Source organism: Zea mays, chromosome 9 (genome assembly GCF_902167145.1).
Source record: "Zea mays cultivar B73 chromosome 9, Zm-B73-REFERENCE-NAM-5.0, whole genome shotgun sequence".
Taxonomy (NCBI): domain Eukaryota; kingdom Viridiplantae; phylum Streptophyta; class Magnoliopsida; order Poales; family Poaceae; genus Zea; species Zea mays.
In genome coordinates this window covers 22,501,763-22,572,173 of record NC_050104.1, presented here as the reverse complement: position 1 = coordinate 22,572,173, position 70,411 = coordinate 22,501,763, and the positions used below count along the sequence as shown (strand labels likewise).

Here is a 70,411-nt window from a genome sequence, read left to right as displayed (position 1 = left end):
GCAGCTGTTCTTCTGTTGAGACGCCGAGGACCTCACCGTCCTCGGTGAGGTCCGCGCCTTCCAGTGGGGCGAAGCCTGGGGGCGGCTGCGACTGTCCTTCGGTTCCGCAGGTGCGGAAGGTGTCGTCTTCGCCGGTGTGGGGAACATTGTCTTCAGTGGGCTCTTGGTGGGTGGATTGGGTGAGGACGAGGGCCTTGCCCTTTCTTGCGGCCAGCAGTGCTGCCTTCGCAGCCTCGTCAGCCTTGGGGTTAGCTCTCTTGGGTGCCATCGCGGGTGGTTTTGTCGTAGCACGAACGGTGGGCGCCAAATGTTGGAACTTGCTCTCTGCAGCAAGGAGGCCAACAAGGGTGAACAGTAGTGATAACAGGGTTACGTGCTCGGGGGCAATAGCTCTGTTAATCTAGCCTCTCACGGGCACTGTGCGGGGGTATTTATAGGTATCTGAGTGCCCAGCGTCTTGTGTTAAGGACGCATGTGCCCTCAGACACCTATTTTATCCCCAGAATATTCCCATAAAGCAGGGTTACAAGCTGTAATTACAAGTATTCCTTTACAAGTTAGGCCCGTAATACAGAGGCAGCCACGCGGGGCCCGTTACAATGGGCCAGATCACACGTGGGCCTTGGGACTGAACGAGGACGCGCCGTGGGAGGACGTCGCCGCAGGCCTTCGTCAAAGTGCCGAGTCCTGCGAAGGGTGTCCCTGCCCGCTTTGTCTCTGTCGGACCAGCGGCTGCAGCGAAGGCCTCGAGCGAAGGGTGGCGTCTTCGCCTTCGCCCCAACAATGCCAACACAAACCAAAGCAAATATAGAAGTGCATAATTGAACTAGTTTGCATAATGTAAGTGCAAAGGTTGCTTGGAATTTAGGCAATATAAATACTTACAAGATATGCATGGATTGTTTCTTTATTTTTAACATTTTGGACCACGCTTGCACCACATGTTTTGTTTTTGCAAACTATTTTGTAAATCCTTTTCAAAGTTCTTTTGCAAATAGTCAAAGGTAAATGAATAAGATTTTGCAAAGCATTTTCAAGATTTGAAATTTTCTCCCCCTGTTTCAAATGCTTTTCCTTTGACTAAACAAAAACTCCCCCTAAATGAGATCCTCCTCTTAGTGTTCAAGAGGGTTTTGATATATCATTTTTGAAATACTATTTTCTCCCCTTTTGAACACATAAGATACCAATTTGAAATTTATCAATTGAAAATCTCCAATTTTAAAAATTAGGTGGTGGTGCGGTCCTTTTGCTTTGGGCTCATACTTTCTCCCCCTTTGGCATGAATCGCCAAAAACGGAATCATTAGAGCCCTTAGAATTACTCTCTCCCCCTTTGGTCATAAATAGATGAGTGAAGATTATACCAAAGATGGAGTCCTTTTGCTTGGTGCTCATGCTTTCTCCCCAAAAATGGAGAGTTGTTTGGAGTGGCGGCGAAGGATGAGTTACGGAGTGGAAGCCTTTGTCTTCGCCGAAGACTCCAATTCCCTTTCAATATTCCTATGACTTGGTTTGAAATTCACTTGAAAACACATTAGTCATAGCACATGAAAGAGACATGATCAAAGGTATATAAAAGAGCTATGTGTGCAATTTTAACAAAAGAAGTTCCTAGAATCAAGAATATTGAGCTCATGCCTAAGTTTGTTAAAAGTTTGTTCATCAAGTGGCTTGGTAAAGATATCGGCTAATTGATCTTTAGTATTAATGTAAGAAATCTCGATATCTCCCTTTTGTTGGTGATCCCTAAGAAAATGATACCGAATGACTATGTGTTTAGTGCGGCTATGCTCGACGGGATTATCCGCCATCTTGATTGCACTCTCATTATCACATAGCAAAGGGAATTTGGTTAATTTGTAACCGTAGTCCCGCAGGGTTTGCCTCATCCAAAGCAATTGCGCGCAACAATGGCCTGCGGCAATGTACTCGGCTTCGGCGGTGGAAAGAGCGACCGAATTTTGCTTCTTTGAAGCCCAAGACACCAAGGATCTTCCCAAGAACTAGCAAGTCCCCGATGTGCTCTTCCTATTGATTTTACACCCTGCCCAATCGGCATCCGAATAACCAATCAAATCAAATGTGGATCCCCTAGGATACCAAAGCCCAAACTTAGGAGTGTAAGCCAAATATCTCAAGATTCGTTTTACGGTCGTAAGGTGAGCTTCCTTAGGGTCGGCTTGGAATCTTGCACACATGCAAACGGAAAGCATAATATCCGGTCGAGATGCACATAAATAGAGTAAAGATCCTATCATCGACCGGTATACCTTTTGATCCACGGACTTACCTCCCGTGTCGAGGTCGAGATGCCCATTAGTTCCCATGGGTGTCTTGATGGGCTTGGCATCCTTCATCCCAAACTTATTTAGAATGTCTTGAGTGTACTTCGTTTGGCTAATGAAGGTGCCCTCTTGGAGTTGCTTCACTTGAAATCCCAAGAAGTACTTCAACTCCCCCATCATAGACATCTCGAATTTTTGTGTCATGATCCTACTAAATTCTTCACATGTAGACTCGTTAGTAGACCCAAATATAATATCATCAACATAAATTTGGCATACGAACAAGTCATTTTCAAGAGTTTTAGTGAATAAAGTAGGATCAGCCTTTCGGACTTTGAAGCCATTAGCGATAAGGAAATCTCTAAGGCATTCATACCATGCTCTTGGGGCTTGCTTGAGCCCATAAAGCGCCTTAGAGAGTTTATAGACATGGTTAGGGTACTCACTATCTTCAAAGCCGGGAGGTTGCTCAACATAGACCTCTTCTTTGATTGGTCCATTGAGGAAGGCACTTTTCACGTCCATTTGATAAAGCTTAAAGCCATGGTAAGTAGCATAGGCTAATAATATGCGAATTGACTCAAGCCTGGCTACGGGTGCATAGGTTTCACCGAAATCCAAACCTTCGACTTGAGAGTATCCCTTGGCCACAAGTCGAGCTTTGTTCCTTGTCACCACACCATGCTCATCTTGCTTGTTGCGTAAGACCCATTTGGTTCCTACAACATTTTGATTAGGACGTGGAACTAAATGTCATACCTCATTTCTAGTGAAGTTGTTGAGCTCCTCTTGCATCGCCACCACCCAATCTGAATCTTGGAGTGCTTCCTCTACCCTGTGTGGCTCAATATAGGAAACAAAAGAGTAATGCTCACAAAAATGTGCAACACGAGATCTAGTAGTTACCCCCTTATGAATGTCGCCGAGGATGGTGTCGACGGGGTGATCTCGTTGAATTGCTTGGTGGACTCTTGGGTGTGGCGGCCTTTGCTCTTCATCCTCCTTGTCTTGATCATTTGCATCTCCCCCTTGATTATTGCCGTCATCTTGAGGTGGCTCATTTGCTTGATCTTCTTCTTCATCAACTTGAGCTTCATCCTCATTTTGAGTCGGTGGAGATGCTTGCGTGGAGGAGGACGGTTGATCTTGTGCATTTGGAGGCTCTTCGGATTCCTTAGGACACACATCCCCAATGGACATGTTCCTTAGCGCGATGCATGGAGCCTCTTCATTACCTATCTCATCAAGATCAACTTCCTCTACTTGAGAGCCGTTAGTCTCATCAAACACAACGTCACAAGAAACTTCAACTTGTCCAGTGGACTTGTTAAAGACTCGGTTAGGAGTTCATAAGATGTCTTCTTGAGGATTCGATGAAGATATAACCGGTTGATGGCGTAGCAGGCGGTGTTGACCGCCTCGGCCCAAAATCGATCTGAAGTCTTGTATTCATCAAGCATGGTTCTAGCCATGTCCAATAGAGTTCGATTCTTCCTCTCCACTACACCATTTTGTTGTGGCGTGTAGGGAGAAGAGAACTCATGCTTGATGCCCTCCTCCTCAAGGAAGCCTTCGATTTGAGAGTTCTTGAACTCCGTCCCGTTGTCGCTTCTTATTTTCTTGATCCTTAAGCCGAACTCATTTTGAGCCCGTCTTAAGAATCCCTTTAAGGTCTCTTGGTTTTGAGATTTTTCCTGCAAAAAGAATACCCAAGTGAAGCGAGAATAATCATCCACTATTACAAGACAATACTTACTCCCGCCGATACTTATGTAAGCAATCGGGCCGAATAGATCCATGTGGAGTAGCTCAAGCGGCCTGTCGGTTGTCATGATGTTTTTGTGTGGATGATGGGCTCCAACTTGCTTCCCTGCCTGGCATGCGCTACAAGTCCTGTCTTTCTCAAAATGAACATTTGTTAGTCCTAAAATGTGCTCTCCCTTTAGAAGCTTATGAAGATTCTTCATCCCAACATGGGCTAGTCGGCGGTGCCAGAGCCAACCCAAGTTAGTCTTAGCAATTAAGCAAGTGTTGAGTTCAGCTCTATCAAAATCTACCAAGTATAGCTGACCCTCTAACAGTCCCTTAAATGCTATTGAATCATCACTTCTTCTGAAGACAGTGACACCTACATCAGTGAATAGACAGTTGTAGCCCATTTGACATAATTGAGAAACGAAAAGCAAATTGTAATCTAATGAATCTACAAGAAAAACATTGGAAATAGAATGGTCAGGTGATATAGTAATTTTACCCAATCCTTTGACCAAACCTTGATTTCCATCCCCGAATGTGATAGCTCGTTGGGGATCTTGGTTTTTCTCGTAGGAGGAGAACATCCTTTTCTCCCCTGTCATGCGGTTTATGCACCCACTATCGATGATCCAACTAGAGCCCCCGGATGCATAAACCTACAAAACAATTTTAGTTCTTGACTTTAGGTACCCAAACGGTTTTGGGTCCTTTGGCATTAGAAACAAGAACTTTGGGTACCCAAACACAAGTCTTGGAGCCCTTGTGTTTGCCCCCAACAAACTTGGCAACTACCTTGCCGGATTTGTTAGTCAAAACATAAGAAGCATCAAAAGTTTTAAATGAGAGACTATGTTCATTTGATGCACTAGGAGTTTTCTTCTTAGGCAACTTAGCATGAGTTGGTTGCCTAGAACTAGATGTCTCACCCTTATACATAAAAGCATGATTTGGGCCAGAGTGAGACTTCCTAGAGTGAATTCTCCTAATCTTGCTCTCGGGATAACCGGCAGGGTACAAAATGTAACCTTCGTTATCCTGAGGCATGGGAGCCTTGCCCGTAACAAAATTAGACAATCTTTTAGGAGGGGCATTAAGTTTGACATTGTCTCCCCTTTGGAAGCCAATGTCATCCTTGATGCCAGGGCGTCTCCCATTATAAAGCATGCTACGAGCAAATTTAAATTTTTCATTCTCTAAGTTGTGCTCGGCAATTTTAGCATCTAATTTTGCTATATGATCATTTTGTTGTTTAATTAAAGACATGTGATCATGAATAGCATTAATATCAACATCTCTACATCTAGTACAAATAGATACATGCTCAACAATAGATGTAGAGGACTTGCACGATTTTAATTCTACTACCTTAGCATGCAACATATCATTCTTAGTTCTAAGGTCGGAGATAGTAGCATTGCAAATATCAAAGTCATTAGCCTTAGCAAGCAATTTCTCATTTTCAACTTTAAGGCTAGCAAGGGAAATGTTCAATTCATCAATCCTAGCAAGCAAATCAACATTATCATCTCTAGGATTGGAAGTTGAAACAATACAAACATGAGAATCAACCTTAGCTAACAAATTAGCATTTTCATTTCTAAGGTTGTCTATTGTCTCATGGCAAGTGCTTAGCTCACTAGATAATTTTCACATTTCTCAATTTCTAGAGCATAAGCATTTTTAACCTTAACATGTTTCTTATTTTCCTTAATTAGGAAGTCCTCTTGAGAATCCAAAAGGTCATCCTTTTCATGAATAGCACTAATTAATTCATTTAATTTTTCCTTTTGTTCCATGTTAAGGTTGGCAAAAAGGGTACGCAAATTATCTTCCTCATCACTAGCATTATCATCACTAGAGGACTCATATCTAGTGGAGGATTTAGATTTAACCTTCTTCCTTTTGCCGTCCTTTGCCATGAGGCACTTGTGGCCGACGTTGAGGAAGAGGAGTCCCTTGGTGACGGCGATGTTGGCGGCGTCCTCGTCGTCGGAAGAGTCGGTGGAGCTCTCGTCGGAGTCCCACTCGCGGCACACGTGGGCATCGCCGCCCCTCTTCTTGTGGTACCTCTTCTTTTCTCTCCTCTTGCCCTTCTTGTCGTTATCCCTGTCACTGTCACTTGATAATGGACATTTAGCAATAAAGTGACCGGGCTTACCACACTTGTAGCAAACCTTTTTGGAATGGGATCTGTAATCCTTCCCCTTCCGTTGCTTGAGAATTTGGCGAAAGCTTTTGATGATTAAAGCCATCTCCTCGTTGTCAAGCTTTGAAGCGTCGATTGGTTGCCTACTTGGTGTAGACTCCTCCTTCTTCTCCTCCATCGCCTTGAATGCCACCGGTTGTGCTTCGGATGTGGAGGGATCATCAAGCTCGTTGATCTTCTTTGAGCCCTTGATCATACATTCAAAGCTCACAAAATTCCCGATTACTTCCTCGGGGGTCATTAGTGTATATCTAGGATTACCACGAATTAATTGAACTTGAGTGGGGTTAAAGAAGATGAGTGATCTAAGAATAACCTTAACCACCTCGTGGTCATCCCATTTCTTGCTCCCGAGGTTGCGTACTTGGTTCACCAAGGTTTTGAGCCGGTTGTACATATCTTGTGGCTCCTCCCCTTGGCGAAGACGAAAGCGACCGAGCTCCCCCTCGATCGTTTCCCGCTTGGTGATCTTGGTGAGTTCATCACCCTCGTGCGCGGTCTTGAGTAGATCCCAAATCTCCTTCGCATTTTTCAACCCTTGCACCTTGTTATATTCCTCTCTACTTAGAGAGGCGAGGAGTATGGTTGTGGCTTGGGAGTTGAAGTGCTCGATTTGGGCTACTTCATCCTCATCATAGTTTTCATCCCCTATGGATGGTACCTGTGCACCAAACTCAACAACATCCCATATACTTTTGCGGAGTAAGGTTAGATGAAATCGCATTAAATCACTCCATCTAGCATAATCTTCACCATCAAATGTTGGTGGTTTGCCTAATGGGACGGAAAGTAAAGGTGTATGTTTAGAAATGCGAGGGTAGCGTAGGGGAATCTTACTATACTTCTTACGCTCTTGGCGCTTAGAAGTGACGGACGCCGCGTCGGAGCCGGAGGTGGATGTCGATGAAGAATCGGTCTCGTAGTAGACCACCTTCCTCATCCTCTTTTTCTTGTCCCCACTCCGATTCGGCTTGTGGGAAGAGGGTTTCTCCTTCTTCTCTTTGTGGTGTGAAGAAGATTTCTTCTCCTTCCCTTTGGAGGAGCCCTTCTTCTTCTCCTTCCTCTTGGTGCGGGACTCTTCCGGTGAAGTGCTCCCGTGGCTTGTAGTGGGCTTTTCGTCGGTCTCCATCTCCTTCTTGGCGTGATCTCCCGACATCACTTCGAGCGGTTAGGCTCTAATGAAGCACCGGGCTTTGATACCAATTGATAGTCGCCTAGAGGGGGGTGAATAGGGCGAAACTGAAATTTACAAATATAAACACAACTACAAGTCGGGTTAGCGTTAGAAATAAAACCGAGTCCGCGAGAGAGGGTGCAAAACAAATCTCAAGCAAATAAGGAGTGTGACACAAGGATTTGTTTTACCGAGGTTTGGTTCTTGCAAACCTACTCCCCGTTGAGGTGGTCACAAAGACCAGGTCTCTTTCAACCCTTTCCCTCTCTCAAATGGTCCTTCCGACCGAGTGAGCTTCTCTTCTCAAATCAAAGCCGGGAACAAAACTTCCCCGCAAGGGCCACCACACAATTGGTGCCTCTTGCTTTGATTACAATGGAATTTTGATAACAAGAACAAGTGAGAAAGAAAAGAAGCAATCCAAGCGCAAGAGCTTAAAAGAACACGACAAATCTCTCTCTCTAATCACTAAAGCCTTGTGTGGAATTGGAGAGGATTTGATCTCTTTGGTGTGTCTAGAATTGAATGCCTAGCTCTTGTAAGTGGTTGAGAAGTGGAAAACTTGGATGACTTGAATGTGGGGTGGTTGGGGGTATTTATAGCCCCAACCACCAAACTAGCCGTTTGGTGGAGGCTGACTGTCGTATGGTGCACCGGACAGTCCGGTGCGCCAGCCACGTCACCAAAGCCGTTGGGTTCCGACCGTTGGAGCTCTGACTTCTGGGCCCGCCTGGATGTCCGGTGGCGCACCGGACATGTACTGTAGAGTGTCCGGTGCGCCAGCATGGGCGTGCCTGACGCCTGCGCGCTCTGGCGCGCATTTATTGCTGTTGCAGGCGACCGTTGGCGCGAAGTAGCCGTTGCCCCGCAGTTGCACCGGACAGTCCGGTGTACACCGGACATGTCCGGTGAATTATAGCGGAGCAGCCGTTGAGATTTCCCGAGGCTGCCAAGTTCCAGAGCCGCGTCTTCTTGGAGCACCGGACACTGTTCGGTGTACACCAGACAGTCCGGTGAATTATAGCGCGCCGGTTCTGAGAATTCCCGAGGCTGAGGAGTTCTGTGCGAAGTTCCCTGGTGCACCGGACACTGTCCGGTGCGCCACCGGACACTGTCCGGTGCGCCACCGGACAGTCCGGTGCGCCAGACCAGGGAGCCTGTCGGGATGCCTTTAGCTCTCTATTTTGAACCCAACTTTGGTCCTTTTAATTGGCTTGTTGTGAACCTTTGACACCTGTATAACTTATACACTAGAGCAAACTAGTTAGTCCATTTATTTGTGTTGGGCAATTCAACCACCAAAATTATTTAGGAACTAGGTGTAAGCCTAATTCCCTTTCAGAGTCAAAAAGCACGAAAGACATTCTGGCAGAAAAGATCTTTTTTTTTCGAGGAAAATTTCGACGCAGAAGGGGGTTCCCCCCTTTTAGCCCCCGAGGGAGGGTCGGGCTTTGCCGAGGCAAGGCTGACCCTTCCTTGATGACTAAACTTTGTGTGGGAGCGAGGTATATGAACAACTTGAAAACATCTTAAGGGTAGAAGCGACGTAGCTGTTGGATGTTCCAAGCGTTGCTGTAGACCTCGCCTTGACTGTTGGCCAACTTGTACGTTCCGGGCTTCAGAACTTTGGCGATGACGAACGGCCCATCCCAGGGGGGCGTGAGCTTGTGCCGCCCTCGGGCATCTTGTCGCAGCCGAAGCACCAGGTCGCCCACCTGGAGGTCTCGGGACCGGACCCCTCGGGCGTGGTAGCGTCGCAGGGACTGCTGGTACCGCGCCGAGTGTAGTAAGGCCTTGTCCCGAGCCTCCTCCAGCTGGTCCAACGAGTCCTCTCGACTAGCTTGGTTGCTTTGGTCGGTGTAGGCCCTTGTCCTCGGGGAGCCGTATTCTAGGTCTGTGGGCAAGACGGCCTCGGCCCCGTAGACTAGGAAGAACGGCGTGAAGCCCGTGGCTCGGCTCGGCGTTGTCCTCAGACTCCAGACCACCGAGGGGAGTTCCTTCATCCATCGCTTGCCGAACTTGTTGAGGTCGTTGTAGATCCGAGGCTTGAGCCCTTGTAGAATCATGCCGTTGGCACGCTCTACTTGCCCATTTGACATGGGGTGGGCTACGGCGGCCCAGTCCACGCAGAAGTCCAGGAACTTTCTGCCGGTGAACTGGGTGCCGTTGTCGGTGATGATGGAGTTCGGGACCCCGAAACGATGGATGATGTTGGTGAAGAACGCCACCGCCTGTTCGGACCTGATGCTGTTTAGGGGTCGGACCTCGATCCACTTGGAGAATTTGTCGATGGCGACCAACAGGTGCGTGTAGCCCCCGGGTGCCTTCTGCAAGGGGCCGACGAGGTCCAGACCCCACACAGCGAAAGGCCAGGTGATGGGTATCGTCTGCAGAGCCTGAGCGGGCAGGTGGGTCTGCCGTGCGTAGAACTGACACCCTTCGCAGGTGCGGGCAATTATAGTGGCGTCGGCCACCGCCGTCGGCCAGTAGAAGCCTTGTCGGAAAGCATTCCCGACGAGGGCTCGAGGTGCTGCGTGATGGCCGCAAGCCCCCGAGTGTATCTCTCGAAGGAGTTCCTGACCTTCGGTGATGGAGATGCATCGCTGGAGGATGCCTGAGGGGCTGCGGTGGTAGAGCTCCTTCCCATCTCCCAGCAAGACGAACGACTTGGCGCGCCGCGCCAACCGCCGAGCTTCGGCTCGGTCGAGGGGTAGCTCTCCTCGGTGGAGATATTGCAGATACGGGGTCTGCCAGTTTTGATCAGGCGTGACCCCGCTTTGCTCCCCCTTGACGCGCAGCATCTCGCCCTCGGGGGCCGAGGGTACCTCGGGCCGAACCGAGGGTGCCTCGGGCCGAGCCGAGGGTGCCTCGGGCTATGCCGAGGGTGCCTCAGGCTCGGGCGTGTCGTCGATCTTGACGGAGGGTTGATGCAGATCCCGAGAGAAGACGTCCGGGGGAACCGTTGTTCGCCCCGAGGCTATTTTAGCCAGCTCGTCCGCAGTCTCGTTGTAGCGCCGAGCGATGTGGTTGAGCTCGAGCCCGTAGAACTTGTCTTCCAGGCGCCGAACCTCATCGCAGTAGGCCTCCATCTTCGGGTCGCGGCAGTGGGAGTTCTTCATGACTTGGTCGATGACGAGCCGCGAGTCACCGCGAGCATCGAGGCATCGGACCCCTAGCTCGATGGCAATCCGCAATCCGTTGACCAGAGCCTCATACTCAGCCACATTGTTGGACACCGGGAAATGGAGGCGTAGCACGTAGCATAGGTGCTTCCCGAGGGGCGAGATGAAGAGTAGGCCTGCGCCGGCTCCTGTCTTCATCAGCGACCCGTCGAAGAACATGATCCAGAGCTCCGGTTGGATCGGAGCTATCGGTAACTGAGTGTCGACCCATTCAGCCACGAAGTCCGCCAAGACCTGGGACTTGATGGCCTTCCGAGGAGCGAACGAGATCGTCTCGCCCATGATTTCCACCGCCCACTTTGCAATCCTACCCGAGGCTTCCCGGCACTGGATGATCTCCCCCAGGGGGAGGGATGACACCACAGTTACCGGATGAGACTCGAAGTAGTGTCGCAACTTCCGCCGTGTCAGGATCACCGCATACAGCAGCTTCTGAACTTGTGGGTAGCGGATCTTGGTTTCGGACAGTACCTCGCTGACGAAGTAGACTGGCCTCTGAACGGGCAATGCATGCCCCTCTTCTTGCCTCTCGACCACAATCGCGGCGCTAACCACCTCAGTGGTCGCGGCAACATAGACCAAGAGGGCTTCTCCGGCAGCTGGGGGCACCAAGATAGGCGCCTTCGTGAGGAGCGCCTTCAGGTTCCTGAGGGCTTCCTCGGCCTCAGGGGTCCAAGTGAAGCACTCGGCCTTCCCTAAGAGGCGGTACAGAGGTAGACCTCTTTCGCCGAGGCGTGAGATGAAGCAGCTCAGAGCCGCGAGACATCCCATGACCCTCTGTACGCCTTTCAAGTCCTTGATGGGCCCCATGCTGGTGATGACTGCGATCTTCTCTAGGTTGGCTTCGATACCCCGCTCGGAGACGATGAACCCCAAGAGCATGCCTCAGGGCACCCCGAAGACACACTTCTCGGGATTGAGCTTGACGCCTTTCGCCTTGAGACATCGGAATGTCACTTCAAGGTCGGAAAGGAGGTCGGAAGCTTTCCTCGTCTTGACTACGATGTCATCGACGTAGGCCTCGACCGTGCGGCCAATGTGTTCGCCGAACACATGGTTCATGCACCGCTGGTAGGTCACGCCCGCATTCCTCAAGCCGAACGGCATGGTGACATAGCAGTACATGCCGAAGGGTGTGATGAAAGAAGTCGCGAGCTGGTCGGACTCTTTCATCCTGATTTGATGATACCCTGAGTAGGCATCGAGGAAAGACAGGGTTTCGCACCCAGTAGTGGAATCCACGGTTTGATCGATGCGAGGCAGAGGGTAGGGAACCTTCGGACATGCTTTGTTCAGACCAGTGTAGTCTACACACATCCGCCATTTCCCCCCTTTCTTTCTCACAAGCACAGGGTTGGCAAGCCATTCGGGATGGAATACCTCTTTGATGAACCCTGCCGCCATTAGCTTGTGGATCTCCTCGTCTATGGCTCTGCGCTTCTCCTCGTCGAATCGGCGCAGAGGCTGCTTGACGGGTCGGGCTCCAGCTCGGATGTCCAGCGAGTGCTCGGCGGCATCCCTCGGTATGCCGGGCATGTCCGAGGGACTCCACGCGAAGACGTTGGCGTTCGCGCGGAGAAAGTCGACGAGCACTGCTTCCTATTTGGGATCGAGCCCGGAGCTGATCCGGATCTGTTTGAAGGCGTCGCCGCTGAGGTCGAGGGGGACGGACTTAACCGTCTCCGCTGGCTCAAAGTTGTCGGCATGACGCTTCACGTCTGACACCTCCTTAGAGAGGCTCTCCAGGTCGGCGATGAGGGCCTCGGACTCGGCGAGGGCCTCGGCGTACTCCACGCACTCCACGTCGCATTCGAACGCATGTTTGTACGTGGGGCCGACGGTGATGACCCCGTTGGGGCCCGGCATCTTGAGCTTCAGGTAGGTGTAGTTGGGGACGGCCATGAACTTTGCGTTGCATGGTCTTCCCAGCACCGCGTGGTAGGTTCCTCGGAACCCGACCACCTCGAACGTCAGGGTCTCCATTCGGAAGTTGGAGGGTGTTCTGAAGCAGATGGGAAGGTCGAGTCGTCCGAGGGGCTGGACGCGCTTCCCGGGAATGATCCCATGGAAGGGCGCAGCGCCTGCCCGGACGGAGGACAAATCGACATGCAGGAGCCCGAGGGTCTCGGCGTAGATGATGTTGAGGCTGCTGCCTCCGTCCATGAGGACCTTGGTGAGCCTGACGTCGCCGATGACGGGGTCGACGACGAGCGGGTATTTCCCCGGGCTCGGCACATGGTCAGGGTGGTCGGCTTGGTCGAAGGTGATGGGCTTGTCGGACCAGTCTAGGTAGACTGGCGCCGCCACCTTCACCGAACAGACCTCCCGGCGCTCTTGCTTGCGGTGCCGAGCTGAGGCATTCGCCGCTTGCCCACCGTAGATCATGAAGCAGTCGCGGACCTCGAGGAACTCTCCTGCCTGGTGATGTTCCTTCTGGTCGTCGTCGCGGGCCCTGCCACCCTTCGCGGGTGGCCCGGCCCTGTGGAAGTGGCGCCGAAGCATGACACACTCCTCAAGGGTGTGCTTGACGGGCCCCTGGTGATAGGGGCACGGCTCCTTGAGCATCTTGTCGAAAAGGTTGGCACCTCCGGGGGGTTTCCGAGGTTCTTGTACTCGGCGGCGGCGACAAGGTCCGCGTCGGCGGCGTCGCATTTCGCTTGCGATTTCTTCTTGCCCCTCTTCTTGGCGCCACGCTGAGTTGACGTTTTGGGGGCATCTTCCGATGGGTGGCCCTGGGGCTGCTTGTCCTTTCGGAAGATAGCCTCGACCGCCTCCTGGCCGGAGGCGAACTTGGTGGCGATGTCCATCAGCTCGCTCGCCCTGGTGGGGGTCTTGCGACCCAGCTTGCTCACCAGGTCGCGGCAGGTGGTGCCAGCGAGGAACGCGCCGATGACATCCGAGTCGGTGATGTTGGGTAGCTCGGTGCGCTGCTTAGAGAATCGCCGGATGTAATCCCGGAGAGACTCTCCCGGCTGCTGTCGGCAGCTTCAGAGGTCCCAGGAATTCCCGGGGCGCACGTACGTGCCCTGGAAATTGTCGGCGAAAGCTTGGACTAGGTCGTCCCAGTTGGAGATCTGCCCCGGAGGCAGGTGCTCTAACCAGGCGCGGGCGGTGTCGGAGAGAAACAGGGGGAGGTTACGGATGATGAGGTTGTCATCGTCCGTTCCACCCAGCTGGCAGGCCAGACGGTAGTCCGCGAGCCATAGTTCCGGTCTCGTCTCCCCCGAGTACTTTGTGATAGTAGTTGAGGGTCGGAACCGGGTCGGGAACGGCGCCCATCGTATGGCCCGGCTGAAGGCCTGCAGACCGGGTGGTTCGGGCGAAGGACTCCGATCCTCCCCGCTGTCATAGCGTCCCCCACGCCTGGGGTGGTAGCCTCGGCGCACCCTCTCGTCGAGGTGGGCTTGACGGTCGCGGTGATGGTGCTCGTTGCCGAGGCGACCCGGGGTCGCAGGCGCTGTGTTGCGCGTGCGCCCGGTGTAGACCGAGGCTTCCCGCATGAATCGGGAAGTCGCGGCATGAGGTTCCGAGGGGTACCCCTGCATTCGGGAGGCGGAGCTCTCGGCCCGTCGGACCGTGGCGCCTTCCAGGAGATTCTTGAGCTCTCCCTGGATTCGCCGCCCCTCGGTGGTTGATGGCTCTTGCATCGCGCGAAGGAGCATTGCTGCTGCAGCCAGGTTCTGGCCAACCCCACTGGATGCGGGTGGCGGCCTAACCCTGACATCGTCGGCGATGCGGTGCTGGAAGCCCTGGGGTAGATGACGTATTTCTCCGGCCGGAGGTTGGGTCGCCCATGCCTGCCCGACGTCCTGGCGGATCGGCTCAAGCGCTCCTGCTCCCTCGTCGAGCCTGGCCTGCACCCCGCGGATTTGCTCGAGCTGTGGGTCATGGCCCCCCGCCTGAACGGGGACCACAGCTAGCTCCCGTGGGATGTCAATGCGAGGCACCGGCCTAGGGAGATCACCGTCCTCCGGCATGCCGAGATGGTTGCCTTCGGAGGGACCCCCTAGATCGACGTGGAAACATTCGCGGCTTGGGCCGCAGTCCTCGTCGCCGAGGCTACGACTACCGTCGGAACAGTCGGAAAGGCAGTAGTCGCATGCGGTCATGAAGTCCCGCATGGCACTGGGGTTGCCAAGTCCAGAGAAATCTCAACAGAAGCTGGGCTCGTCGTCTTCCTCGGACCCAGAGGGCTCGTAGGTCGAGACGTCCGTCAGCCGGTCCCAAGGTGACCGCATACGAAACCCCAGAGGGTTTGGACTCGCCTCTACGAGAGCGCCCGCCAAAGCGAAGCCGCTAGGCGGGTTGAGGCTGAATCCAAATGACGTGGGATGGGAATCGGTCGGTACCTCTTGGTCGACGAGCGGTGATGGAGTCACGTCGGGGACTGACTGCACCGTCGTCTCAGGTACGAGGGTGACACCCAGCAGGCCTTCCGTGAGCGTGCTGGCGTCGTCCGTTTGCTCGGGATTGGCGTGTTGTGGGGAGACGACGCTCGTCTTCGTCTCAAGCGCGAGGTCGATGCCCGGTGCGCCCCCCGTTGGGGTGCTGGCGCTGTCGACTCGCTCGACAGCCGACGAGGCGCTGCCTCCTGCTTAGCCTTGGTTGCCCCGCCTTCCCCTCCGTCGGCGGGGAAGAGGGCGGGATGAGCTCGAAGGTTGTTCTTCCACCACGCGGGGAAGACGTCGTCGATTCCGCCGCCGGCGGGCGGGTTGTCGGCCGCCATTGCCACTGCCGCCCGGCGGTGGAATGAGTATCATGTCGTAGCTGCCGTCGAGGGACATGAACTCAAGACTCCCGAAACGGAGCACCGTCCCGGGTTGTAGAGGTTGCTGGAGACTGCCCATCTGGAGCTTGACGGGAAGTTGTTCGTCAACACGCAGCAGGCCCCTACCTGGCGCGCCAACTGTCGGCGTTTCGAGACCCGGGGGTCCCTAAGCCGACGAGTGAATGTCGCCACGTGCCCCAGCCCAGACGGGTCGACGCGAGGCCGTGCGCGAAGGGGGGAAGTGAGGTGGCCGGAGACGGGCGTGAGAGAGGTGGAAATCCTGCGGCCTTCGTGTTCGTCCCGCGCCCAGGTCGGGTGCGCTTGCAGTAGGGGGTTACAAGCGTCCACGCGGGAGAGGGAGCGAGCGGCCTCACACGAGCGCCTGTCTCGTCCTCGTCCCCGCGTGGACAACCCTCTCTAAGAGGGCCCTGGTCCTTCCTTTTATAGGCGTAAGGAGAGGATCCAGGTGTACAATGGGGGGTGTAGCAGAGTGCTACGTGTCTAGCGGAGGAGAGCTAGCGCCCTAAGTACATGCCGTTGTGGCAGCCGGAGAGATTTTGGCACCCAGCTGGTGTGATGTCGTGGCCATCGGAGGAGTGCTGGAGCCTGGCGGAGGGACAGCTGTCGGAGCTGTTGAGTCCTTGCTGACGTCCTCTTGCTTCCGTAAGGGGGCTGAGAGCCGCCGTCGTCACAGAGTATGCGGGGCACCATCATTGCCCATCTGGCGGAGCGAGCCAGATGGGACGCCGGTCTTGTTCCCCGTGGCCCGAGTCAGCTCGGGGTAGGGTGATGATGGCGCCTCCTGTTGACGTGGCCGGTCTGCGCCCTAGGTTGGGCGATGTGGAAGCTCCTCCGAAGCCGAGGTCGAGTCTGTCTTCCGTGGCCGAGGTCGAGTCCGAGCCCCTGGGTCGGGCGAGGCGGAGACCGTCAGCTGAGGCCAGGGCGGAGTCCGAGCCCTGGGGTCGGGCGAAGCGGAGTTCGTCGTCTTCTGGGGCTGAGCCCGAGTCCGAGCCCTGGGTCGGGCGGAGCGGAGTTCGTCGTCTTCCGGGACTTAGCCCGAGTCCGAGCCCTGGGTCGGGCGGAGCGGAGTTCGCCGTCTTCCGGGACTTAGCCCGAATCCGAGCCCTGGGTCGGGCGGAGCGGAGTTCGCCGTCTTCCGGGACTTAGCCCGAGTCCGAGCCCTGGGTCGGGCGGAGCGGAGTTCGCCGTCTTCCGGGACTTAGCCCGAGTCCGAGCCCTGGGTCGAGCGGAGCGGAGTTCGCCGTCTTCCGGGACATAGCCCGAGTCCGAGCCCTGGGTCGGGCGGAGCGGAGTTCGCCGTCTTCCGGGACTTAGCCCGAGTCCGAGCCCTGGGTCGGGCGAAGCGGAGCTTCCTATGGTGCCTTCGGTCGGGCCTGACTGCCTGTCAGCCTCACTCTGTCAAGTGGCACCGCAGTCGGAGCGGCACAGACGGCGCTGTCCTTCTGTCAGGCCGGTCAGTGGAGCGGCGAAGTGACGACGGTCACTTCGGCTCTGCCGGCTGGGGGGCGCGCGTCAGGATAAAGATGTCAGGCCACCTTTGCATTAAATTCTCCTGCGATTTGGTCGGTCGGTGCGGCGATTTGGTCAGGGTTGCTTCTTGGCGAAGACAGGGCCTCGGGCGAGCCAGAAATATATTCGCCGCTGGAGGGGGGCCTCGGGCGAGACGGAAATTCTCCGGGGTCGGCTGCCCTTGTCCGAGGCTAGGCTCGGGCGAGGCGTGATCGAGTCCCTCGAATGGACTGATCCCTGACTTAATCGCACCCATCAGGCCTTTGCATCTTTATGCTGATGAGGGTTACCAGCTGAGAATTAGGAGCCTTGAGGGTACCCCTAATTATGGTCCCCGACACAACCAATTTGTCAAACAATTTCGTCAAATAGATTCACTTTCAGTAGAAAATCACTCAAAATTACTTTATTAGAGAATCAGCTCTCGGAGCTAGAGAACCTTGGAACAGAGCTCTACTGAACGAGCCCTTATTTGATGACTATTTCATGTTACTTTTAATTATTTTCCTTCCCTTTGCTTGGTGATGAGGCGGGTGTGGACTGTCATGTTTGTAGGAGTAGAACACGTATGCTATGTTGGAATTTAGCCTATCTAAGTCTATTTGTGGTTGGCTGTGTAGAGATGGTAGGAAGACTTTAGTCCTATATTGTTTATCTATTTGGGGATAACCAACATATATGTGAGGTGCATATTACTTCTCACATGAGACAATAGGAGACAATTGCATATTTGAGACTTCAGACATAGAGTTTCACAGTTTTGCCATCCAAATCATTTACTCCACAATTGTTTTTTCTTCTATTTGATTATAACATCTTCTATCTGATTATAATGCCATTTGACGTTTTTCTTCCTTTTTTTGTATTCTTTGCACTTGGAGACTAATAATACGAAATTGCCCTATTGTATTTTCTATGCATCAAATAGAGCTGAGACAATGGCCACGATCGTCGCCGCCCTGACCCTAGCCGCCACCACACTGGTCGCGTTGCCTTGTTCCTCGATTGCTAGAGGACAATCCCAACTCCCTTCCCTAGAATCCTAAACCGACTCGCTAGCAGCCTAGCACCCATGAGCAAGTAAAGTAAACGCCTCGATCGATAGTGGCGGTAACACACCCTCAGCCGACAACTTCATGCTATGACTGCACAGCTCCAACGAGTTGGGCGACGAGAGCTACGCGCATGTCGCACCCTAGTCCTCCACCTCGGGCACAACCTCCCCCGTCCGGATGCCCGTGGTATGGTGATAATCTCGTTTAATCCGTATCCAAATAAAGGGAAAGTAAAAAAGAAAGAAAATATGTTAAATGATAATGTATTATATTCAAATAGGAGGTGTTCTAAGTCCATTTTTTCGAAGCAAATGATTTGGATGATAAAATTATGTGAAGCGTGATGTTTAGAGTCACAAATATGCATTTGTCTCGAAACAAAAGAGATATATGAAGCTTGCTATAAATTTACAACACATATTTGCTCGTGTTTCACGTTTTCTCGGGACAAGATGGTTTTTTCATACGGTATTTTCGTGTTCCATGTCCTTCTACGGTACAGCGGCTTTGACAACACCGGCACTCTGGCCTGCCGCGCCTGAGTGCCTCTCTTGTGGCACGCATGGGAATGGGCTTACATGTGTTGCTTGGGCCAGATATTCAGCACTAGTACTGTGTTGCTACGTTAAATGTTACATGATAATAGTACGGCTAGCTCGAGCAAGGAGCCTAAAGGATTATGTATCCTAAATATAGAGAATCAAATAGTCATCTACGCTCTCCAGCAGCGTTCTCTAAACTATCCTCTAAATTTAGAGAACACTGCTGAATTCTCTATATAGAGTTTATCTAAACGGCCCTCTATCCATTTGAATACTTTAAATAACCGGTTTAGCAAAACTAAAATTGTACAATACGGCCCTCTATCCATTTGAATACTTTAAATAACCGGTTTAGCAAAACTAAAATTGTACAATACATTTGAGAGTATGACAAATACGTATGTACAAAAAATAAAAATAAAAAATATCTTTAATATAGATATTTGAGTATAAAGGACGTGATTTAGATGACGTTGTTGGAGAGTAAGGAGATATAGAGAACAAAATCTTTTAGACAAGACTGTAAAGAACGGATATAAAGTACGTTGCTGGAGACAGCCTTACCCATTAAAGACATGTTTAGGTTCTTCCGGATGGAAAGCTACTGAGCACATTAAATCTCTTTCTATTTAATTTTAACTATAAAAGATTAATCCTCTTAAATTCACTTTCGATCCACTTTTAACCAAACAGACCCTTATCCATTGCAGACACATGGGTATTATTAATTTTTTTTTCTGCAAGGTTTCAGTTGTTTTAAATTTTTTTTCCCCTGCAAAGCCAACATACATGGCCACTAACCACTTTATTTTTTTACAAGAAAATAGCACACACAAAGTTGGTTAACTGGTAATAACATAAATTAAACTTACACATTCTGAATTTAGCACACCAACACTACTTTACAGCGCTGTGTTCAGCGCGCAGCTAGCCTCGTAGTAGTAGTAGTTATACTAGCGCATCGACGTTCAGCAGCCTCGCAATTACAGTAGTTTATTCAGGCATGCATCGGTGGGCATTTGGTGCTTGCATTGGCAAACTGGAAAAAGAGGTAGGTAGCTAGCTCTGGACGGAGGTCTCGTCTCACGGCCTGAAGAAGGCTGGGTGGGGACGGCCGGTGCCCTGGAAGGAGGTGTTCTTGAGGTGCTCAGGGGCTTGCTCGAACGAGTGGCGCCTCGCCAGCGACAGGATCTTCTTGTCGGCGGCGATGAAGTAGGCCATCCCAGCCACCGTGGAGACGATGAGCGCCTGGCCGGTGGGGTTGATGTTGGCCTTGGCCCATGGCAGCATCCGCACGCTGGCCAGCTGAAGAAGCGACGACCAGTTATTAGAGACTGCTGGCCGACGACGGGCCGTTTCGCGACGATCGACGCGTACGTACGTACGGCAGCGCCTGATTAAATCTACGGGAGAAAGCTAGAGACGGTGAAAGGAAACTCACGGTGGGGATCGCGGAGGCGATAGTCGCCACCGCTGCCGCCTTGGCTCCGGCGAGGGTCGCCTCTGCAGACCATGCATGCGACATACAGACAAGCATCGATCAGTCAGTTTAGTCAGTGTACTACTGTACTGCCTGCGTAATAAACAGGCTAGCTTGTTTGTTTGGTTCGAGGGCAGAGCTAGTGTGCCTCGCACGTACCTCGGGAGCAACGCTTGGCGAGGGCGAGCTTCTGGTCGAGGGACGCACGGCTCACCGTCGTCGACATCTCTGTGTGCGCGGTTGCAGACTTGCAGGTGCAGCAGCAAAGCAAGAGGGTTTGTGAGACGGAGCAGCTCGATCTGCTGGCAGTGGCAGTGAGCAGCACTGGAGTTGCAAGGAGAGCGAGCGAGCTAGCGAGGATGGATGTGTTGCCAGACGCAGGAGAGGCCAAGGATTTATAGGCGCCGTTGCGCCACCAAGAGCATCGGCCGGGGAACGGGAACCCAACCACACAAACAATCGGCGGACGCGGGGAGGGGAGGGGAGAAGCGGCGGGCGGCGCGGACGTTGTTTTGCAGCCCATGCACTTTTCAGGGGAGAGGGAGACCTATCCATTCCAGGGAGGGAGACAAAAGAGACGGGCGTCGCATGCGACACCATGCGCGTGGGCCTATACTGCTCCTTGTACTGCTTTATTTGGGCATCTGTGTGCTAACTAATACCACTCAAGATTTGGGAGGGGGGCGAAAAAGGAAGAAGAGCAAACAAGTTACCAACCACTGGTCTGGCACTACTGCTGCTGGTTTCTGGTTTGACACGCTAATGGGAGCCAGGGGGTGACAAGGTGTAGCAGTAGCCACGGTGACAGTGAGACTGTAACGAGAAGCAGGTGTTGCGCAACACAAGAAAAGCAACCTTTTTTTTCCCCGTGGGCGATGGGCGATGGCGGTCTCTGGGCTTGCATTGGTGTATGTGTGTTGCGGTGGGTGGCCCGACGCCCGACGGTGCCTCTGCCCTCAGTTTTGGGAGGGTGGCGGTGCCGCTCCCAGTTTTCTGCAGAGAGCAGAGTACATGGAAACTGAAAAACAAATTAAGTACGTATGACATGTCTCTCTCTCTCTCAAAAAAAAGGATTACTGTGCCTGTTAGGTGCCCATGCCTCTTCATGCGTGCTCGCAGTGCTGCATTGAAATAGTAAAATCCGGTTCGGATTACAATCAAGTGAAACATTTGCGACGACGGCTAGGCCGTGCAGTACATTGTTAATAATCCTTTACTATCAAGTGTACTAGTCTAAAGGATTCTTAGGGCTCTGTTTAATTACATGGACTACTCTTTAGACCCTGATTTTTAGTCATTTTTTTGTCAAACGGAGGGACTAAAGTAGAGACTAGTTATATTGGTGCTAAAAAGAACTAAAAGGTAACATTTACTCATGTTGGATAAGATTATGTGACCCTATCTCTATCTCCTTTGCCTATGTAAATAGGTCCCCTGCTTGTACCCTGTACAATACACCACATAATAGATCAGTTTTCCCGTGGTTTTTTCTCATCCATATTGTGGGAGTTTTTTCCACGTTAAATTATGTGTCTTTTTTCCCCACTTAAGATCCTAACAACTCCGATGTGGTTTTGGAGACCATGTGTGCAGCCTTCAGGTTGATTTGGTGACAAAAGGATTAGACAGGATAAGCAAGAAATAAACTAATTTCTTCCTTAGATTCCTTAAATCCTCTCGTAATTAGTGATCACCAAATCAGCCATTCATGAATATCTATCCGTTCCGGGGAGGCCATTCCTGGCTGGCCTGCACAGGACAAAGACATGAGATGATGAGACGTATGTACGTGGCATGGGAAACTTTACTGTTCCTTGGACTAGCTTGGACATCTTGTGTGCTAGCACGACTCAATGTTTTTTTTTTTAAAAAAAAAGAATAGTAAGAACAAGTTATTTCCTCCGTTTATTTTTAGTTATCGCTGAATAGTTCAATTTCGCACTATCTAGCGACAACTAAAACAAAACGGATGGAGTACTAACCAAGACACACTACTGTTAGTTTGACGCGCTAATGGGAGGTTTACCGCCAATTCCATCGCCGACCGGTGCCTGTGCCCTCAGTTTTGGGAGGTTGGTGGCGCTCCCAGTTTTAGGCAGGCGCGGCAGCAGAAAACCGCAGACGTGCCCTCGTCCAAGAAAGGAAGAGAGATACCTGGTTTTGGGCGAAACCAAGCCCATGCATGCATGTGCCATTGCCTGTTTGCTGCTGCTGTTAGGCTATCCGCAACTGTTACCCTGAAATTTTTCCCCTATATCACTTTTTCCCTCTATTTTTCCCACTATTTTTTTATCTCCCGCAACGGTTCCCCCTAAATACTCTCCCTATATCCCACTACCACTATAAAATATCATTTTCTATATCAACTATCAATTTTTTATCTACTAACAATTACTCGTGGACCCACAACACAGTGTTTAGGGAGATGAACAGTGACACGCTATATCTAGGAGGAGAGAGAAGGGGGCCGGCGCGTAGGGGGCGCCGTAGGGGGCACCGCTGCGGCTGTAGAGTGCCCCCTACGCGCCACATGCAAGGGGAGGGGGCTGCAAGGGGCAGCGTTGCGCATAGCCTTAAGACTGTCCGCAACGCTTCACCCTAAACCTCCCCTACCCTATTATTGTGCATCGTTTAGTGGCTACAGTGTTTCCCTAGCTCCCGCAGTGGCGAGCGCCACCCTCTCCCCTCCCTCGCCGCACTCTTCTCTCTCACGCCAGATGCAGGGGACGACTGTAGCCGCCCCCTCGCCTCCTTCGCGCGGACGGTGTCGGCCGCGCCAGACTACGGAAACTTCGCGTTCCACCTCGCTTCGCCTCGACCCCTCCGCGGACGGGCGATTTTGCGCGGCGACGCGGCGGCGGATCTCCCGTGGGCCGGTGGAGTCGGCCCCGGCCCCCCTCGGTTGCGCAGAAGAGGACGTCGAGTTCGTCACCACGCAGAGCCGTTCGCGACCGAAGACGAAGAGGAGTCCTATCCGCTTCCGGCGACGAACGTCGCGACCGATTGGTTGGGTTCCATCTCCGACAATCGACGGCGCCATCAGATCCACACCGAGACGCTTCGATTCGGCGTGTTGGGGCCTAGATCTCCCCTTCTTAAGGTATTACCTTCATCAACCACGGGAAATCAATAGTTATTTGACGATTGATTTAGAACAGCACTCGTATTTTGCTTGGATTCGTCGTCTTGCGCCCGAGATCCACCCTACTAGAGGTATACCCACTACAACAGCTACAGTCATTTTCGGCGGCCAGAAGCCGCCGAAAATAAGCCAGTTCCCGCCGAAAATAAGCTATTTTCGGCGGCAAAAGGCTTATTTTCGGCGGCTCTTGGCCGCCAAAAAAAACTGGCCGAAAATAAGGCTTTACTTTCGGCGGCCAGGCCATGGCCGCCGAAAATAGCTTATTTCCGGCGGCTGGCTTCCTGGCCGCCGAAAATAAGCTATTTTCGGCGGCCAGGGAGCCAGCCGCCGGAAATAAAAAAAAAGCCGAAAATAAAAAACCTTATTTTCGGCGGCCAGGGAGGCCGCCGAAAATTACTAATTTCAGAGCAAAAAAATTGAAAAAAAACGAAAAATAACAGAATTTCATACAAAATTCATACAATCACAGAAATTCCATACAATAACAGAAAATTCATACTTGAGTTCACAACATAAAACTTGAGTCCATACAAATATAAAGTCCACAAATAGTCCATACAAACATAAAGTCCACAAATAGTTCATTACAACACAGTGCGGCACAAAGCTAACTTAATCACACATTGGGGTCGTTGGAGTTGTGTCCACTACCTCCAGAAGCCAATAACTGGTCGACGAAGTCGTGTAACGGGTTTGGATCCTAAAAAAAAGATGACATTAATAACGGCTACAGTTACATGTATAACGACTATTCAAACAAATTGTTTCTCAAACTAACCTCTCCTACATAAGCTCCCTCCCCTGCATAAGCTCCTCCTGGTGCTGGTATGACCGGTGGTGGCGTGTTGTTGCCCATGACCCCGGATCCCTACAAAATCAAGTTTAGTAAAGATTTGACAATTAGGTTGATACAAACGACAAGTCTTAACTAAATTGAATAACCTGAGGTGGAGGTGGAGGTGGCGGAGCATGTAATCCCCACTGAGGCATCGGCGGCTGAAATTGAGGGAAAACAAATGGTTGCTGCTGTGCCTGCTGTGGAAACCAAGACTGTTGCAAATATAATATATTAGTTATAGAACCAATATCGAGCGTGTTGAGAATAAATAAGACACTCACGTTCATTGCTTGTTGCGCCTGTGCGTTGTAAGCAGCCATGTACTCTGATTGCTGTTGGAGAAATGCCATTTGTTGTTGCCGCATCTCTTCACGAAATTTTTCTTGCTGCTCCCTCATAGCTTCCTCCATGCTAGATACAGAGCGGCGACTACGGCTGTTACTACCACAGCCCGCCTGCGACGAAGAGCCGCCACGAGAACGCAACTCCGTCGAATCGATAACACCGGTAAACATAGAATATCTTGAAGAACAAGAAAATTAGCTATTCGGTCGTAGTTCCAATATTATTGAAAACAATTCACAAGTTCATACCGTCCATGCGCCTTGCCTCCAAGTGAATGCACAACCTCAGCGTCGATGGTAGGCGCTCCTCGCCAATCGTAGTCTTCTCCATACTTCTTAACCATCTCCTGCCCGTATGTCTCCTGCAATACAATATATGAAGGTTCAGCACACATGTAATTTATAGCTATATGGGAAGAAAACATTAATCATAACAACAACTAACCATACGCTCAACGGCCGCTTGACTACACAGCTCATCGGAGATTTCACTGTTTTTCGCTCGATGCCCTCTCCTATAAACATCGATTGGGCTCGGGACAACTCCAGTTTGAGCCTCCTGCAAATATATGAGTTCAATCCTGTTTCATTTCTGAGTAAAACAGAATACTACATACTCACCATTCGCTTAGCCAACCGAATGTGTCCATCAGCCCCATAGGTATGGTTGACTACGACCTCATCATCGTCCTCGTCCTGTTGATGGCGCTGCCTATGTCGATTTCTGTTTGACTTCTCAATCCACTCGGGCGAAGCCCATATCTCACACAAAGCCTTGTAAGCCTGCGGCCGGTGTTCCATCCATGGAAGAGTTACCTGCATATAAAGCGTTAGCTCAAAATTACATTCACATCTGAATGAGTTGTTAAATTAGATTTTTACCTCCATGTACTGGTCTACAGTCAAGTAGACATCTGAATATTGTCGAAAGTTGTTGATAGAATGACCTCGGCGCTTCATGTACGCGTTCACAACCTGTAGACGAGCATTGGAAAATGCATCCCTGCACACCTTTTTCGCATTTTTCTCTAATACTCGGTCTGCATGCTCTTGAGCCTCAGGTTCCACACGATAGCGTCTCTGTCCAACATCGAAAATAAAATTAGTTCAAAAACAACTAATAAATGTTAGGTTGAAACAACTAATAAATGTTAGTTCGAAAAAATTACCCAAAAGTCGTGCTTGACGGCGCCTTGAGCTGTTCCATATGTAGCATGTGGAGCTAGTGCGAAGTGCGACCAGCTAGTGCAAGGAACCACCACACCTTTCGGGTCGGTGACAATTCCTGGGTTATGTAGACGACAGAGGTTACCTAAGGCTTGATTAACCTGTCTATGGTGACCTCGACCGTCAAATGACGTGTCTTCCCATTGGCTGCATGACAAAAAACAAGAAAGTCATGTCATATATATAGTGTAAAATAAACAAATAAGTAAGAACAAAGTGGCCAAACGTGAGTACCTATCACCAACCGGGATGATCAGTACTCGAGCTTCAGATTGTGCAGGCGCTGACGGAGGTAGGACAAAGTGGCCGTTCCGAGTGCCCCTTCGTCGAACGACAGGAGCCTCGGTGGTATCGTCATCCGCCTCAGCATCTATGCCCTCATGGGCCTGCTCGTCCTCCTCGTCATCCTCCTCATGGGCCTGCTCGTCCTCGTCCTCCTCCTCATGGTGTTGCACCTCCTCCTCGTCGTCCTCCTCTTCCTATGCACATGAAATAGAGACACGTAAAAATTTACATAAACATTTACATAAGATCAATTACACAAGTGACTGACAAATAAGATCAATTACATAAACATTTACATCGGTACTCCGTTGTAGAGCGATAGGTGTATCACGTAGTTCTGGCCGAGCGTGTCTCAGCAACGCCTCCTGTCTGCTCTGGCTAGAAGAACTCCCTTGGAAAAGGGAACGTGCACCAGGGAGTATCCTGCTAGCCGCATTAAGAAACCCCCTAGCAGTGCGCTTTGGTTTATTCCTACCACTCATCCTGTTCAATAGAAAAACATTAAATGTATTAGCTCCATAAAATTAAGTGAACTAATAAAAAATCAAATAATACATCACATAATATGAAATTTTGCATTACACATCAAAATTCATCAGAATCACGATCAAGGAGTCTTCTTCGATCCAAAGCTCGCAATGTGGCTTTTTTGTTCCTTGGATTTCGTTTTCGTTTCGGTGCAACACACTCATCAGTAGTGACATCGTTACGGTCTCCGACTAGTGAGTTCAGTGCAACACCCTCATCGATAGTAAAAGTAGTTGGCAATTCTTCTTCTTGATAAACATCATCGGCCTGTTCATCTTCGAATTGATAACCAGCAGTGCAAGGAGTATGTAAACGTTCCCTAGGGTTCACCTTATGAACTACCCACCATGCTTCAAACTTCGGATTTGGGTATGACATATAGTAGACCTGCTCGCACTGGTGTGCAAGGATAAAATTATCATGGCCTCGAAGTCGTTCCTTGTGCTTTACTTCAGTTATACCATATTGACTTTGTCTAATACCATTAGTGCTGTCAAACCAATCACATAGAAAGAATACTAATTTCAAAGGTTTGTTCCCTGCAAAATTAAACTCTAGGATGTTTTGAATGATGCCATAATAATTAGTTTCTCTGCCGAGTGCATCGAGTGCCCTAGTCAGAACTCCAGTGTTACGTGTGGCTGCACGAGGACGAGACTTTTCAAATTGGTCTGAACAAAAACGAAAGCCATTCACATCGTATCGACCAAATGTTCTGCAAGTGACCGTCCCATAAGATAGCTGTCTCAAGTCCTCGTGTATGTTAGGAGTCTTTGTGCACTGCAAATAATATACAGTTCAAATGACTACCTCGCGTAAAAGGCTAAATGACATGAAAGTAAGGAATATAGAGAGTTTACATGCTCGCGAAACCAGTCAACAAAATTAGGTCTTCCTTGCCTCCCATGTCGTCGCATAGTATCTAGTTGTTTGCTTGTAGGCTGATGGGAATAAGTCCAATTTTCCTCGTCGAACTTACTGTACGACAAATAAGTAATTAAATATGGCTCCTTTGGTAAAGAAATTAAGGGGTAAAATAAAGACTTACATGAAATATGGCTCCATCTCTTCCATATTAGAGTACATGTATAGCAAGGCGGACATTCTTTCATCCATGCTAAGGTGGTAGAACGTGCCCTTACTAGTACTTGTGCCTCTCCATTGGAAAATGTTTAGATCACTGACAGGAGGTTCCTCATCGACATTGTATCGCATGGTAGCAGCATAGACATTATGTTCCTCTGCGAAATACACACTCGTGAAGTATGAAACCTCCTTTAGCAAAAAAGCTTCAGCGATGCATCCTTCTACTCTAGCCTTATTTCGAACCATGCCTCGCAGGTTTTTGAGTGCACGTTCAATGTGATACATCCACCTATATTGTACAGGTCCACCAACCTTTGCCTCATATGGAATGTGAATAAGTAGATGCTCCATCGGATTGAAGAATCCAGGTGGGAATATTTTTTCTAGCTTGCATAACAACACTGGTATTTGTTTCTCCAACTTCTCCATCATATTTTTACTTATTTCTTTAGCACAGATCTGCCTGTAGAAATAACTTAGCTCAGCTATTGCTTGCCACATGGCGTCGGGCATATAACCACGAAACATGATAGGGATAATCCTCTCCATTAATATATGGAAGTCATGGCTCTTTAACCCAGTTAGTTTTCCCGTTTTCAAATTCACAGCTCTTTTCAAGCCCGCAGCATAACCATCGGGAAATTTAATTTTTTTCATCCATCTCATTACCTCGATCTTGTCTTTAGAGGTAAGACAGAACAAGGCACGGGGCGGCCTACCGTTGTCATTGAGCACTTGGGTTGGTCGGTCACAAAGCATTGCTAGATCTCTTCGAGCTTTCAGATTGTCCTTTGTTTTGTCAAAATGCATGCAGGTGTGTATGAGGGCTTCAGCAACATTACTTTCTTGGTGCATGACATCAATGTTGTGCACAAGAATCAATGACGACATATAAGGGAGCTCCCAGAGACCACATATATGTGTCCAGTTGTGGTCCACTCCGAATCCTTCGTACTTGTCCCCCTTTTCATTTAGGACAAGGTTGTTCAGCTAAGCATATATTTCTGCCGCGTTAAGACGTTTAGGCGGACCTTTGGTGACCACAGTGTTCTTTATAAAGTTTTTCTTATCGCTCCTAAAGGGGTGTTTCCTGGGCAACCAGCGTCGATGACAATCGAAGTAAGTGATCTTTCCACCATGAGCAAGACGGAAGCAATCTGTATCTGAACCGCAATATGGACATGTCAATCTACCATGTGTACTCCAACCGGTAAAAATAGCATACGCCATGAAGTCATGCACCGACCACAAATACGCAACTCGAAGTTTGAATATCTGTTTTGTAAAAACATCGTATGCTTCAACACCTTTCCAAAGCTCCTTCAACTCTTCAATCAAGGGTTTTAACATGACATTGAGGTTCTTTCCAGGATAGTCTGGGCCAGGAATGATTAAGCAAAGAAATATAAATTCATATTTCATACAAAGAGAAGGTGGAAGGTTGTATGGAATAACAAAGACGGGCCAACATGAGTATGATGATGCCATTTGACCAAAAGGTGTGAAGCCATCGGTCGCGAGGCCGATTCGAACATTCCTCGGATCAGCTGCAAACTCGGGATCAAACGTGTCAAGAGCCTTCCATGCATCCCCATCTGAAGGGTGCACGATTAGGTCATCGTTATCACGGACACCTTCTTTGTGCCATCGCATGTGCATAGCGGTTTTTTTAGATAGAAACATCCGTTTCACTCGAGGAGTTAGTGGCAAGTAGCGGAGCTGCTTATGTGCAACATCTGTCATCACCTTCTCACCCTCATCATTAACAACTTCCACAAATCTAGATTGTCCACATTTCAGACATTTTTTCTCTTCCGCATGCTCCTTCATGAAAAGCATACAATTATTTTTGCACACATCAATCTTCTCATAATCCATACCGAGACCTTTGATAATTGTCTTTGATTGGTACATGTCTTTAGGCAACTTATTGGGCTTTGGGAGCACATCTCCTAATAACTTTAAAATCTCATTGTAACAATTGTTCGAGAAAAAGTACTTGGACTTAATGGCCATGAGCCTAGTCACAAAAGCGAGTATACTCACATCTGTGTGTTCATGCAACGGCTCTTCAGAGTCTTTTAGTAGTTTAAAAAATCTAGAAACCTCTGGTGTGGCAGGATCCTCGGAGCTTAGGTTGAATTCTGGACGTAGCGAATCTAGCATCTCATGCATCGCATCATCGCCAGCCCAATCATTGTTCTCCTCATCTTCTACATTCTGGTTGGGTACTACCTCACCATGATGTTCCCACACCTCATATCCGGGCATAAATCCAAACTGACAAAGATCTAGGCTAACTCTTTCCTTATTAAGAAATATACTGTTTTCGTGACGCCTACAAGGGCATCTGACAGTGCCGGTTAAGGACAAGGCGAATACGTGGTCCACAAAATCTTTGGTCTTGGCTACCCACTCATCAGAATGACGTCCATTTCTACTCCAGCCATTGTACATCCATGCACGATCTTCAGCCATGCCTGAGACTGTTAAACCGAACCATATCGTGAAAACATTATTCAACTACGTTAATGGTTTCGGTCCTATATATATGTACAGGCAAGAATAGGTTCTAAACCCACAACAAGATAGCAGGACCAAAAAAAAATTCGGCAGCATGACCTCGCTGCCACTAAACAATATAAGAATAAACCACATATAACACATATAGCACATATGTCTTTACTAAACCAAATATACCACATATATACAATATGTCTCGAACTAAACAATAACACTAATCACACGCACTAATCAACAAACACATATACCACTAATACATTCCACATATACCATATGCCTTCCCTAAACATATAACACATATACAAACGCACTAATCAATAATATTAATTAAACACACAAATCAACAAACACAAATACAAAAATATACTAATTGCGGCGGCAATTAAATAAAAGGCCGCCGAAAATACAAAATAAAATACGCAAAATAAAATACCTTAATGAAGGCGAGGTTGACGAGAGTCGAGGTCGACGACGGGACGGGGCAGAGCGCGGCGTGGTCGACGGCGCGTCGGTGGCGTCGGCTGGCAAGGCGTCGGGCTTGGCGGCGGCACGTCGAGGGCACGGGCGGGCGGCGCTGCGGCGTGGTGGGCGGGGGCCGGCGCTGCGGGGCGAGGGCCGGCGCTGCGGGGGCTTGGGCCGGCGCTGCGGGGGCTTGGGCGGCGCGGCGGGGACTTGGGGCGGCGCGGCGGGCCGGGGGCGCCGCTGCGCGGTGGGCTGCGCGGTGGGACTTGGGGCGGCGCTGCGGGGGGGCGAGGGGCGGCGCTGCGGGGGGGCGAGGGGCGGCGCGGCGGGACGAGAGGCGGCGCGGCTCGGCGAGTGGCGGCGCGGTGGGGCGAGCCACGGCGGCGCACGAGCGGCCAGGAAGCGGCGGCGGCGAAAAAATGCGACGGAGAAGAAACAGAACAGAGGAAGAAGGAACCGGGTATTTTTAAATACATAATTTTCGGCGGCTAGGGCGTTGGCCGCCGAAAATAAGGTTATTTTCAGCGGCCGTGTCAGAAGCCGCCGAAAACAGTCTTATTTTCGGCGGCTTCTGACACGGCCGCCGAAAATAAGACTGTTTTCGGCGGTCTGCTCCTGCCGCCGAAATTATTTACTTATTTTCGGCGGCCACCTCCTGGCCGCCGAAAATAACAGCAGCCGCCGAAAGTGATATACAGTGCTGTTGTGACCATCTTCTACCCCGTCAAATCAAAACTTCATTCAGGATATATTTACATCCGCACTGGTTTTGTTCAAAATTCGTAGTTTATTTTGGCAAGCCCATAGGAGTTTAGCAGATCCACACTTGTAGTTTGAGGTATGAACTTGTTACGTTGTTCATCCTCCCATTTAGGCGCCTGGTGGACCAAACTTGGTCTGTACCACGAGATGGGAATGCACTGCAACAGTAAGCCTAACATTAGCCATGGCAGCAAATCTATTTCCCCAGTGATGTTCATTCGACTGTAGTAGATGTTTATTAACTGAAGAAAATGTATTTCTGCCATTTATGTGGAATGTTACCCTTTCGTAGTATATGAGTATTCACCAATATAAGCCATTACACTGAATCACTTATTTTGTCACAATTCTTTGTGCTTGCATGGAATACACGTATGTTCATGAGTTCTTCACTAAATTTCATGACATGTTCAATTACTTATGACTTCGATTATCTGCCAGCTCATGTGTCTGGCACAACTTGTGTTTCACTATGATTATCTGGCTCATTATGTAATGTTCAAGACTTCAACATGTCTTTCTGTCATGACAATAGTTCTATCATTTCTATCTGCATGTACTACTTTCCTTTCTATTTCTGTGACATACACTTCCCTTACCTTTAATTGTGTATATAATGTTCTTGCTTTTGTACAATCACATGTACCTGCCAACAAATATATAACTGATATTTACAACTTTAAAGTTTTCATGTGTCTGTTTGGTTTATGATTCGAACTGTACATGTCATATGTCATCTTCACTTTACTTCCTCCCTATATTTTGGACATGTACATGTTTTTCATATGGCTTAAGATACATTTGGCTGTTACATTTCTTCATCATTATGATATATCCATGCTTGCGCTTGTACACTACTTTGGAAGCTCTGTTTTATACTTCCCTTATATTTCCTACAAGTTTGTAATGTTGTTCCTTTTGTTTATGAATCCCTGGTGGTGCATACAAATTTTGTAGGCAATATTATGTGGGAACTTTTTTCATTACAACAATGCATATGCTTTTTAAGGGTTTGCACATGTTACTTCATATATTAAATGTTTGCAGCCCATTTGATCATGGCATCCTCCCAAGAAGATAAGATGAAGGCTTTGATGAAAGTCCTTGTAGACTGTACCGAGGATGCCACAAAATCCCTGGGGGGTTTAGTTGATCATGCATTAGACCACATGCATGATGAAGAGATCCTAGCTAGGACATTGTTTGCCATGAAAGAAAAACTAGAGTTGCTTCAGCAGGATGCCTTAGAGGCAAAAGTCCAAGCCTTTCCAGAAATAGCTAAGTACGAGTGGGATGACATCAGTGTTGATCCTCCCTCTCCGTCACCCCCTCCAACAGTTACTGATCCTTCTGTTGAGGAAGAGGAGTTCTACTGCCCCGACGTCAGTGACAAATGGTATTTCAGTGATTCGGATAGGTCTACCCGTAATAGCTACTGGAATCTGTATTAGGTACATGTTTCCAGTGAAAGGTACATGACATCCTTTTGAACTACCATATGTCATGTATGCCTAAGTCTAAGCAGTACCCTGTCCCAACAAGTACTAACTTTGATGTAAGGAATTATGTAGTGTGTGAACTATGTTCAGTACTATTTGTTATGTGCTTGGTTTAGTACTGTAACCGTGAATGGGAACCTTTTATTATAACTGTTGGTCAGTTAAATGCTTGTTATGTACTTCATTTGTTCAAATGCTTGTGTACATTTTAATAAGTTTTTAGCATATAACTAAATTTGTCCCATCTACACACTTACTAGAATGGACCCATCAAACAATGCCACTTCTTCACAGCCCATGTCAAATTCATCAAGTGGCCAGCAGTTTCCTCATCCACACCCTTTGTGGCCTACGGGTTACATGCAACAGAGTGCTATGGATTGTAACTTTATGGGAAACCTCAATTTTCCAAACCCTGGTCAAGGTCCGACAACATTGTGGGCACCCATACAGACAGGAAATACTTCTTCCCAATCTACCATGATTCCCGCCCCACAATCAGCTATGTACTGGAATCATTACTTGAACTTTGTCAGGAATCCTCTTGGGTCAGCTGAAGTAAATCCATTTCCTGATTCCATTCCACCTTCCAATACTAGTACACCATTGCAGGGTTCCAATACTATACCTTCATTACCTGTGAACTTGGACTCAGATGCTGAACACAGTGTTCATGACATCAATAGTCCTGAAAAGAATGCACCTCCTATACATAAACCCAAGAAGTCTAAGGAACAAAACTTTACTGGCCCTGAAGATCTTCTCCTTTGCACAACCTGGTTGCAAATAAGCAGTGACCCTGTTGTGCACACTGGCCAACGTAGGGAGGGGCTTTGGGCTAGAATTGAAAAAAGATACAACGAATAGAGGGGCAAGTTTCCTTGTAGAGTCAACAGAGCCCTTAACAGCAGATGGGACAAGATTAGAGCATATGTTAGTAAGTTTGCTGGCTACTACGCAAGAGTTCTAAGAGAGAAACAAAGTGGGTTAACTGATGACGACAAGGTAACCCAATTTTTACAGACTTTAAATCATGTACAAATGATTGTATAAATGTTGACACATTTGTAAAATGAAACCATAATTTGTACAGACATCGAAGGCGGCAACATTGTTTGCACACGAGGAGAACAAACCTTTCCAGTACATGCATTGCTGGCACCAACTGAAGGGAGAACCCAAATGGGAGAGCATTTGTAGTGGACAATCGTTCCGCGGATTGAATGCAAATCCAATTGGCTGTACAGGTACTCCGTATGCTCCCGCAACTGAAACTGAAAGTGCATCTGCTGGTTTGACAGGAAAACTGCTGCGTGGTCGTGATTTCAGTAAATCAGAGAGAAACAAACCTGCATCATCGTCATCTCCAGAGTACCTAAGCCGTTTGCAAGAGATAACTGAAAAACAAATTCAGAGGTCCATAGAAAAGGGTGAAAAGAAAGAGTAGTGCTCAGAAGAAGACAGGGAAATGGAGAAAAAGAGGTTGGAATTGGAAGCAGAAAAGGTCATCATACGAAAAAGGGAATTGAAACTTCAATAACTAGATTCTGCTGAAAAAAGATTGCAAAGGCTGGAGGCAACAAATGAAGAAGATGTCGATCCCGAAGTCTGGATTATGATGAAAGAACAAAAAAAGAAGTTGCAACAATTCATATTTAGTTATGAGTAAAAGATATATTCGGTTACTCGTAACTTCAGCTTGTTCACCAAACCGGTTTGCATTATTTGCTTATGTCATTGGTTAAATTTGTTTGGCAGACCATTATATTTTTGTTCGAACCATAAGTCGTGAAGGACAGTTGTGCTGTGACGTTTGTTGTATCGTGTTGTTGTAGACAATAATTATTTGACAGTGTTGTGAACATGTATGCTTAAAGTTTCATATATTTGTTCGTGAACGTATTCGAGCTCCAGAACAAACTGCTGCGTGGTTCGACCATTTTATTTTTACTTCAAAATGATGGTCTGCTTGGAACCGCTTCTGATGTGTAAAAATCGTTTGCACTTTTACTTTTACATGGCTGAAGACTACATATGAATCTTTTTGTTCAAAGAACAAGGACAGTTGTCCAATGATCATAAACTTTATTTGATAACCGATAGGTACGACATGACAATGCAAATTACACATACTTCAATGAAGTTGAAAAAACGTAGCAACGAATTATGAAGTTTACATGCTTCCACGCCGAGCCCACAAATGCTCGACAAGATTATTTTGGAGGGAGCACGATCTTTCTTGGCGACGAAGATCGAAGTGGTTTATGACCCATTCTGCCCTTCCTTCTGCAATTAGTTGCGGTGGTTCAATGGTTGAAGTGTTATCTCCAAAATCAATATTAGCAGCAAACGCCCCTTCGTCTTCAACAATCATGTTGTGCATGATGATGCAAGTTGTTATTATTTCAGTTAAACGATTACGATCCCAACCATACGCTGGACCTCGCAGCACCGCCCACCTTGCTTGAAGAACTCCAAATGAACGCTCAATATCCTTTCGACAACTTTCCTGCATTTGTGTGAAATAGACTTTCTTTTGCTCATATGGGTGCCTTATAGCTTTTACGAAAGTTGGCCAGTTGGGGTAAATACCATCAGCTAGGTAATATCCGAAGTTATATGCATTACCATTAATTGTATAATGGACAGGTGGCATTCGACCAGATGTCATGGGGTCGAAAACTGGTGATCGGTGGAGCACGTTCACGTCGTTGTTTGTCCCTGGCATGCCAAAGAAAGCATGCCAAATCCAAAGGTCATATGTTGCTACAGCTTCTAGTATCATGGACGCTCGACCATTTCTGCCACAAAACTGACCACGCCATGCCGTAGGACAGTTCCGCCACTCCCAATGCATGCAATCTATAGAACCCAACATCCCTGGGAAACCCCTTGATTCGCTATGGTGCATGATGCGTGTTATGTCAGCTTCATTAGGAGTTCGTAGATACCACCCACTAAAGTATGCAATGATTCCTCGACAAAAATGTTGAAGGCATTCCCTAGCTGTGGACTCCCCAATTTGAATGTACTCGTCTACTACATCAGAAGGTAACCCATATGCAAGTACCCGCATTGCCGCACATACTTTTTGGAGGGGACCTAGACCAGGCATACCAGTTGCGTCAACCCGTTGTGTAAAGTACGAATCCTGTTGTTGAAGTTCTTGCAAGATTCTGAGAAAGAGAGGCCTACTCATGCGGAACCTAAGTTATGAATAAAGAATATTTGTAAATAAAATGCAAATATCAAACCGTATTTGTCGGCGTTTCGAGACAGGGGGGGTCCCTAAGCCGACGAGTGAGTGTGCTGCGTGCCCCAGCCCAGATGGGTCGAGCGCGTGGGCGAGCGCGAAGGGGGGAGAGGCGAGGTGGCCGGAGCCGAGCGTGAGAGAGGTGGAAGTCCCGCGGCCTTCGTGTTCGTCCCGCGCCCAGGTCAGGTGCGCTTGCAGTAGGGGGGTTACAAGCGTCCACGCGGGTGAGGGAAGCGAGCGGCCCCAAGAGAGCGCCTGTCCCGTCCTCGGTCCCGCGCGGCCAACCTTTTCTGAGAAGGCCCTGGTCCTTCCTTTTATAGTCGTAAGGAGAGGATCCAGGTGTACAATGGGGATGTAGCAGAGTGCTACGTGTCTAGCGGAGGGAGAGCTAGCGCCCTAGGTACATGCCAATGTGGCAGCCGGAGAGATCTGGGCACCCTGCTGGCGTGATGTCGTGGCTGTCGGAGGTGCGGCGGAGCCTGATGGAGGGACAGCTGTTGGAGCGGTCGAGTCCCTGCTGACGTTGTCCTGCTTCCGTAAGAGAGCTGGGGGCCGCCGTCGTCATAGAGCTTGTGGAGTGCCATCATTGCCTCTCTGGCGGAGCTGGCCGGATGAGACGTCGGTCTTGTTCTCCGTGACCCGAGTCGATTCGGGGTGGGATGATGATGGCGCCTCCTGTTGACGTGGCGGTCTGTGCCCTAGGCAGGGCGACGTGGGGTTTCCTCCGAAGCCGAGGTTGAGTCTGCCTTCTGTTGCCGTGGCCGAGCCCGAGCCAAGGGGTCGGGCGAGGCGGAAGTCGTTCGGCCGAGGCCAGGGCGGAGTCCGAGCCCTGGGGTCGGGCGAGGCGGAGTTTCGTCATCTTCCGGGTCTTAGCCCGAGTCCGAGCCCTGGGGTCGGGCGGAGCGGAGTTCGCCGTCTTCCGGGTCTTAGCCCGAGTCCGAGCCCTGGGGTCGGGCGGAGCGGAGTTCGCCGTCTTCCGGGTCTTAGCCCGAGTCCGAGCCCTAGGGTCGGGCGGAGCGGAGTTCGCCGTCTTCCGGGTCTTAGCCCGAGTCCGAGCCCTGGGGTCGGGCGGAGCGGAGTTCGCCGTCTTCCGGGTCTTAGCCCGAGTCCGAGCCCTGGGGTCGAGCGGAGCGGAGTTCGCCGTCTTCCGGGTCTTAGCCCGAGTCCGAGCCCTGGGGTCGGGCGGAGCGGAGTTCGCCGTGGCGCCTTTGGCAAGGCCTGACTGCCTGTCAGACTCACTCTGTCGAGTGGCACTGCAGTCGGAGTGGCGCAGGCGGCGCTGTCCTTCTGTCAGACTGGCCAGTGGAGCGGTGGAGTGACGGCGGTCACCTCGGCTCTGCCGGGGGCGCGTGTCAGGATAGAGGTGTCAGGCCACCTTTGCGTTAAATGCCCCTGCAATTTGGTCAGTCGGTGTGGTGATTTAGTCAAGGTTGCTTCTGAGCGAAGCCAAGGCCTTGGGCGAGCCGGTGATGTGTCCGCCATAAAAAGGGGGCCTCGGGCGAGACGGAAGTCTCTCGAGGTCGGCTGCCTTTGGCCGAGGCTAGGCTCGGGTGAAGCGTGATCGAGTCACTCGTGTGGACTGATCCCTGACTTAATCGCGCCCATCAGGCCTTTGCAGCTTTATGCTGATGGGGGTTACCAGCTGAGAATTAGGCGCCTTGAGGGTACCCCTAATTATGGTCCCCGACAGTAGCCCCCGAGCCTCGAAGGGAGTGTTAGCACTCGCTTGGAGGCTTTTGTCGCACTTTTTTGCAAGGGGACCAGCCTTTCTCGGTTGCATTTCGTTCCGGTGGGTGCGCGCGAGCGCACCCGCCGGGTGTAGCCCCCGAGGCCTCGGAGGAGTGGTTACACTCCTTCGAGGTCTTAATACTTCGCTTAACGCTTCGGCTGGTCTGGTCGTTCCCTCATGCGAACTGGCCGTAGCCCGGGTGCACGGTCGGGGCCCAAGCTCTCGGGCTGGTATGTTGACGCTGTCAACGATTTGGCCGGAGCCGGTTTTTGCGAGAGCAGCCCCCGAGCCTCTGCACAGGGCGAGAGGACGATCAGGGACAGACTCGGCTTTTTACATACGCCCCTACGTCGCCTTTCCGCAAGGAGGAGGGGGGGAGTGCGCCATGTTACCCTCGATGGGCACCGAACATGGTGTCTCCGGTGAGCTGCAAGCGGGTAATCCGAGTGGACGCCCGTGCCCCGTTCGTTGGGGGTCGGCTAGGGGCCCAGAGGCACGCCCAAAAGTACCTGCGGGTGATTTGCCGGACCCGGTCCCCTAGCGACGGGGTCCGAGGGCTCGATGCCTCCCTCCGATGGGATTCCGTTACAAGATCGTTCCCGCTGGTCTCGGAAATGTCCTAGGGTACCTCGGGAGCGCAGCCCGAGCCTCGGTTATGTATCGAACGTACCCCTGGTCATCCCTCGCTCGGTGTCTGAGGCGACTGTGAACCCTTCGGGGGCCAGCCTTCGAACCCCTGATCAGTAATGGGCGCGGAGCCCGAGTAGCCTGAGGCGGCCATGGAGCCCTTCGGGGGGCTGGCCTTCGAACCCCTGACCAGTAGTGGGTGTCGGGCCCACGCGATCTGAGGCGACTGTTGAACCCTCGGGGGGCCAGCCTTCGAACCCCTGATCAGTAATGGGGGGCTCGGAGCCCGGTTCCTTCGCGGAGAAGGATCCCTTTTCGGGGTATCCCCCTTTCCCGGTCCCTGTTGCAAGAGATAGAGAAAGAGGAAAACGGAAAAGGATACGAAATCGGACGACGTGGCGTACCTTTTCTGACGCGGTTATTACGGCGAAGGTGAAGCGTCGCGCGCTCCTCCTGCCAGAAGCGCCGCGTGTCCTGCCGCGGAGTTAATGCGACGGGGCGAGTGGTTGGCGGGGCGGCCGTTGCGCGCGTGCGATCCGTTCGAGGAACGGGTCACGGGTGCACCGTCTTCACGCCGTGAGAGGAGGCTCTCTTGCTGTCTCAGGATGGGACGTGAGCCTGGCTGACGACGTGACCGCTGCGCCCGCCCGCCTGCCACCGCTATTACTGCCGGCCCACTTTCGGTCGCTTTGACCGATGCGCCAGTCTGGCGCTGTTGGGTCGCCTCGAGTCGTGGCATAGGCTTCGCAACCGAAGAGGCGCGATGGTGGCACAAGTGGCGGTGTGGTTGCTTGCATGCAGCAACTGGCGCGCCGGTTGCTCGACGCGTGGGCCTGGGTTCCAAGCTGGCGTGTCAGAAGTCGGAGAAGCGCGTCCATCTGGCGCGGTTGCATGCCGCCTGCATGGCTGCCCGCCCCTTCTGCCCGTTGGTCTGGGCGAAAATGGGGAGTCGCCTGTAACCGCTGGACGGTCGTGCGCACCATGCGCGGCGGTTTGGCTTCTTCTGCCCTGAGCCGGCTTGCATGACATGCGGGACCCAGCCCCCGAGTCGCAGGGGAGGGCCTTGGAGCGTGTTGGAGAAGACTCGGCCCGCGGCGCCTGGGGGCGCACGTAGGGGGAGTTGCCTTTAAAAGGAGGGAGGCTCCTTTCGTAAGGCAACCATGTCTTCTTCCTCCCTTAAGCGTCGGGTCTTCCCGTCTTGCAAGCCCCCGGATGGGGGGTATCCGCCGCCTTTCCGCCTCCTCGTTGGAGGAACGCAACTCCATGGGAGTTGGTACCTCTCAGCCATCGTTCGGCTTCAAGGATTTTCATCACGCAGCCCGGTCGCACCCCTTCACCAGCGGTCACCCGAGATGGCGACCTCCAGCTTGATGGTGGGGGAAAGCGAGCCGGGCTGCGGCCTCTGCCCCTTCCTCAGCCTCAAGGATTTTCATCACCAAGGCTGGGGAGGGGAGAGTGCCGAGTTGGGGTCGGCCCCTGCGTGGGCGGTGGCCCGCTCCTTCACTCAGTGATGGGGGGAGAAGCGGGCATTGCCCGTGGCGTCCGGCAGCTGCAGCGTGCCTGGTCTTCAGCCGCGAGTGGCTTCGGGGCCACTTGCGGCGTCGGCGTCTGCCACGGCAGCCGGAAGAGGTTCTTCCGCCGGCGCGGCGGCCGGGACCGGCCACGGGCTGACCTCCAACTTCTACGGCCTTCTGCCCGTCCTTGCCTCACGAGTTTTGGCATGGGCGGGGGCCTCCTGGCAGCGGCATCCACCCTGAGGTCAGCGTTGCCGCTGTTCGGCCCCCCGGAGTAGAAGTCGCCGTCGTCGCCACTGCTGGAGCAGGTGACGGCGCGCCGTTCGTCGGCCTTCCGTCGCTCCGCAGGCCTTCCCCCTCGGAGTGGGGTTGTTCGTACCTGCGGAGGGGGAACCGGAGTTCCGTTTGTAATGGCACTTCGAATGCCAGTGAGTTCGTTCATTGTGGCTGTCGAGGCCTGAACGTGTATGTAATTTTGGCGCGGAGCCGTGTTTTTTCCTCATTTTCGAGCACTAAGTCTCGCCTGTTTGATTATCTGAACCGCTTTACCAAGCATGAGTTGCCCCGTGTCAAGGTGACGGGTGAGGTATCCGTATCCCGGAGGCGTAGGAATCCCTCGGCCCGTTCAGCCTTGTTGTCTGGGGCTCCTCTAGCTTAGTTGAAGAGACCCCTCGGCCGCCCTTCGGTGGACCGAGGCCAGGGGTAGCGATATCAGTATGAACAGAGGCGGAGTGGGCTCGAGAATGGGAACCTGGTTGGCCGGAGCCTAGCCGTGTTGTCCGTCAGCGGGGCCGACGCCAAAGTCGATCAGTCGAGGCCTCGGGTCGGGCTGGCGCCCTTGGAAGCCGGTTGACCGAGGCCCCGGGGGTAACCGGCTGAGCCGCCTGCTCGGCCCGGATTCCCGGAGGAGCCCCTGGACCGCGGCGCCGCCCGAGGCTGGGTCGGGCTTTGCTGAAGACGTCGTCGATGCCGAGGGTGCTACGGCTCCCTTCGGCGTGAAGACCCGAGCCTGCAGGATCAGATCATCTTGTAGCGTGTGCTTTCTGCGGCCGCCGAGGCCAGAAGAACACACCCTCGCCACGCTTGCGAAGCTGCGTCTTTTTTCCTCCTGTTTCGAGCATCTGGACTTCGTCGGTAACAGGGATGTTTGTGTGAGCGAGAGCTGCTTTTCGCGGAAGGGACGAGTGAGGTATCCGTATCCCAGAGGCGTGGGGATCCCTCGGCTCAGTCGGCCTTGCCACTTACGCGTACTTTCACCCGTCCATGAGGCCCTGTCCCCGACTTAGTCGAGAAAGCTTGAAGGACTGCTTCGGCAGGAGAGCTTCCGAACGTGATGACTCGTTCGGTCCACGGAGTCGCTTTATCCGAGCGCAAGTTACTTATCACAGAAAGGGACGAGTGAGGTATCCGTATCCCGGAGGCGTAGGAGTCCCTCGGCTGGGTCAGCCTTGGCTGCTTACGTGTACCTCGTCGTTTCCAGGATCCGCTTTCCGAAGTGGCCAAGAAGCACGAAAGAAATCCTGCTAAAAAGAGATCCTTTTTCGAGGAAAAATTCGACGCAGAGGGGGTCTCCCCCCTTTTAGCCCCCGAGGGAGGGTCGGGCTTTGCCGAGGCTAGGCCGACCCTTCCTTGACAACTAAACTTTGCGTAGGTGCGAGGTATATGAACAACTTGAAAACATCTTAAGGGTAGAAGCGACGTAGCTGTTTGATGTTCCAAGCGTTGCCGTAGATCTCGCCTTGATTGCTGGCCAGCTTGTATGTTCCGGGCTTCAGAACTTTGGCGATGACGAATGGCCCTTCCCAGGGGGGCGTGAGCTTGTGCCTCCCTCGGGCGTCTTGTCGCAGCCGAAGCACCAGGTCGCCCACCTGGAGTTCTCGGGACCGGACCCCTCGGGTGTGGTAGCGTCGCAGGGACTGTTGGTACCGCGCCGAGTGTAGCAAGGCCCTGTCTCGAGCTTCCTCCAGCTGGTCCAGCGATTCCTCTCGGCTGGCTTGGTTGCTTTGTTCGGTGTAGGCCCTCGCCCTCGGGGAGCCGTATTCCAGGTCAGTGGGCAAGATAGCTTCAGCCCCGTAGACCAGGAAAAACGGCGTGAAGCCCGTGGCACGACTCGGCGTCGTCCTTAGGCTCCAGACCACCGAGGGGAGTTCCTTCATCCATCGCCTGCCGAACTTGTTGAGGTCGTTGTAGATCCGAGGCTTGAGCCCTTGTAGAATCATGTCGTTGGCACGCTCTACCTGCCCATTCGACATGGGATGAGCCACGGCGGCCCAGTCCACCCGGATATGGTGATCTTCGCAAAAATCCAAGAATTTTTTGCCGGTGAACTGGGTGCCGTTGTCGGTGATGATGGAGTTCGGGACCCCGAAGCGATGGATGATGTTGGTGAAGAATGCCACCGCCTGCTCGGACCTGATGCTGTTCAGAGGTCGGACCTCGATCCACTTGGAGAATTTGTCGATGGCGACCAGCAGGTGCGTGTAGCCCCCGGGCGCCTTCTGCAAGGGACCGACGAGGTCCAGACCCCATACAGCGAAGGGCCAGGTGATGGGTATTGTCTGCAGAGCCTGAGCGGGCAGGTGTGCCCGCTTCACATAGAATTGGCACCCTTCGCAGGTGCGGACAATTCTAGTGGCGTCAGCCACCGCCGTTGGCCAGTAGAAGCCTTGCCGGAAAGCATTTCCAACAAGGGCTCGGGGTGCTGCGTGGTGGCCGCAAGCCCCCGAGTGTACTTCTTGCAGCAGTTCCCGACCTTCGGCGATGGAGATGCATCGCTGGAGGATGCCCGAGGGGCTGCGATGGTAGAGCTCCTCTTCGTCGCCCAGCAAGACGAATGACTTGGCGCGTCGCGCTACCCGCCGAGCCTCGACTTGGTCGAGGGGTAGCTCTCCTCGACGGAGATATTGCAGGTACGGGGCCTGCCAATCCTGGTCTGGCGTGGCCCCGCTCTGCCCTTCCTCGACGTTTAATGCCGCGCCCTCGGGGGCCGAGGGTACCTCGGGCTGGGCCGAGGGTGCCTCGGGCTGAGCCGAGGGTACCTCGGGCTGAGCCGAGGGTACCTCGGGCTGAGCCGAGGGTACCTCGGGCTCGGGCGCGTCGTCGAGCTTGACGGAGGGTTGATGCAGATCCCGGGAGAAGACGTACGGGGGGACTGTCGTTCGCCCCGAGACTATCTTAGCCAGCTCGTCTGCGGTTTCGTTGTAGCGCCGAGCGATGTGGTTGAGCTCGAGCCCGAAGAACTTGTCTTCCAGGCGCCGAACCTCGTCGCAGTAGGCCTCCATCTTCGGGTCGCGGCAGTGGGAGTTCTTCATGACTTGGTCGATGACGAGCTGCGAATCACCGCGGGCGTCGAGGCGTCTGACCCCTAGCTCGATGGCGATCCGCAATCCGTTGACCAGAGCTTCGTACTCGGCCACATTGTTGGACGCCGGGAAGTGGAGGCGCAGCACGTAGCGCAAGTGCTTTCCGAGGGGCGAGATGAAGAGCAGGCCCGCGTCGGCCCCCGTCTTCATCAGCGACCCGTCGAAAAACATGGTCCAGAGCTCCGGTTGGATCGGAGTCGTTGGCAGTTGGGTGTCAACCCATTCGGCCACGAAATCCGCCAACACTTGGGACTTGATGGCCTTCCGAGGGGCGAACGAGACCGTTTCGCCCATGATCTCCACCGCCCACTTTGCGATCCTGCCCGAGGCCTCTCGGCACTGGATGATCTCCCCCAGGGGGAAGGATGACACCACAGTTACCGGATGGGACTCGAAGTAGTGTCGTAGCTTCCGCCTTGTCAGGATCACAGCATACAGCAGCTTTTGAACTTGTGGGTAGCGGATCTTAGTCTCGGACAGCACTTCGCTAATGAAGTAGACCGGCCTCTGAACGGGCAATGTATGCCCTTCCTCCTGCCTTTCGACCACAATCGCGGCGCTAACCACCTGAGTGGTCGCGGCGACGTAGACCAAGAGGGTTTCCCCGTCCGCCGGCGGCACCAAGACTGGCGCCTTTGTAAGGAGCGCCTTCAGGTTGCCGAGGGCTTCCTCGGCCTCAGGGGTCCAAACGAAACATTCGGCCTTCCTTAAGAGGCGGTACAGAGGCAGACCTCTTTCGCCGAGGCGTGAGATGAAACGGCTCAGGGCCGCGAGGCATCCCATGACCCTCTGTACCCCTTTTAAGTCCTTGATGGGTCCCATGCTGGTGATGGCCGCAATCTTCTCCGGGTTGGCTTCGATGCCTCGCTCAGAGACGATGAACCCTAGGAGCATGCCTCGGGGTACCCCGAAGACACACTTCTCAGGATTAAGCTTGACTCCTTTCGCCTTGAGACACCGGAATGTCACTTCAAGGTCGGAGAGGAGGTCGGAAGCCTTCCGTGTCTTGACTACGATGTCATCGACGTAGGCCTCGACTGTGCGTCCGATGTGTTCGCCGAACACATGGTTCATGCACCGCTGGTACGTCGCGCCTGCATTCCTCAAGCCGAACGGCATGGTGACATAGCAGTACATGCCGAACGGCGTGATGAAAGAAGTCGCGAGCTGGTCGGACTCTTTCATCCGGATCTGGTGATACCCCGAGTAGGCATCGAGGAAGGACAGGGTTTCGCACCCAGCAGTGGAATCCACGATTTGGTCGATGTGAGGCAGAGGGTAGGGAACCTTCGGACATGCTTTGTTGAGACCAGTGTAGTCTACACACATCCGCCATTTCCCCCCTTTCTTCCTCACAAGCACAGGGTTGGCAAGCCATTCGGGATGGAATACCTCTTTGATGAACCCTGCCGCCATTAGCTTGTGGATCTCTTCGCCAATCGCTCTGCGCTTCTCCTCGTCGAATCGGCGCAGAGGCTGCCTGACGGGTCGGGCTCCGGCCCGAATATCCAGCGAGTGCTCGGCGACATCCCTCGGTATGCCGGGCATGTCCGAGGGACTCCACGCAAAGACGTCGGCGTTTGCGCGGAGAAAGTCGACGAGCACTGCTTCCTATTTGGGGTCGAGCCCGGAACCGATCCGGATCTGCTTGGTGGTGTCGCCACTGGGGTCGAGGGGGACGGCCTTGACCGTCTCCGCTGGCTCGAAGTTGCCGGCATGGCGCTTCACGTCTGGGACCTCCTTGGAGAGGTTCTCCAGGTCGGCGATGAGGGCCTCGGACTCGGCGAGGGCCTCGGCGTACTCCACGCACTCCACGTCGCATTTGAACGCGTGTTTGTACGTGGGGCCGACGGTGATGACCCCGTTGGGGCCCGGCATCTTGAGCTTCAGGTAGGTGTAGTTGGGGACGGCCATGAACTTCGCGTAGCATGGCCTCCCTAGCACGGCGTGGTAGGTTCCTCGGAACCCGACCACTTCGAACGTCAGGGTCTCCCTTCGGAAGTTGGAGGGTGTCCCGAAGCAGACTGGGAGGTCGAGTCGCCCGAGGGGCTGGACGCGCTTCCCAGGGATGATCCCGTGGAAGGGCGCAGCGCCTGCTCGGACGGAGGACGGATCGACGCGCAGAAGCTTGAGGGTCTCGGCGTAGATGATGTTGAGGCAGCTGCCCCCGTCCATCAGGACCTTGGTGAGCCTGACATCGCCGACAACGGGGTCGACGACGAGCGGGTATTTCCCCGGGCTCGGCACATGGTCGGGGTGGTCGGCCCGGTCGAAAGTGATGGGCTTGTCGGACCAGTCTAGGTAGACTGGCGCCGCCACCTTCACCGAGCAGACCTCCCGGCGCTCTTGCTTGCGGTGCCGAGCCGAGGTATTCGCCGCATGCCCTCCATAGATCATGAAGCAGTCGCGGACCTCGGGGAACCCCCCTGCTGGGTGATCTTCGTTCTTGTCGTCGTCGTGGGCCCTGCCACCCTCGGCGGGTGGCCCGGCCCTGTGGAAATGACGCCGAAGCATAACACACTCCTCGAGGGTGTGCTTGACGGGCCCCTGATGGTAGGGGCACGGCTCCTTGAGCATCTTGTCGAAGAGGTTTGCACCTCCGGGGGGCTTCCGAGGGTTCTTATACTCGGCGGCGGCGACAAGGTCCGCGTCGGCGGCGTCGCGTTTCGATTGCGACTTCTTCTTGCCTTTCTTCTTGGCGCCGCGCGGAGCAGACGCCTCGGGAGCTTCTTCCGATGGGCGGCCCTGGGGCTGCTTGTCCTTTCGGAAGATAGCCTCGACCGCCTCCTGGCCGGAGGCGAACTTGGTGGCGATGTCCATCAGCTCGCTCGCCCTGGTGGGGGTTTTGCGACCCAGCTTGCTCACCAGGTCGCGGCAAGTGGTGCCGGCGAGGAACGCGCCGATGACATCCGAGTCGGTGATGTTGGGCAGCTCGGTGCGCTGCTTCGAGAATCGCCGGATGTAGTCCCGGAGCGACTCCCCCGGCTGTTGCCGGCAGCTTCGAAGGTCCCAGGAATTCCCGGGGCGCACGTATGTGCCTTGGAAATTGCCAGCGAAGGCTTGGACCAAGTCGTCCTAGTTGGAAATCTGCCCCGGAGGTAGGTGCTCCAACCAGGCGCGAGCAGTGTCGGAGAGGAACAGGGGGAGGTTGCGGATGATGAGGTTGTCGTCGTCCGTTCCACCCAGTTGGCAGGCAAGGCGGTAGTCCGCGAGCCACAGTTCCGGTCTCGTTTCCCCCGAGTACTTTGTGATAGTAGTCGGGGGTCGGAACCGGGTCGGGAATGGCGCCCGTCGGATGGCCCGACTGAAGGCCTGCGGACCGGGTGGTTCGGGCGAGGGACTCCGATCCTCCCCGCTGTCGTAGCGCCCCCCACGCCTGGGGTGGTAGCCTCGGCGCACCCTTTCGTCGAGGTGAGCCCGACGGTCGCGTCGATGGTGCTCGTTGCCGAGGTGGCCCGGGGCCGCAGGCGCGGTGTTGCGCGTGCGCCCGGTGTAGACCGAGGCTTCCCGCATGAATCGGGAAGTCGCGGCATGAGGTTCCGAGGGATATCCTTGCCTCCGGGATGCAGTGCTCTCGGCCCGCCAGGCCGCAGCGCCTTCCAGGAGATTCTTGAGTTCTCCCTGGATTCGCCGACCCTCGGTGGTTGACGGCTCCGGCATCGCGCGGATGAGCATCGCTGCGGTTGCCAGGTTCTGACCGACCCCGCTGGATGCGGGCGGCGGCCTGATCCTGACATCGTTGGCGACGCGGTGCTGGAGACCTTGGGGCAGATGACGTATTTCTCCGGCCAGGGGTTGGCCCACCCATGCCTGTCCGACGTCCCGACGGATCGGCTCAAGCGCTCCTGTTCCCTCGTTGAGCCTGGCCTGCGCCTCGCGGACTTGCTCGAGTTGTGGGTCGTAACCCCCCGCCGGAGCGGGGACCACAGCTAGCTCCCGTGGGATGTCGGCGCGAGGCACCGGCCTGGGGAGGTCACCATCCTCCGGCATGCCAAGATGGTTGCCTTCGGTGGGATCCCCTAGCTCGATGTGGAAACATTCGCGGCTTGGGCCGCAGCTCTCGTCGCCAAGGCTGCGGCTTCCATCGGAACAGTCGGATAGACAGTAGTCACATGCGGTCATGAAGTCCCGCACGGCACTGGGGTTGCCAAGTCCGGAGAAATCCCAACCGATGCTGGGATCGTCATCTTCCTCGGACCCAGAGGGCCCGTAGGTCGAGACGTCCGTCAGTCGGTCCCAAGGTGACCGCATACAGAACCTCAGTGGGGTTGCACTCGCCTCAATGAGAGCGCCCGCCAAAACGAGGTCATTTGGCGGGTTGAGGCCGAGTCGAAATGACGCAAGATGGGAGTTAGTCGTTACCTTTTGGTCGACGAGGAGCGACGTAGTCACACCGGAGACTGGTTGCGCCGTCATCTCTGGTTCGAGGGCGACGTCCTGCAGGCTTTCCGCGAGCGCGCCGGCGTCGTCTTCTCGCTCAAGGTCAGCGTGCCGCGGGGGGACGGCGCTCGCCTCCGTCTCGAACGCGAGGTCGACGTCCGGCGTGCCTTCCGTCGGGGCGTCGGGGGCGTCGATTCGCTCGACGGCCGACGAAGCGCGACCTCCCGTCTGGCCTTAACGGCTCCGCCTCCTCCTCCGTTGGCGGGGGAGAGAACGGAGCGAGCCCGAATATTGCTCTTCCACCACGCGGGGAAGACGTCGTCGATTCCGCCGCCGGCGGGCGGGTTGTCGGCCGCCGTTGTCGTAGTCGCGCGGCGGTAGAAGAAGTGTCATGTCGTAGCTGCCGTCGAAGGACATGAACTCGAGAGTCCCGAAACGAAGCACCGTCCCGGGCCGGAGAGGTTGCTGGAGACTGCCCATCTGGAGCTTGACGGGGAGCTGTTCGTCAGCACGCAGCAGGCCCCTACCTGGCGCGCCAACTGTCGGCGTTTCGAGACAGGGGGGTCCCTAAGCCGACGAGTGAGTGTGCTGCGTGCCCCAGCCCAGATGGGTCGAGCGCGTGGGCGAGCGCGAAGGGGGGAGAGGCGAGGTGGCCGGAGCCGAGCGTGAGAGAGGTGGAAGTCCCGCGGCCTTCGTGTTCGTCCCGCGCCCAGGTCAGGTGCGCTTGCAGTAGGGGGGTTACAAGCGTCCACGCGGGTGAGGGAAGCGAGCGGCCCCAAGAGAGCGCCTGTCCCGTCCTCGGTCCCGCGCGGCCAACCTTTTCTGAGAAGGCCCTGGTCCTTCCTTTTATAGTCGTAAGGAGAGGATCCAGGTGTACAATGGGGATGTAGCAGAGTGCTACGTGTCTAGCGGAGGGAGAGCTAGCGCCCTAGGTACATGCCAATGTGGCAGCCGGAGAGATCTGGGCACCCTGCTGGCGTGATGTCGTGGCTGTCGGAGGTGCGGCGGAGCCTGATGGAGGGACAGCTGTTGGAGCGGTCGAGTCCCTGCTGACGTTGTCCTGCTTCCGTAAGAGAGCTGGGGGCCGCCGTTGTCATAGAGCTTGTGGAGTGCCATCATTGCCTCTCTGGCGGAGCTGGCCGGATGAGACGTCGGTCTTGTTCTCCGTGACCCGAGTCGATTCGGGGTGGGATGATGATGGCGCCTCCTGTTGACGTGGCGGTCTGTGCCCTAGGCAGGGCGACGTGGGGTTTCCTCCGAAGCCGAGGTTGAGTCTGCCTTCTGTTGCCGTGGCCGAGCCCGAGCCAAGGGGTCGGGCGAGGCGGAAGTCGTTCGGCCGAGGCCAGGGCGGAGTCCGAGCCCTGGGGTCGGGCGAGGCGGAGTTTCGTCATCTTCCGGGTCTTAGCCCGAGTCCGAGCCCTGGGGTCGGGCGGAGCGGAGTTCGCCGTCTTCCGGGTCTTAGCCCGAGTCCGAGCCCTGGGGTCGGGCGGAGCGGAGTTCGCCGTCTTCCGGGTCTTAGCCCGAGTCCGAGCCCTGGGGTCGGGCGGAGCGGAGTTCGCCGTCTTCCGGGTCTTAGCCCGAGTCCGAGCCCTGGGGTCGGGTGGAGCGGAGTTCGCCGTCTTCCGGGTCTTAGCCCGAGTCCGAGCCCTGGGGTCGGGCGGGGCGGAGTTCGCCGTCTTCCGGGTCTTAGCCCGAGTCCGAGCCCTGGGGTCGGGCGGAGCGGAGTTCGCCGTGGCGCCTTTGGCAAGGCCTGACTGCCTGTCAGACTCACTCTGTCGAGTGGCACTGCAGTCGGAGTGGCGCAGGCGGCGCTGTCCTTCTGTCAGACTGGCCAGTGGAGCGGTGGAGTGACGGCGGTCACCTCGGCTCTGCCGGGGGCGCGTGTCAGGATAGAGGTGTCAGGCCACCTTTGCGTTAAATGCCCCTGCAATTTGGTCAGTCGGTGTGGTGATTTAGTCAAGGTTGCTTCTGAGCGAAGCCAAGGCCTTGGGCGAGCCGGTGATGTGTCCGCCATAAAAAGGGGGCCTCGGGCGAGACGGAAGTCTCTCGAGGTCGGCTGCCTTTGGCCGAGGCTAGGCTCGGGTGAAGCGTGATCGAGTCACTCGTGTGGACTGATCCCTGACTTAATCGCGCCCATCAGGCCTTTGCAGCTTTATGCTGATGGGGGTTACCAGCTGAGAATTAGGCGCCTTGAGGGTACCCCTAATTATGGTCCCCGACAGTATTCGAATAACAAGTAGTGGGTACCTTCTACGAAAGACGTGGGGTGGATACACTGGGTTCGGGGCGAAGTAGTGATGATGGATAAGATTTTCTCCACCAAAATGATCCTTGTGAATAACGCGGCGAGGCAAACGGGACCGTCTTCGGTGCTGGCGTCTGGCCTCTATGTTGAGGACAAGAAGATTGACAAGCATAAGTGTTTCGTCCTCACTATCACTCGAATCAGAATCATGATCGCTATGCCTGTGAGACATACCGTGAAATGGGTAAATTGTTGAACTACTCAACTTTGTTGGTGCATTTGTGAAGAGATGGATTCCATATATATAGGGGAGAGGAACGCGGCTTCAGGGGGAAGCAAGTGGCTTCCCATGAAAGCCAAACGTGGCTTTCGTTGCAAGACAAGTGCGACTTGCCGCGCACGACAAGTCGAATTTGCTTTTACCGTACGCGAGCTTTTATATATTCCGTACGAATATATTACAGATCTGATGACGGAGCATAAGTTTTCACTAAATTATGCAATTTTGAATTTATTGTAAAATAATATTTTGTTATATATTTTATGTGAAATGTAATTTAAACTAATTATTATTAATAATTATATTTTTTTGAATACAATCGCAACATGTCGGACGTGTGTAAATAAATAAAATGAAAACAAAATTGAAGTTGGTTAAGTTAGTTACATGAAAATGTTTATTTAATGAGTAGAGGGATATATAGGGGAAACTATAGGGGGAACGGTTACGGGACGAGTGAATATAGGGAATGAAATCTTGCTGACGTAGCTGCATAGTAACATTTAGGATGAAAATTTAGAGGGAACGGTTGCAGACACTCTAAGACCACGGTGGTGTGGTGTGGTGTGCATGTGTCATGCATGCATGGGATTCCGGTACCAAACTCTACTGCTTCCAGTGCGAGGAGTACTCGTCGTCACCGTCGTCCAGCTCAAAAGCAAAATGCATGCGTGGGAGCTAGTGAGCAGTTTTTGGCCGTTTTGGAACCAGAGTGGCGTTCCCAGTTTTTGCTTGGAAACCGGAGGAAGCATGGGATGGGAGTGAAGCAAACTGCAGTAGAGAGACTGACACCGTGGCATCTCGGTCTGTGGGCTGCTAGCACAGCATGCCCTTTCTCTGATGCGAGAGCCTTTGGCCCTTTCCTTTCCGAAAAAAGTAGTACTAGTGTGCTGTGTGCGTGTGCAGCATGGACCATGGATAGCTTATCCATTATATCCTCCACTGTCTCCTCTCTCCTGCCATGTCTAGATCTAGTCTAGTCCTATATTATTACTGTACCTATGATCTTATCCGGTAGTATTACTGTATGTACGTTTAAGTCTCCATCTAAACTACTTTTATTGGTAATGGCAACAGAGCTAAACCTAAATTTTTTTTGGATTTCTTTCGTTGTATCTGAACTTGTGGAGTTGTTCAAACGGGTTAGACTCGTTAGACCAAACAATATTGTAACTAAAAAAAAAGCATACTCCTGATCTTGTGCAACGCAGCCTGCTGCCACCCTAGCTACTACTGCCACGTGCTCGTGCCTGACCAGACTCACCCACACGGTTATTTTACCGTGTTTAATCGTGTTAGGACGACTAGGCGCGATCATACTTGTACTGTGCCGAACATCTTCCACGACTTGTTTTTCTTTTTCTCCTTTTGAATCAATATATGAGCCGCGACCGACTCCAAAGGGCCCCCTACGCGCTGCAGTGCAAGGGAGGCCACGCACGTCCTGACGTCCCTCAGATCAAGGGGAACACTATAGCACCCCCATTGCATAATGTTCCCCTATTTAATAGTGGGAAAAAACTGTAATAAAAATGAATATGGTTAGATAATGATATTTTATAATTGTAGTGAGGTATAAGGGGATAATATAAGGGGACCGCTGTGTGAGATGAAAAGGTAGATGATGAAATGTTGATGTTGCGATGCAAAAAATGGTATATGAGGAAAAATTTAAAGAGAACCGCTGCGGATAGTCTCGTATATAGGATAGCTAGCTAGATCGACTATAGCTAGATCGACCAGGGCTTGTTACCTTTTAAGCCTGACCACGTGCGCATGCAGCGGTGCAGGTTAAGGTTACAGAAGCCCAACCCTGCAGGGATTATCAGATAATAATCGTGTTCATCAATGATGCATGTGGGTTTACTACTCCAGCTTGGATCCCGGCCGGCATCTGTGTGCTGCTAAAGTTTGAAAAAGAGAGGAGTTACCAACCACAACCACTACTGTGATTTTGACACACGCTAGCTAGTTATTGTCCGTGTTTTGACCCCAGAGCACTAACCAACGAGTCAATTTGGATAACACGGTGGCCATGTAATATGAACACAGTGCTGTAATTAAAAACGAGAGAAGCAAGCAAGTGTAGTAGAGTGTAGACCAACAGCAACAGGAGGAGGACGACGACGGCGGTCTGGTTGGTGTGTGTTGTTTCGGTGGGCCTGTCGCCGGTTGTGCCCTCAGTTTTTTTTTTCCTCTGCCGCTCCCAGTTATACGTACCTCGCGACTCGCGACTCGCGACTCGCGAGCGAGCATCGCTTGGCGAAGGCGAGCTTTTCTGGTCGAGTGATGCACGGCTCACACGGTCGACATGGCCGCGCTTTCTTGGCCTGGTCTTGCAGTGCGACTTCGTCACTGCCGCCGGCCGGTACGAGTACACTCGGCACCGGCACCGTCCAGAGTACAGAAGAAACTGAAAAGAAATGCATGCGTGCAAGAAACAAGGTCACAGTAGTAGTTTATTTTGTCACCGCACACTGCGCAAACCCAGAGGAAAACCAGGATTGGGCGGCCACCGACGACGCCGTGGCGTCCGTCGTCTCGATCTGTGGGCAGCTGGAAAGCGAGCGAGTGGTGCGTGAGTGAGAGCGAGAACGAGACAGCAGCCGGGTAGACGCCGTCTCAGCCTGCCCTCAAGGCTCAAGCCAAGCCCCTGTGATGCGTGCAATCATGGTTGATGGGGTCTGTGGGAGCAGGAGAGCTCTTAGATGAAGTACTAGCTAGTTTCGCGACGAAGGCCGGTGGTCCCATCCTATGCACATGGTGTCCGTCAATGCAATGGACGTCTGTCTGGAGCTGGGGAGTGGATAAGGAAGCGTGGTGGTCCCCTGTACCAAGCCCGAGACGAGGATCCTCAAAACTGAACTGCCCACCAGTCGACCGCACCACACTCCACTCCACACCACACATGATCTGCGGAAACCATGTCCGCGCCCGCCCGCCCGCCGTTTCTGCGCCGCCCGCCGATCGTTTGGGTCCATTGATGCCGCCTATAAATCTCCGGCAGGCCTCCCCGGAGTCAGGCAGCAGATCCATCGTCCTCATTATTATTCTCACTGGTCGATCTGCTAACACAAACAGCAGCAGCTCCTCCTCACTAGCTAGCCTTCTCTATTTTTGCTACTGCAAGTGTCCAAGTCTGCGACGACGTCCGAGATGTCGACGGTGAGCCGTGCATCCCTTGACCAGAAGCTTGCCCTCGCCAAGCGCTGCTCCCGAGGTACGAGGAACAACCAGCTGTGTACAGACACTCGCCGATCGACATTCAGGCAGCCAATAAGCCGCGCGGCCTTAATTAATTAAAGCTCGAAATGACTAACGCTATGTATGTATGTGTGTGTGTGTGTGTGTCTGCAGAGGCGACTCTTGCCGGAGCTAAGGCGGCAGCAGTGGCGACTATCGCCTCCGCGATTCCCACCGTGAGTTCTCTCTCATCACCATGCATGCACGCGCGCGTTCTTTCTTTTCTCTCCTGAGAACACTGAGATGGAACGCTACGTCTCTATGTAGCTGTAACTAACTAAACTGATCCTGTGCGCGCGTGGTGGTTCTTCAGCTCGCGAGCGTGCGGATGCTGCCGTGGGCCAAGGCCAACATCAACCCCACCGGCCAGGCGCTCATCGTCTCCACGGTGGCCGGGATGGCCTACTTCATCGCCGCCGACAAGAAGATCCTGTCGCTGGCGAGGCGCCACTCGTTCGAGGAAGCTCCGGAGCACCTCAAGAACACCTCCTTCCAGGGCACCGGACGCCCCCACCCGGCTTTCTTCAGGCCATGATGAGATCAGATATATATGACACATCCGTCGACCTCATCAGTCATAGAGCCGGCCAGCCAGTCAGTCAGTCAGCACAAGCACCAGAGATGATGCCATCCATGTCTGCATGCATGCATGCATATATAAAAAATAAACTGCTAGGCTGATGAGTCATCGCGCTCGCGTGCTATTAATCATCCTCGATGCATGTACTAGTGAATTGTGCTATTTAAATATATAGTTTCACGAAGGGTGGATGTTTTTACTTTGTTTGCTACTAGTACGTGGTGCTCGGCTCAGAACGAACGCAGATCTAGCTAATTCCTGTCCCTAATCACTCGACAGATTTATGTGCTATTTCCCTGGTAAAAAACACCATCTCCGTATCCATAGCGGCATAGCGCCTTGCATGCATTTGCAGGAAATAAAGAGAGAGAGAGGTGATGAACTATTTTGCCATCACAAGCTGCAGGGACCCTCACCAGTCACCACATGCGGTAAAAAGAGAAGTTCTAGCTACACAAGGCCATTACAGAAAAGTTGACATAACGAATTGTCACAAAAGTGACAACCATTCGAGCTAGTAAAAAAGCAGCTTCTATCGGTGGCACAGTGGCGGATCTAGGATTTTATGTAAGGGTATGCCGTTCAAAATTTTCATACAAAATTTAGTAACTTTATTTTATAATTATATAATTTGTATTGTAAAATTATAGATGTACTAAGTAACAAAAAAATGAGCATGGTGATGAATAATATTATATATATATATATATATATATATATATATATATATATATATATATATATATATATATATATATATATATATATATATATATATATATATGAACAAAAAATGAGGCATCAGCCTAGCACGCAATGGGAACACAGAACGTCACCCACAGCTGTCCAGACCACCTAGCCGGTGTGCCCACACCTAGGGATGAAAACGGTCGGAAACGGTCGGTAAACACCAAAACCATTACCGTTTTCATATTTTTTATCGGAAACAAAATCGAAAACGGTAACTCCGGAAACAGAAATGATATCGGTATTTCGGAAACATCGGAAACAAAAGTTCGGTGCGGAAAATACACCGGTAACGGTCGAAATCTAAAACACGATCGGTAAACATATCAAACTTCACAATAAAGCAAAATTGACAAAACATCACAAATACCACAAGTTCACAATTCATGATATAACAAGTTCACAATATAACAAGTTCACAATATAACAAGTTCACAAGGATCACAAATTTATAATATAAAAAGTTTACAAAGATCACAAGTTCATAATATAACAAGTTCACATTATAACAAGTTCACAATATCCACTCGATTTAGTTGACATGGCATGCTTACTCATGAAATATTTTTTTCTCACATAAAGGGTTTTTTGACAGCCTAACAGGAAAACCCTAAAATCTAGTGTGTGGAAAAGACAGACGGTCGGCTCTCTATCATTATATATTACTAATACATAACATGTGCATAGAAAATGGTGGATTCGTTCGAGAGACAAAATCGTTAATCTCAACTGCCTTCCAACACCATCTAACCCCAAAAAAATCTTAAAGCGTCCAAAAAATACAAAAATAAGTAATCCTTTTCTAGAGATGTACAGGCGATGCGAAAAATCACATGCTGGAAAATTCCGAAAAAAATTCTGAAAAAATTCCGAGACACAATTCCGGAAATTTCCGAGACATAAATCCGGTAATTTCCGACAAAAACCGGTAACCGATGGAAACGGTCGGTAAAACACCACGCCGATTCCGATAGAAAATTCCGAAAACCGATTTCGTTTTCGAAAAATACCGTTACCGATGAATCCGATCGAAAAATTTCGAAATCGGTTTCCGGAATTCCGAAAAATTCCGAAACCGTTTTCATCCCTACCCACACCATCTTGAAGTCGGGCAGGCAGCAGACCCTAGCTCCCTAGCAGCCAGGCTTAGGGCCCAAGGGCATACTTCAGGCCTGCAGCTGGGAATAGCGATAGCAAAGACCGCCTGATGGAGGCACGGAGCACGCATGACGGCATGAGGAGCTGCCGTCGCAGGGTATGCCGCGGCATATACGGCATACCCTGTGGCTCCGCCACTGGGTGGCAGCCCACAGGCAGAAACCCCACGTGGGGTTGGGACAGAGATGGTAATAGATACCCGCGACCCTATTGATGTATATTTATTCCATTAGGGCGTCTATAATGGTTGTCTCAAATAGGTAGCTGATGATGTGGAGCTGAGAGAAGAATAAAAATAGTAATTTATCTCACCAGTAGTACTTGTTCCCACGCGTAATACACTTAGTTTCTTGGAAGACCTGAAATCTCCTATCTATTTGCTCGTCGCTAGCTATTCTCGTTTTCCCCACATTTTCTATCCACGTAGGAAAGAGAGTGAATCTAACTAGTGAAATAGCTAGGCATAGGAGACGCCCTTAGGGTATGTATACGGGCTAGATATTCTACCTATTGGTCTCTTGCTGGGCAAAAACCTTCACCTAACGGGTAAACAGGCATTAGAATGTTCCGCTCTCACCCATGCCCGTTAACCCCATGGGTATAAAATACCTAGTATAAACGTGTGAACTTGGGCTTCGATTATCCATCTATTTTGACTATTTATGAAGGCTTAACACCTATTTGATGACCATGTAATGTGTTATGTGGTACTATTTTAGTGTTGCTACTTTATCCAATTGTCCATGGTGTTGTTGAATGGATGATTGAATGATGCTCGAAATTTTGTAATGATATTTACATTGATATACTTGATGTTTGTATAAAGTATTATTTTGATAAATATTTAATTTTTAGGATACGGATGGGTACCGGATTAAATCTATATACACCATCGGATATGGGAGAGCCGAACGGTTATATTTTTGCCTATTTTTGCCGCGGGGTATGAGTATGATTGGGGTCCAGTGAGAGGCTGGCCGCCGGTGTCTGCCGCTAGCTGAAAACCAGGAGCGCCACACCGAGTGTCTCCCACTATATCTCAAAACTGAGGGCACGCGACACGCCACCAACCACATCGTCATTAGGAAAGGCTTATTTTTTTTCTTTTAATTTACCTTTCTCAGATCTGTCGAACAACGATGAGTGCGTGTATACGGCACGTGCTTCGGAGCAGTGACAGTGGATAGCCGTTGACGTGTGTGTCCAAAATCCATGCAACGTGTCAAACTTACGTTGATTTAATAATTACTACTACTTTCATGTGGACCGGAATTGGATGCCTCTGGGGCGGGGGCCTCAGCCAGCATTTTTATGAGATTTTCTTTGGAGATTCTTAGCCCAGTAGCCAGCGTATCCAGTAGAGCGGCAAAGGGTACGGTGGTAATATCCTGTATTGCCATGTACTAGTACACTGGTTGCATGTAGTAGCATTAACTAAAGAATTTACAGCCGCAGCCAGAAAAAGTCCAGCAGAAACACGCAGTAAGAATCAGACCGAATTAGTATCGTACTTTATTTCTATTTAGTTTTTTAATTAAAATAATTTAAGGGCTCGTGATTCATTGTCACCCCTAGTTGCCTTTGAGTTCTATTACTGTCCTAAAAACCCGTAGGGCCCGTTTGTTTTATTGGAATTGAATTCCATTTTAATAATTATAATTTAGACAAAACTAATTAAGTTTATATATTTATATATGTAATATATTTGTATATTATTCTAAATCATGAGAGAGATAGTTATATACTACATTTATGTTATAAAGGCGCAAGTAGAAGAATGTGCTATAAGTTGTACATCGGAAAAATAACATGTAAATCTATAGAATCAATTTCCATCTATCACCCCATGAATTTGAGGTAGGCTTATATGATAACTTTAGAAAGTGGTGGAATGTCATATTCTAAAAAAATAGTTTATTCTATTAGTAAGATTTCAATTCCTCGAAATGATAGGAAACAAACGGGATGAAAAGATGAAAAACAGTTCTTGCCCTCTTTATACCTTCAGCAATGCTCAACATCGTCTACGTAATAATATGTATCCCTCATTTTAACTATTCTCTAAAAGATTCATTTCTCTGTATTTAATTTCACTCCAACATTATTCTTTCCGTACATAAATAACTATATTGGAGATATATTTTATTTTTAATTTTTATACGTGTGAACCACACCCTTAAGGCCTGGGTTAGAACCTTTAGAACTAATGTTTAGACAATTAATAATTTTTTAGTTGGATTGAGCTAGCTAATGAACTAATCGTTAGCTATGACTTAGCTAACGATTAGATGAGATGTTAGCTTGACGTGTTTGGAACCTCTACAACTAAATTTAGTAGCTTACTGTTAGTTTTAGAGATTCTAAACATGACATAAATGTTTCATACATATCTTAACTTTACAGAGGAGGGATTTTAGGTTTAGCCTAATAAAAAATAGTTTGGACGAAGATTTAAACAGTTACTGCTTCTGTCCTAAATTAAAATTCGTTTTACCTTTTTACTAGATTAATATAATAATTAATATATGTGTGTCGGGTACCATAACTAGGGATACCCCCAACACTCCTAAACTCGGCTGATAATCACCATCAACACAAAATACAGAGGCTGATGGGCGCAATTCAGGTCAAGGCTTCGTCTACTCAAGGACGCGATCTCGCCTCGCCCGAGCCTAGCCTCGGGAGGGAACTGTGGTCCCAGGTGAATTCACGCCTCGCCCGAGGGCCTCCTCAGCAACGGGCGCTCCCTCGACTCGCCCGAAGCCCAGCTCGGGCAGGCTTCGTAGTGAAGCAACATTGGCCATATCGCCTCACCAACCGACCATATCGCAGGCGCATTCAATGCAAGGATCGCCTGACACCTTATCCTGACGCACGTTCCTCAGTCGGCAGGGCCGAAGTGACCGCAGTCACTTCGCCCCTCCACTGACTGACCTGACAGGAAAACAGCGCCGCCTGTCCCACTCCGACTGCTGTGCCACCCACCAAGATGAGGCTGACAGCAGCTGAGTCTAGCCTCAGGCGCCACAGGAAGCTCCGCCTCGCCCGACCTTGGGCCTCGGCCTCAGGAGAAGTCTCCGCCTCGCCCGACCCAAGGGCTCGGCCCCCGCCTCGGCCTCGGAAGATGGACTCCGCCTCGCCCGACCCCAGGGCTCGGCCTCGACCTTGAAGGATGGTTTCCGTCTCGCCCGACCCCAGGGCTCGACCTCGACCTCGACCTCGGAGGATGGTCTCCGCCTCGCCCGACCCCAGGGCTCAACCTCGGCCCCGACCTCAGAAGGAATCACGTCCTCACCCAACCCCGACCTCGGCCTCAGGAGGAGTTTCCGCCTCGCCCGACCTTGGGCTCAGACCGACCACGCCACAGGGGGATCATCATTACCCTACCCCTAGCTAGCTCAGGCTACGGGGAACAAGACCGGCGTCCCATCTGGCTCGCCCCGGTAAACAAGTAATGATGGCACCCTGAAAGGGAAATAGGCTTACACCTTTTCCTAAATTGATTTTGGTGGTTGAATTGCTCTACACAAATATTTGGACTAACTAGTTTGCTCTAGATTATGAGTTTTACAGGTGCCTTAGGTTCACATCAAACCAATAAAAAGATCGAGAAAGGGTTCAAACAAAGAGAGCAAAAGACAACTCGAAGGCAGCCCTGGTTGGGCGCACCGGACTGTCCGGTGCGCCACCGGATAGTGTCTCGTGCACCACCGGACAGTGTCCGGTGCACCAGGGAACTCCAAGCTCAACTCTTCGTCTTCGGGAATTCTCAGGGGCACTCCACTATAATTCACCGGACTGTCCGGTGTACCACCGGACAGTGTCCGGTGCTCCAGGGAGAAGCAACTCTGAACTCGCCAACTTCGGGAATCCGCTCCACTATAATTTACCGGACTGTCCGGTGTAACACCGGACTGTCCGGTGTGCCGGCGGAGCAACGGCTATGTCGGCGTTTCGAGACCGGGGGGTCCATCGGGCCGACGAGTGAGTGTCGCCGCGTGCCCCAGCCCAGATGGGTCGAGCGCGAGGGCGAGCGCGAAGGGGGGAGAAGCGAGGCGGCCAGAGACCGGCGTGAGAGAGGTGGGAATCCCGCGGCCTTCGTGTTCGTCCCACGCCCAGGTCGGGTGCGCTTGCAGTAGGGGGTTACAAGCGTCCACGCGGGAGAGGGAAGCGAGCGGCCCCAAGAGAGCGCCTGTCTCGTCCTCGTCCCCGCGCGGCCAACCCTCTCTAAGAGGGCCCTGGTCCTTCCTTTTATAGGCGTAAGGAGAGGATCCAGGCGTACAATGGGGGTGTAGCGGAGTGCTACGTGTCTAGCGGGGGAGAGCTAGCGCCCTAAGTACATGCCGTCGTGGCAGCCGGAGAGATTTTGGCACCCAACTGGTGTGATGTCGTGGCCGTCGGATGAGCGATGGAGCCTGGCGGAGGGACAGCTGTCGGAGCGGTTGGGTCCTTGCTGACGTCCTCTTGCTTCCGTAAGGGGGCTGAGAGCCGCCGTCGTCACAGAGCATGCGGGGCGCCATCATTGCCTATCTGGCGGAGCTAGCCAGATGGGACACCGGTCTTGTTCACTGCGGCCCGAGTCAGCTCGGGGTAGGGTGATGATGGCGCTTCCTGTTGACGTGGCTGGCCTGCGCCCTAGGTTGGGCGATGCGGAGGCTCCTCCGAAGCCGAGGTCGAGCCTGTCTTCCGTGACCGAGGCCGAGTCCGAGCCCCTGGGTCGGGCGAGGCGGAGGTCGTCGGCTGAGGCCAGGGCGGAGTCCGAGCCCTGGGGTCGGTTGAAGCGGAGTTCGTCGTCTTCTGGGGCTGAGCCCGAGTCCGAGCCCTGGGTCGGGCGGAGCGGACTTCGCCGTCTTCCGGGACTTAGCCCGAGTCCGAGCCCTGGGTCGGGCGGAGCAGAGTTCGCCGTCTTCCGGGGCTTAGCCCGAGTCCGAGCCCTGGGGTCGGGCGGAGCGGAGTTCGCCGTCTTCCGGGGCTTAGCCCGAGTCCGAGCCCTGGGGTCGGGCGGAGCGGAGTTCGCCGTCTTCCGGGGCTTAGCCCGAGTCCGAGCCCTGGGGTCGGGCGGAGCAGAGTTCGCCATCTTCCGGGGCTTAGCCCGAGTCCGAGCCCTGGGGTCGGGCGGAGCGGAGTTCGCCGTCTTCCGGGGCTTAGCCCGAGTCCGAGCCCTGGGGTCGGGCGGAGCGGAGTTCCCTATGGTGCCTTTGGCAGGGCCTGACTGCTTGTCAGTCTCACTCTGTCAAGTGGCACTTCAGTCGGAGTGGAGCAGGCGACGCTGTCCTTCTGTCAGGCCGGTCAGTGGAGCGGCAAAGTGACGGCGGTCACTTCGGCTCTGCCGGGGGGCGCGTGTCAGGATAAAGGTGTCAGGCCACCTTTGCGTTAAATGCTCCTGCGATTTGGTCGGTCGGTGCGGTGATTTAGTCAGGGTTGCTTCTTAGCGAAGGCAGGGCCTCGGGCGAGCCGTAAATATGTTCGCCGTCGGAGGGGGGCCTCGGGCGAGACGGAAATCCTCCGGGGTCGGCTGCCCTTGTCCGAGGCTAGGCTCGGGCGAGGCGTGATCAAGTCGCTCGAATGGACCGATCCCTGACTTAATCGTACCCATCAGGCCTTAGCAGCTTTATGCTGATGGGGGTTACCAGCTGAGAATTAGGAGCCTTGAGGGTACCCCTAATTATGGTCCCCGACAGTAGCCCCCGAGCCTCGAAGGGAGTGCTAGCACTCGCTTGGAGGCTTTCGTCGCACTTTTTTGCAAGGGGACTAGCCTTTCTCGGTTGCATTTTGTTCCAGTGGGTGCGCGCGAGCGCACCCGCCGGGTGTAGCCCCCGAGGCCTCGGAGGAGTGGTTTCACTCCTTCGAGGTCTCAATGCCTCGCGCAATGCTTCGGCTGGTCTGGTTGTTCCTTCATGCGAGCTGGCCGTAGCCCGGGTGTACGGTCGGGTTCCAAGTTCTCGGGCTGGTATGTTGACGCTGTCAACGGTTCGGCCGGAGCCGGGTTTGCGAGAGCAGCCCCCGAGCCTCTGCACAGGGCGAGAGGACGATCAGGGACAGACTCGACTTTTTTACATACGCCCCTGCGTCGCCTTTCCGCAAGGAGGAGGGGGAAAGCGCCATGTTGCCCTCGATGGGCGCCGAACATGGTGTCTCCGGTGAGCTGCAAGCGGGTAATCCGAGTGGACGTCCGTGCCCCGTTCGTTAGGGGTCAGCTAGGGGCCCAGAGGCATGCCCAAAAGTACCTGCGGGTGATCTGCTGGACCCGGTCCCCTGGCGACGGGGTCCGAGGGCTCGATGCCTCCCTCTGATGGGATTCCGTTACAAGATCGCTCCCGCTGGTCTCGGAAATGTCCTAGGGTACCTCGGGAGCGCAGCCCGAGCCTTGGTTATGTATCGAACGTACCCATGGTCATCCCTCGCTCGGCGTCTGAGGCGGCTGTGAACCTTTCGGGGGCCAGCCTTCGAACCCCTGATCAGTAATGGGCGCGGAGCCCGAGTAGCCTGAGGCGGCCGTGGAACCCTTCGGGGGGCCGGCCTTCGAACCTCTAACCAGTAGTGGGCGTAGGGCCCACACGATCTGAGGCGGCTGTCAAACCCTTCGGGGGGCCAGCCTTCGAACCTCTGATCAGTAGGGAGGCTCAGAGCCTGGTTCCTTCACGGGGAAGGATCCTTTTCGGGGTATCCCCCTTTCCCGGTCCCTGTTGCAAGAGAGAGAGAGAAAGAGGAAAAAAGGAAAAGGATACGAAATCGAACGACGCGGCGTACCTTTTTTGGCGCGGTTATTACGGCGAAGGCGAAGCGTCGCCCGCTTCTCCTGCCAGAGGCGCCGCCTGTCCCGCCGCGGAGTTAATGCGACAGGGCGAGTGGTTGGCGGGGCGATCGTTGCGCGTGCGCGAGCTGTTCGAGGAACGGATGTTTCGCTTCGCGTTTTTGAATCCCGCGTCCGGTCCAGGCGGAACGTTGGAACCGGTCTCGCCTCGGTCTTTATATACCTGGGAGAGGGTCTGGTGACGGTTCTTTGCTCCGCTTCCTGCCTCCCTCTTAGGTTTTCGCAACCCAAGAGACTTAGCCAGAGAAGAGGAAACTGCCCTTCCTGCCCCTTGTGCCGCCATCCTTTCCGCTCGGCGATGGCTGACCGGGTGACCATCATCCCGCCGCGCGATCCATGGCCTTTTTCCACGGTGACGGCGAGTGATCTGGAGGATCTGGTCGGCGAGGGTTTGCTTCGCCCTCTCACCGATGAGCAGCGATCGAAATGGATTCCTCCCGTGGGCGGAGCCGCTCCGACCCCACCGCCGGGGTACATCGTGAGCTTCGTCTCCTTCCACGAGCGGGGATTCAGTGTGCCAGCGGGCCGCTTTATGCGGGTGATCCTGTACCACTATGGGGTGGAGTTGCACAACCTCACCCCCAACTCCATCTCGCAGGCCGCCATCTTCGTAGCGATGTGCGAGGGATACTTGGGGATCGCCCCCCATTGGGATTTGTGGACCCATCTCTTTTTTGCGGAGCTTTTTGCCTCGCCGACGGGGGAGAGGAAAGTCCACGCAGCGGTGCGGGCCGGCGGCTGCACCCTCCTGCTGAGGCAGTCGCGGGCGTCGCTGTATATTCCTGCCATCCTCGCGTCCTCGAACAAGGGGTGGCAGCGCCGGTGGTTCTACCTCCGGAATGACGGCGAGTTGCTCCCGCCATTCTCCCAGCGAGTAGTCACCACTGCCACCGACGCTTGGCGCCACGGGACCCCGCACGAGAGACAGAAGAACCTCGAACCCCTTCTCCAGGCCTTAGAGGCGTTGCGGAAGGGGGGACTCACCACTGCGGGAGTGATTGCCGCCATCCACCGTCGGAGGGTGCTTCCCTTGGCGGAGCGACGGCTGTCGCTTTGGGAGATGACCCCGGAGGCGGACTGGGAGGGCTCGCGGATGTCCGCTGATCCTCTTCCCTTCGACGCCCTCCAATGGCGGGTGTCCGTCGCGTTGGGGAAGCCGGACCCCCATGCCTTCTCCCAGCTTTTGATGCGCCCCGACCGAGGGTGCGTGACTCTGGTGAGTGCCCGCTCCTTCCTTCTTCATACATCGGGTTGCTCCTGGTTCTTACGACCGGGGGTTTTCCCCCTTCTTCAGGAGGTGGGGTGGCACAAGCCTTCCCTGCCACGAGTCCCGCAGGACGCGGTGGACCGAGCAGCGCGGCGGGTCGCCGCGGAGGAGAAGAAGAAGAAGAAGGACGCGGAGAAGGCCCGGGCCCGCGAGCGGAGGCGGGCTCGAGACGCCTTGGAAAAGCTCCATCGCCGGCAGGAGAGGGAGGGGCTCCCGAGGGAGCCGTCGCCGGAAACGCCCGACGACGACGACAATGACGAAGATGATGACGAGGAGGACGACATGGCCGCCCGCCTTGGCCTCAGCCCCGACTTGGGGTTTGGCCAGGAACCGTCAAGCCAGCCCCTGAGCGGGCTGACGCCGTTAGTCCCCGGAGTCGGGGCGTCGGGGTCCCGGCCCGAGGGGCGGGGGCAACCCGAGAGGGCACCTGACCCCTCGGCTGGAGGAGCTGAGGTGACCCCGGGGGGCCAGGCCAGGGCGTCTGCTCCCCGAGAGCCGCTGGTCGCGCCGGCAGCGCAGGGAGGCGACCCTCAGGTCACCGTGACAGTGCCTGGGCAATCTGCCCCCCGGGCGTCCAAAGCAAGGGTGGTGCCGAAGTTGCCGGCGAAGCGGACCTCGGCGGCGGTTTCGGGGGCCGAGATCCAAGAGACTTCCCCCCAGGCACGGTGGATCATGGCCCGGAGCGGGTAAGTATCTCGGAATGTCTTCATCTTGGCTTTCCATTCATATGTCCCGGCCGTGATTTTTCTTTTTCCCTCAGCAACCGAAGCCATGGCCTGACCGACTTGGCACCCCGGAAGGCCCTTAAGATGACGCCGGCCTGTGCGGCCAGCGCCGCTCCGGGCCTTGCCGTTCAGCCGACCCTCCCGCAAGGCGTTCCACCGCAGGGGGCTCGGGCGGCACCGGTCGCCGTGGAGCAGGTTCCCGAGGCTGGCTCTTCTGCCGAGGCGGCCATCGTGATAGGGGAGGCGGCTGACGCTGACGTGGTCCCGAGCTCACCGGACGTGCCGGTCACGCCGGTGCCTGCCGCTACCGAAGTCGCCGCCGTCCCAGTCGGAGAGCGACCGGTTGCTGCTGACGTCGAGACGGCCGATGCGTCGGCGCTTGGTGCCTCGGGGGAGGGGGGCGTGGAGGCGCGATCCGTCCCGCTAGGCGGCAGCCTCGTCGCTGTGCGGCAGAGCTCCGAGGGCCGGCGCCAGTTGCTCCGGTTCCGGACCCGTGAGGCCTCGGACCCCGTCTTCGTTCTCGACGATGAACGGGAGGACCAGTCCTGGGATGAGCTCCGCGAATGTGCTGAAGCAACGGTGGGGTCGCTCCGGTCGTCGCTGGAGGTTTTCTGCAGGGACGTCCCCAAAATCCTCCAGGTAACGGTTTCAGGCATACCTTTTCTCTTCTGTGACCGAGGCGTTCTTCGTGACGCCCCGCTTCCTTCCCTCAGGATCTGACGGATCGGAGCGCCGCCAAGTCATCGTTCATCCGTCGCGAGGTCGACGTCTGGGGCTCGCTGCGATCCCTGAGGACCTCGCTCGCCGGGGCTACTGCGCGCCTTTCTCAGCAGGGTGCCGAGGTAGCGGACCTCCAGTTGCTCTGCACTGACCTGAGAGCCGAGGAGCGGGACCAATCTCGGGGCCGGGCTGCCGAGGCCGAAAGCCGGGCCGAAACCCTTGCGGCCGACCTAGTCGTAGCCCAGGTCGCGGCCTCGGAGCAGCGTGCCCGAGCCGGAGGTACGCCTTGGTGAAAGGGAATTAGGCTTACACCTAGTCCATAATTAATTTTGGTGGTTGAATTGCCCAACACAAATAATTAGACTAACTAGTTTGCCCAAGTGTATAGATTATACAGGTGTAAAAGGTTCACACTCAGCCAAATAAAAAGATCAAGTTTTGGATTCAACAAAGGAGCAAAGGGTCAACCGAAGGCACCTCTGGTCTGGCGCACCGGACTGTCCGGTGTCCCACCGGACAGTGTCCGGTGCACCACCGGACATGTCCGGTGCACCAGAGGACTCCAACGCAAACTCGCCACCTTCGGGAATTTCCACAGGCACTCGCGCTATAATTCACCGGACTGTCCGGTGTACACCGGACAGTGTCCGGTGCGCCAAGGAGGAGCAGCCTCAGGAACTCGCCAGCTTCGGGAATCTCCAACGGCTAGTCCACTATAATTCACCGGACATGTCCGGTGCAACTCCGGAGCAACGACTATTCGGCGCCAACGGCTACCTGCGCTGCAATTAATGCGCGCGCAGCGCGCACATAAGTCAGGTGTGCCCATACTGGCGCACCGGACAAGGAACAGTGCATGTCCGGTGTGCACCGGACATCCAAGCGGGCCCACAAGTCAGAAGCTCCAACGGTCAGAATCCAACGGTAGTGATGACGTGGCAGGGGCACCGGACATGTCCGGTGTGCACCGGACTGTCCGGTGCGCCATCGAACAGACAGCCTCCCAACGGCTACTTTTGGTGGTTGGGGCTATAAATACCCCAACCACCCCACCATTCATTGCATCCAAGTTTTCCACTTCTCAACTACTACAAGAGCTCTAGCATTCAATTCTAGACACACCAAAGAGATCAAATCCTCTCCAAATTCCACACAACGCCATAATGACTAGAGAGAGTGATTTGCTTGTGTTCTTTCGAGCTCTTGCGCTTGGATTGCTTTCTTCTTTCTTGATTCTTTCATTGCGATCAAACTCACTTGTAATTGAGGCAAGAGACACCAAACTTGTGGTGGTCCTTGTGGGAACTTTGTGTTCCAAGTGATTGAGAAGAGAAAGCTCACTCGATCCGTGGGATCGTTTGAGAGAGGGAAGGGTTGAAAGAGACCCGGCCTTTGTGGCCTCCTCAACGGGGAGTAGGTTTGCGAGAACCGAACCTCGGGAAAAAACAAATCCGCGTGTCACACTCTTCATTTGCTTACGATTTGTTTTGCGCCCTCTCTCGCGGACTCGTTTTTGTTTCTAACGCTAACCCGGCTTGTAGTTGTGTTTATATTTGTAAATTTCAGTTTCGCCCTATTCACCCCCCTCTAGGCGACTATCAATTGGTATCAGAGCCCGGTTCTTCATTAGAGCCTAACCGCTCGAAGTGATGTCGGGAGATCACGCCAAGAAGGAGATGGAGACCGGCGAAAAGCCCACTACAAGCCACGGGAGCACTTCATCGGAAGAGTCCCGCACCAAGAGGAGGGAGAAGAAGAAGAGCTCCTCCAACAAAGGGAAGGAGAAGAAATCTTCTTCTCACCACAAAGAGAAGAAGGAAAAATCTTCTTCCCACAAGCCGCATCGGAGTGGGGACAAGCAAAAGAGGATGAGGTAAGTGGTCTACTACGAGACCGACACTTCATCAACATCGACCTCCGGCTCCGATGCGCCCTCCGTAACTTCTAAACGCCAAGAGCGTAAGAAGTTTAGTAAGATCCCCCTACACTATTCTCGCATTTCTAAACATGCACCTCTACTTTCCGTCCCATTAGGCAAACCACCAACTTTTGATGGTGAAGATTATGCTAGGTGGAGTGATTTAATGCGATTTCATCTAACCTCACTCCACAAAAGTATATGGGATGTTGTTGAGTTTGGTGCACAGGTACCATCCGTAGGGGATAAAGACTATGATGAGAATGAGGTGGCCCAAATCGAGCACTTCAACTCTCAAGCAACAACAATACTCCTCGCCTCTTTAAGTAAAGAGGAGTATAACAAAGTTCAAGGGTTGAAGAGCGCCAAGGAGGTTTGGGATGTGCTCAAAACCGCGCACGAGGGAGATGAGCTCACAAAGATCACCAAGCGGGAAACGATCGAGGGGGAGCTCGGTCGGTTCCGGCTTCGCAAAGGGGAAGAGCCACAACACATGTACAACCGGCTCAAGACCTTGGTGAACCAAGTGCGCAACCTCGGGAGCAAGAAGTGGGATGACCACGAAATGGTTAAGGTTATTCTAAGATCTCTCATTTTCCTTAACCCCACTCAAGTTCAATTAATTCGTGGTAATCCTAGATATACTAAAATGACCCCCGAGGAAGTTATCGGGAATTTTGTAAGTTTTGAGTGCATGATCGAAGGCTCAAGGAAGATCAACGAGCTTGATGATCCCACCACATCCGAAGCTCAACCCGTCGCATTCAAAGCGACGGAGGAAAGGAAGGAGGAGTCCACACCAAGTCGACAACCAATAGACGCCTCCAAGCTCGACAATGAGGAAATGGCGCTCGTCATCAAGAGCTTCCGCCAAATCCTCAAGCAAAGGAGAGGGAAAGACTACAAGTCCCGCTCCAAGAAGGTTTGCTACAAGTGTGGTAAGCCCGGTCACTTTATTGCTAAATGTCCATTATCAAGTGATAGTGACAGGGGCGACGACAAGAAGGGGAGAAGAAAGGAGAAGAAGAGGTACTACAAGAAGAAGGGCGACGATGCCCATGTTTGTCGGGAGTAGAACTCTGACGAAAGCTCAAGCGACTCCTCCGACGACGAGGACGCCGCCAACATCGCCGTCACCAAGGGACTTCTCTTCCCCAACATCGGCCACAAGTGCTTCATGGCAAAGGACGGCAAAAAGAAGGTTAAATCTAAATCCTCCACTAGATATGAATCCTCTAGTGATGATAATGCTAGTGATGAGGAAGATAATTTGCGTAACCTTTTTGCCAACCTCAACATGCAACAAAAGGAAAAACTTAATGAATTGATTAGTGCCATCCATGAAAAGGATGATCTCTTGGACACCCAAGAGGACTTCCTTATTAAAGAAAATAAGAAGCATGTTAAGGTTAAAAATGCTTATGCTCTAGAAATTGAGAAATGTCAAAAATTATCTAGTGAGCTAAGCACTTGCCATGAAACAATAGACAACCTTAGGAATGAAAATGCTAATTTGTTAGCTAAGGTTGATTCTCATATGTGCAATGTTTCAATTCCCAACCCTAGAGATAATAATAATGATTTGCTTGCTAGGATTGAAGAATTGAACATTTCTCTTGCTAGTCTTAGATTAGAAAATGAAAATTTGATTGCTAAGGCTAAAGATTTTGAGGTTTGCAAAGTTACAATTTCCGATCTTAGAGATAAAAATGATATTCTACATGCTAAGATTGTTGAACTTAATTCTTGCAAACCATCTACATCTACCATTGAGCATGTTACTATTTGTACTAGATGTAGAGATGTTGATATCAATGCTACTCATGATCATATGGCTTTAATCAAACAACAAAATGATCATATAGCAATATTAGATGCTAAAATTACCGAGCATAACTTAGAAAATGAAAAGTTTAAATTTGCTAGAAGTATGCTCTATAATGGGAGACACCCGGGCATTAAGGATGGCATTGGCTTCCAAAGGGGAGACAATGTCAAACTTAGTGCCCCTCCTAAAAGATTGTCAAACTTTGTTAAGGGCAAGGCTCCCATGCCTCAGGATAACGAAGGTTACATTTTATACCCTGTCGGTTATCCCGAGGACAAAATTAGGAAAATTCATTCTAGGAAGTCTCACTCTGGTTCTAACCATGCTTTTATGTATAAGAGTGAGACATCTAGCTCTAGGCAACCAACCCGTGCTAAGTTGCCTAAGAAGAAAATTCCTAATGCATCAAATGATCATAACATTTCATTCAAAACTTTTGATGCATCTTATGTATTGACTAACAAATCCGGCAAAATAGTTGCCAAGTATGTTGGGGGCAAGCACAAGGGGTCAAAGACTTGTGTTTGGGTACCCAAAGTTCTTGTGTCTAATGCCAAAGGACCCAAAACCATTTGGGTACCTAAAGTCAAGAACTAAACTTGTTTTGTAGGTTTATGCATCCGGGGGCTCAAGTTGGATCATCGACAGCGGGTGCACAAACCACATGACAGGGGAGAAGAAAATGTTCTCCTCCTACGAGAAAAACCATGATCCCCAACGAGCAATCACATTCGGGGATGGAAACCAAGGTTTGGTCAAAGGATTGGGTAAAATTGCTATATCTCCTGACCATTCTATTTCCAATGTTTTTCTTGTAGATTCATTAGATTACAATTTGCTTTCTGTATCTCAATTATGCAAAATGGGCTACAACTGTCTATTCACTGATATAGGTGTCACTGTCTTTAGAAGAAGTGATGATTCAATAGCATTTAAGGGTGTGTTAGAGGGTCAGCTATACTTAGTAGATTTTGATAGAGCTGAACTTGACACATGCTTAATTGCTAAGACTAACATGGGTTGGCTCTGGCACCGCCGACTAGCCCATGTTGGGATGAAGAATCTTCACAAGCTTCTAAAGGGAGAACACATTTTAGGATTAACAAATGTTCATTTTGAGAAAGACAGGATTTGTAGCGCATGTCAGGCAGGAAAGCAAGTTGGAGCCAATCATCCACACAAGAACATCATGACGACCGACAGGCCACTTGAGCTACTCCACATGGATCTATTCGGCCCGATTGCTTACATAAGCATCGGCGGGAGTAAGTATTGTCTTGTAATAGTGGATGATTATTCTCGCTTTACTTGGGTATTCTTTTTACAGGAAAAATCTCAAACCCAAG

General features: G+C 52.4%; 2 protein-coding genes and 1 long non-coding RNA gene across 3 annotated transcripts; 1 reads left to right on the top strand and 2 right to left on the bottom strand.

The window, feature by feature from the left end:
- Nucleotides 1–19,337: 19,337 nt before the first annotated feature.
- LOC103638099 (uncharacterized) lies at nt 19,338–20,349 on the bottom strand. The gene is made up of 3 exons (NM_001324044.1): nt 20,139–20,349; nt 19,941–20,002; nt 19,338–19,804 (listed from the first exon to the last, which is right to left on the bottom strand). Exons 1-3 carry the CDS (start codon nt 20,203–20,205, stop codon nt 19,583–19,585), a joined length of 351 nt encoding a protein of 116 aa, NP_001310973.1. The 5' UTR covers nt 20,206–20,349; the 3' UTR covers nt 19,338–19,582.
- Nucleotides 20,350–48,213: 27,864 nt separating this feature from the next.
- Nucleotides 48,214–50,062, bottom strand: LOC103638098 (uncharacterized). Its single transcript, XR_002265129.2, has 2 exons — nt 49,788–50,062; nt 48,214–49,464 (listed from the first exon to the last, which is right to left on the bottom strand). It is a non-coding gene; the product is annotated as an uncharacterized lncRNA (long non-coding RNA).
- A 2,453-nt stretch (nt 50,063–52,515) lies between these two features.
- Nucleotides 52,516–54,087, top strand: LOC109939243 (early nodulin-93). Its single transcript, XM_008659871.3, has 3 exons — nt 52,516–53,285; nt 53,423–53,484; nt 53,622–54,087. The coding sequence occupies exons 1-3, from the start codon at nt 53,222–53,224 to the stop codon at nt 53,841–53,843; spliced, it is 348 nt and encodes a 115-aa protein (XP_008658093.1). The 5' UTR covers nt 52,516–53,221; the 3' UTR covers nt 53,844–54,087.
- The last annotated feature ends 16,324 nt before the right edge of the window (nt 54,088–70,411 follow it).

Coding starts and splice junctions, on each gene's coding strand:
- LOC103638099 (NM_001324044.1), bottom strand. CDS start 20,205: ATGTCGACGACGGTGAGCCGTGCGTCCCTCGACCAGAAGCTCGCCCTC. Junction 20,003..20,138: donor CGCCAAGCGTTGCTCCCGAG/GTACGTGCGAGG, acceptor CATGGTCTGCAG/AGGCGACCCTCGCCGGAGCC. Junction 19,805..19,940: donor TCGCCTCCGCGATCCCCACC/GTGAGTTTCCTT, acceptor TCGCTTCTTCAG/CTGGCCAGCGTGCGGATGCT.
- LOC109939243 (XM_008659871.3), top strand. CDS start 53,222: ATGTCGACGGTGAGCCGTGCATCCCTTGACCAGAAGCTTGCCCTCGCC. Junction 53,286..53,422: donor CGCCAAGCGCTGCTCCCGAG/GTACGAGGAACA, acceptor GTGTGTCTGCAG/AGGCGACTCTTGCCGGAGCT. Junction 53,485..53,621: donor TCGCCTCCGCGATTCCCACC/GTGAGTTCTCTC, acceptor GTGGTTCTTCAG/CTCGCGAGCGTGCGGATGCT.